General features: G+C 41.4%; 1 protein-coding gene across 1 annotated transcript; it reads right to left on the bottom strand.

Moving 5' to 3' along the window:
* Window positions 1-5,485: 5,485 nt before the first annotated feature.
* Window positions 5,486-45,357, bottom strand: LOC149310802 (3-oxo-5-alpha-steroid 4-dehydrogenase 2-like). Its single transcript, XM_089528388.1, has 5 exons — window positions 45,035-45,357; window positions 13,855-14,018; window positions 9,512-9,613; window positions 7,557-7,707; window positions 5,486-5,995 (listed from the first exon to the last, which is right to left on the bottom strand). Exons 1-5 carry the CDS (start codon window positions 45,346-45,348, stop codon window positions 5,929-5,931), a joined length of 798 nt encoding a protein of 265 aa, XP_089384514.1. The 5' UTR covers window positions 45,349-45,357; the 3' UTR covers window positions 5,486-5,928.
* Window positions 45,358-64,550: the final 19,193 nt, after the last annotated feature.

Here is a 64,550-nt window from a genome sequence, read left to right as displayed (position 1 = left end):
AAATGTATGGAAGATGGACCTATCCATGAATCAGCTAATCAAGCCCCGTCTGAAGAAACTTCCCAAGAAAACCTCATGATGGGTTCGCCTTAGGGTTGCCATAAGTCAGAGCACACAACAACAACAGCAACAACAGTGATGGGCATAAAGTCATTCTCCAGATAGTTCTTCTGTCATACTTTGTGTTCTTGGGTTGAGCACTGTGGGAAACTGAACACTGAACTAGATGGGTCTGTTGCAACAGAAGTCTTCTTAGAGGTTACAGTGATGGAGTAGCATTTGGAAGATATGGGTTCAAATTCTCATTCAGCAATGAAAACTCACTGGACTGCTTTTGGGTAGTCACACTCAGCCTGACCTATCTCACAGGGTTGCTATCAGAACAGGGTACTGAGGGGAAGAGTCATGTACCCTGCCTTGAACGCATGGGAGAAAAGATGGGATATGAATGTAAGTTTAAAAATGTAACTAATAAATATTGATATTTTGTTCCTCTGCTGATGTTGGTTCTGATGTCAACAATAATTTCCCTCTTTTTCTTGTTATGTAGTATTGAAACCTATGTAGTATAATAAATGATGTTTTAGTCTTGGAAAGTGCAAATACAGGAATACAATTTCTGCTTTGTCATAAAAGGGCAGTAAGCAAACTATCCCCCTAAATCTCTTTTAATTAAAAAAAATGCCAAGGGGTACAGCAGTCTTGCAAGGTCTTGTCATGAGGCTCGCTCACTTCCAATAGTTGTCCACCTCGGTACAGAGGTTGAAGGATTTGGGAGATCAGGCTTCCAATGCCCCTCAGCCATGAAGCTAAAGGAAAACCAGCTGGTGGAAGCATGGGATACAAGTGTAAGAAAGTTATATAACAACACACTAGTCAAGAATTTGGGTCAAATCACTGAAATGTTTTTCAGATTATATCTAAGTCTCTCACATTGGTGGAGCACATTGCTGGAGAGGCATTTTGTAACTCTGCAATAAGAGCCAGAATACCTTGGGAATGCTTTGCATCCATAGGACTCCAAGCTGGCAGGGTAATCTGAAATGCTTCTGGTTGTGTTCTGAATTTACAGCTCAGCGGCCCATTGGAATACCAGCACTGTGCAAATGACTCCATACATTTGTGTCTGCACAGAATTACAAGTATGGGCAGGTTGGGGTTTTTTCCCCTGTTGCTTCTGAAGTTTTCAAACTCCCTTCACCTCTTCTCATTCCAGTACCCTTTTGAGCGACATTGACTTAATTATACCTGAGAATTCAGTTAATTTGTTTGTTGAGTGTACATACCTCTCTTGTGAGGTATGCTTTTAGCAGTGTGTAAAGGATTATTGACAGGATAGATGCCTCTCTTATATTCAAAATGTTTTACGCACACACCCAGTAAATTTTTAAAACAAAGTTGAAAACAAGTATATACCCCTATTCAGATGCATGAAACACCTTTATATAGAGTGGTTAAGTTATAACCTAACATCTACCTTGGCCACATCTACAAATTCCAAGAACAGTTGGCCCTCAATGTTAGCAAGGGTTAGTGATCTAAGATCCCTGTGAAAGTAGAAATACCATAAATATTATATGCCCCCCCCCCACACCAAGCATGCATGCTACAGACTCTGCTGCTGCAAAAATCTCCATCTCATTGCCAGGCCACCTGCACCACACCTCTGTCTCCAGTCCCCAAGCATTCCCCCCTCAGCCTCCTAAATGAGAACGCTGCTGCAGAAATTTCCTTCAGTGTCACTTTCCTTTTCTCAAGAAGAAAGATGGCAACACTAAAGGAGTTGCAGCAATGGGCCAGCAACAGTGGTTGCTGCTTCTCCTCCTCCTCCTCTTGTATCTTGCCTCTCTCCCAATATAAGGACTCAATGCACCTAAATTGCAAATCCTACGATTCCATAGAGCCAGCTATAGCAGTAAAAGAGGAATGATAGTGTTATAACAGTGTAGTGTGGTATTGTGTCCTTTCCCACCAACATAGTGCATGCAGTCCACCACTGAGGTGGCATCTGCCCTCTGCTCGCCTGCCTGCTTCCTCACCAATCTGCTCGCTTTGCCTCTTGCAGGCTTGCTTGCTCTGTTTGCCTCCCTCAGCCTGTGCATTGCTTCAGCAGTCCCGCCACCGTCACCCCTGTTGGCTGGGTGCATCTGCTCCCCTGGTGTATCTGCCCTCTAAGGCCCCCACCAAATGATGTTAAGCAGAGGCCAACTAGAGTGAGGGGGTGGAAGTGGGGAGCAGGGAAGAAGGCACAGGGGCGCTAGATGTTGCTACTTCTGCATCATCTACTTCTCCATCCGCACCAGCCCTGGTTCTAGCTGAACTCAGCTTAATATCGTTCTGGAGAGGAGCAAGGATTAAGGCGAAAGGATGCTGGATGTTGCTGTTTCAGCAAATGCCATCTTCCCTGCCACCCTTTACTCTAGCTGCACATCAAGCAGATATCTGAAGCTTCACTTATCACTGCATCCTTATGCCAGGGAAATGCTCCATTGCTGAATATCGGGTTATTGTGCAATTGTTAAATGCACAAGAGCTCTGCCTGAAAGAATGATGACTGTTCTAGTTTCATCAGAGAAATTTATGTTCTCACCAGATTTTACCACTTTGTACTGAGGAGATGTTTAGGAAAGTCCTGTAATTCCATATGTACAGAAAAATAACCCAGTGTGTTGTCCTAATTCTAAACATGCCTTTGTGTCATCATAGAAAGATAATTGTTCATAGATAGTAAAACCAGATAAATGTGTACAACACAGGAAAAAAGCAGGAATTAACAATTTAATAAGCAGTGGCAAAGTAGAGTGTATAGCCTCAATATGGTTAAAGAGTCTTCAGAGTTTGGAAGTAATGGGATGAAAGTAATATAATCACTCATTGCATTTTTGAATGAGGGTCATTACTTTAAACATTTTAATGAAAAAGAGGCAAATATTAGGTTTTTTAAAATACATAATGAGTCACACTTATTTTTTATTGCAGAAACTGTTTCTTTGCAAGATTGGGTAATTTTCCATATGAAAAATTAAACACAGACAGCATCATTTTAATAATGCATTATGTTACATGACAGTCACAAGTAACATGTTGCTTGTAAAAATGACCAACGAGTAATACATTGCTTTTTGAAGTAAGAATTCAAACTCTGGAAATTCAGAAGGACAGAAGCATGTTTCCTTGCAGTAGCAGCTGGTGTCTTCTAGTGGAGCAGTAAATCCATTCCAGGTTTCAATCTGAAGAGCTAACAAAGTGCTCAATCCTGTCCTCAAAATAGGTTCAGGACCTTTAATATCTCAGCTGATGTTTGGACTAAAACCTGGAGTAGATTCACTGCCCAATTTACATGGCTGCCACTAACTGCCATTGCTTCCAACATATATGTGTTTTAGTGTTTTTAGCTGTCTTTAATCAGGTTTTTAATAATACATATTTAATTTTTTAAAATGTTTGGAAATTAATGTTTTAGCTAGACCTTTTAAAAAATATTATAAACTGCCTTGAATCCCATTTTGGGAGAAAGGTGGGCTATAAATGAAATAAATAAATAAAATCCTTAAAGCAGTGATGGGAAACTTTTAGTCCTCCTGTGTTGTTGGACTCCCGTTCCTAAACAGAATGTGCAGATTGGTATTTCTTTCTCAGTTCTATGAACAGGAAGCAACTTATGCAGTGTTATGCTTAGTCAATTCTAATCATGATTAACAGTTTGACATGCTAACTGATTTCCCAAGCCAAGTGAACTTTTCCTTTCTTTATAATGTGTTTTGTTGTATCTTAAAATATATGCCTATAGGGAAGAGCCTGCTTTATTTTATACAATGCCAAGTGATTTGTAGATGCTTTATTATATTTCATTATTATTATGGCTGAGCACATGATATGGTTTGTCTTTCAATATAAACAAAAGCGTATGTTTTTTAAAAAATCCCACAGCATTCAGAAGAGCTAGAGGATATCTTGAACAGATCATGAATAAACAAACCATAAACAAACATACACATCATATAATCTAAGATGCTATTACATTGTTCTGTTAAAACAGACTGCTAAACAAGCCTTTTAGCACAACTGTAGTCTGAGTTTGCAATAAGTTCAATCACTGTTTTGTTATATGAGTTCATAGTCAGTTCATGAACCATGTTTTACAAGGGAATGGCACGTCCAATTTAATTATTTGTGTGCTTTTGGAACACTACACCCATTCTTGATTCTAATTAGTTCCAATAACAACCCAGCTTGTGTGTGTGTGTGTGTGTGTGTATCCCATCATCAAGAGATCTTGGAATCAAACACTACTTTGTGGAATTATCTCTCGGTGTTTATGGGAAAGAACACAGGAGTTTAATAGTAGGGCTACAATTACCCCCACGCTAATTTTTTTCCTTCCTGATAAAAGTTTCTTAACTATAATGGCTCCTGCAGTGGCTGGTACAGACAGACAGTGATAAAAGTACGGTCATTCTTCCAAAGCACACTCCTGACTGGCAATCTCTGCAATGAAGATGGGGGTGGGGGGGGGGGAAATAACATGTTGAAGGGCAGCTGTACTTTATAACTTAAGGGCCAAACTTCATGTTTCCCATGGTTTGCTTTTTCTCCTTTCAGGGTTGTTGTGCTTTCTAATGAAAAGCACCTTTGCAAAAATCATGGGTTGAGCAGACAACTGGAGGTAAGGGGAGGGGTTGGAGAAGCCTCCTTAACTTTTTTTTCCCTATGATCTAGCCACTGAAAGTCCTCCAGTCCCTCGTTGTGATCCTGAGTAGTGGACAGGAGCAGTAACAACGAATGGTTCCAATCTCTGTGCATTCTGAATTTTAGTCCAAAGGAGAGATCCATGGTACTGAACCTATTTTGTGTATAGAATTCAGTACCAAGGAGAGTTCATTTAAAAGACAAGCAAAGCCTGGATTGGATTCAATGCTTGGCCAATATGGGATCAGCCAGCCACCACTTAACAGGTGTCTGACAGAAAGAAGTAGGATTCCTTTAGATTGGGTGAGTTGCCAATTCCTAACACTGCAAGCTGCAGAGATATGGCTGCCAATTCCTAACACTGAATCTTGTCCAGACCACATCAGTCAAAGAACCTCGAATTGTGAATCCCAAAGATGGCTACCTCTGAAGAGCCAGAACTTGGAGAAGGTTTTTTTTTTAATCCCAACACCCAGACAGAAGTGGGATTCTCGGAGCTGAACTCCAAAAATGACCCCCCCCTCCTCACAAGCTCTGTATTGTATCCCTTTACACAAGAGGCCCCCATTCCCCGTGGCTTCCTCAGCAGTACAGACAAGGCACATGATGGGAGATGGCAAATGATAAGTTTCAGGCTCAAAGTCTATTATTTGAAGGTTTCCCATTCTTCAAGAACAGGGTGGAGCCTGAAAGGACAATATAAGGCCTCAAATGACTCTGTTGATGCAAAACATGAATGTGAAACTATACAAGTTCTTGTGATTCCAGCTCAGCCTAAGAAGGCTAGATGCCTTCAGATCTATCCTAGAACACCATGATTTTCTATTTCTGGTCATCACAAGATTGCTTTTTCCATTCAGTAGATAAAAGATGCAGAGATATAATTTCTTTCTCCCATAGTGAGGAAAGCAGTCACCAGGGGAGCAGAAGAATGGTGCAGTGGAAAAGAATTAAGTACCAAACCACACTGTTGATGCTGTAGATTTTTGTTTAAACAGTTGGAAAGAAAGTAACAGAACAGTCTATGGCTTCTAATTTGGCCCTAAGACACTATCCATTTGTGGTAAAGATATAATTATCTATATACAGCAAAAACTCAGAGCACATGGCAATATTACACAATGATAGATTATTTCCCTTTGAAATGTACAATGGCATGTTGCACTAAATAATAATGATAAAAATAAAATTAGATAGTAAATTGACACTAAAAAAACCCAACTTCCAGATAATTGCCTTTCAGAAAATAAAAGGAATCAAGGCTTTTCTTGATCTTGGGTAGCAGGTGAAGGTCCTAACATAGTACCTGGAAGAAATGAGATACAACATAAAAATACAAATAGCCAATATTATATCATACAATAATTTTGTAAAAACTGTTTTAAGAAAGCTGAATTTCAGATTTCTATTATTTTGAAGAATCTGAGAATTTCTCAGATCTCTATTCTTTTCTTTGAAAAGATATCCAAAAATAAGGTATGACAAGAAACCTTCAGTGGGTTTTCATATTGAAGGAACTGAGGGTCAATACTAAGAGAACATCATTTTAGAGATTATACTAAACCACCTGATCATTAGGAGGGAGGAGGGATTTTCAAGAAAAAGTTTGGATGCGAAACCATGAAGCCCTTAGATGGTGAACCTTTTAGAGACCAAGTTCCCAATGGCGTTTCAGCACCGGGTATTACCCAGTGCCAGGGGTGGGACTTCCGGGAGTGGGACAGGATTTTCGGGTGGGGGACTTCTGGGAGCAGGACTTCTCCGGAGACAGTTGAAGGTCTGGAGAGGCAACTGAAGGCTCGGGAGAGCAGGGGGAAGAGGAGGAACAGGCTCATAACATTTCCTGTTATGTTCGGGAAAGCTAAAAACATGCAACTGATAACTACCTGCTATTGACAATACATGCAAAAACATATGTAAATCTGTGCTTTTGCTACAGGGAAATAATGGCTTTAAGGATAGGAGCAGGAGCAATTTCAACAGAGAAAACTGAGTAGAAAGCAAAGGTCAGACCCCCTCTCCACCCTTGCTGTGTTTTCATTCCATATACCTGACTGGAAAATAATTAAAAGATACATATTCTCAACTGCTTCTCCACATATTCCACTTCTGAAACTGTTATTAATTTTAAAAAAATGTAATGAAAATTTAGTCACTTCCATCTCCATGCTGTATATAGCTGGTCCCTATATACAGATACAGGCATACCTTAGTTAACTACGGCTCACTACAGACCATCCTTAAAGGACGGTCTGGTGGTGGTGCCATTTGTGCCGCTGGCAAGCCACAGCAGATATATAAAAGCGGCTTCTTTTTCCGGCGCGCCAGTGACGCCGCAATGTGCCATTGGCACATTCGTGATGTCACCTGGGTGACGTCCGTCACGTCAAAATGGCAGCGCCCATGTGTATAGGGCACCACCATTTTTACGCCCTCGTCATGTGCGAGGGGCGAGGGGCGTTTGAAAGCGCCGCCCCTCGCATGTGACGGGGCGCCTCATAGCGCCCGTTTAATCTGACAAAGAAGTTCCTTTTTACAATGTCTTTTTATGCTCCATCCTCCTTTTCCTCCTTGTCTTCTACCTAGCATTGGCACTGGGATTATGGTGATGGAGAGTGAAGAAAATAGAGGCTTTGTAAATGAAGTATTCCTGTAATTCCCAGGAATGCATCTGCTTTATTAATTTAGGTATACATGTAATGTGAAGCAATGTAAAACTTCTCTCTCTGATTTGTGACAACCAGTTCTCCCATGAACTGTGTATTCATCTCTTGATCAAATAGTGAATGCTGAACCAGTCTTAAGTAATAATTATCTTCCTAGGCAGGAAGTATGAAAATAAGAAAAGACAGAAACCATCTGAATACCTGTGGTGGTGGTAAGCACGTGGCCCAATGCAGCAGAGTGTAAAAAGAGCAAAGGCAAAGGCAGGTAGGGACCAGGTTGCTATAGCATAGCCAAACCATTCTATTATCTCACCAAAGAAATTTGCTCCTGATACATATGCAAAGAGTCCTCCTGCATGAAAGAGAACTTGTATAAGCACATTTAAACAGTAAAAGCTGATTCTCATATCTTTTAACCTTTTAGAAGGTTATCAGTTGGACATGCAAGGACCATAGGCAATCCGTGGCCAGAGAAGGGGGAACATCCTACCCCATCATTTCAGGGTGAAAAACATACCCTGGACAATGAGCTGCCACTGGCTAAGAGACTGATTCAGCTCCTTTGAACACTAAGCCAAATCAGGGCAAAGTGGCTCCATCCTTTGAATTTTAAAAAAACCATGTTATATGAAAAATTGTATACTACTTTTTAACTCTAATTGTTCATTATTGTAAGATCAGATTCACAGACTGATCACATCGACAGAACCAAGATACCAGTTCCTGTCTGTAGTAGATAGCAAACAATGGCATAAAATGGCTTCTTGTTCTGCTCCTCTCCAGGTCTGGAAGCTTTTCAGAAGCATCTGCCTGGCCCCACTTTTACAGCAGATTCTGCTCCAAACAGACCATCTTTTTAGCTATCCAGAATAGAACTGCTGAGGACAATACCTATGGAGAAAGGTGCTGTAAAGTGTTCTTACCCAACCCCTTTTGTTAGGCCAGTGGTAGTAGAGGTCGAAGGGAAGCAATGTTTGGGCTTCAGTACTAGTCAAAAGGACTAATTTGAAGAGTATAACCACCTTGATCAACAGTAGTGGAAAATTAACACAAGAGAGAAGTTTATTATCTGAAAACTGCAGACAGACACAAACCAAGTAGACATGCCAGAGAATAAATTTAGCTTTCTCAAAGAAAGGGAGACTTAGGCTTTGTGTGGTGTTTTTACTTTTTGATTAGAACCCAGAGATCCACCAACTGGCGCTAGATGCAAAATAACAGCTTAGGCAGGCAGACAATCTGGACTGGAAAAACAAGGAAGTAACTGGTTTTGTTGCTGTCCATTCTGATGATGAAGATGATGATTTACCACTTTGAAATCTACATTATGTTTTTGAAGTATCCTAAAGTATTTCAAAGGAAATCACAGCATTTACAAGTACTTCTTTTCCCACTCTCCTAGTCAGTTTAAATTGACTCAACACTTCCTAAAATGAAATGTACCTGTCCATGGCTGGCTGACACTGTTGTCGAAAAACTAGTTAAGGTTACCTGGACAGGAGATTCAACAGAGATAAGAGAGGGAAAGAGGAATACTGACAATCAAAGAGAATGATCCCAATGCTTAACTAGTGCCAAAACACGCTTTGATACCTGAATAATAATTAAAAAGGGCTCAGTTGAAAATTTATAAAATTCAATTTCTGAAAGAATTTCTGAGTCTAGATGTGACCTGTGATCAGTCAGAGCAGAAAGAACTCAAGGAAGGGGGAGGGAAACCCAGGATTATCAAGAACATTTGGATGCAAAACCATGAGTAAACAGGAAAAGTCAAAACAAAAAGAACTGGAAAATCTAAATACTTCCAGAGACTTTTTGCCTTCTGGAAAAGCCCATTAAGAATTAAGATACAGGTCAGAGTTTGGAAAAAATATTTTTGGACTATAATGTCCAGAATCCCCCAACCAGCATGACGTCATGATTAAAGTGGACTTATCCCGGGAAGACTCAAGAATGCTCCAGCAATAAATCATTCACAGGGAAATCCCATGAATGATTTGTTTCTGGAGCATTCTTGGTTCTTCCCAGGATAAGTCCTCTTTAATCGTGATGTGTGGGAAAATTTTTCCTGCGATTGCACAAATGTCCCAGGAAAGTGCCCTTTAAACGCCTGATTTCCCCCCATGTGATAAAATCCTTGGAAAAGAAGAACATACCTTGTGGAATTTTGTATGTGAACTCTCCAGGTTTTCTTAGTTGGCGTAGAAGGTGATCACTATGGATATTGATTCCTATGCCAAACAGAAACAACAAGAGGCCTAAAGAAAGAAAATGAGGTGTTTATACTTTGGGTGGCCACCTGCTTTAATGTCTATGTTTAAACACTTATTTTTGTTAAGCATAATTAGAACATCCTGGCCACACTCATCCTTCAGGCTATCCTTGGCCTCCCAGGAAGGATATGGGGACACAACAACATGGCACTGTACTTCATCCAGAGAAGGAACAGTAACAGGGTGTTGCTTCACCATTCACTTCTAGGACAAATACATACTAAAACTAGAATTAAATGTAGATTGTTTTAATATGTGTTAATATGTGTATACCTTCATTGCTCTTTTAATTGATGTGTGTTCTAACCAATGTCAATGTGGATTGTTTTAATATGTTTTGATATGTGTACATCTTGCTTGTTCTTTTAATTATGTGTGTTTTAATCAATGTCTTTTTAACCAGATTATCTGTTAATTGTTGTTGTTACCAACTTCGATCCATGGGAAGAGGCAGGTAAGAAATTGTTGTTGTTCTAGCCTGGATCCACCCATTGGTGAAAGAAGTTGCTACTACTTTCTTCATTCCCCCTCCTTTCCTTGTTGCTTTTGTGCTGTGTTGGTTAGATTGGATGCCTAAGCTCAGGAGGTATCTTATTGTTCAATATCTGTCCAGGATCTAGCGGAATTTAGGCACTTTACCACCACTGCCACCTATGAACTGCTTACATTCTAACACTAAAAATAAGAGGAAGCAGCAGCAGCAGCATCACCCTGAAGAGGTATACAATAGACAATGAACACCCATATTGTATAAATACAATAAATAAAATAAAACAATGTAGTGTGTGCCTGATGAACTCCTGCCTGGATTTTCATGCCATTATCAATATGCAATTGACAGAGACATAAGAGAGAGAAGCTTCTCGGTGCTGCTCCCAAGCCTAGAAACTATCTGTCACAAGAGGCCATGGTTTCACTTGCTTCATTTCTCTTGTCCTTCTGTATTTTCATTCAGCCAGCTTTTTGGCACAGAATCATAGATTCATAGAGTTGGATGAGACCATGTACACTGGTGTCTTCCAGAAATGATTTTAACTGTGAAATTCTCCCACTTATTTATTTATCAATATGCAGTTGACATATGTGCATTGTTTTGACTGCATGCATTGTAATTGTACTCAATGAGTTTTAGTATTTTGAGTATAGTTTTTTATCTGTATTTTATTTTTAGCCACCTTAAGTTCAGCTTTCAATGGATAGGTAAGGTATAAATTAAATAAGGAAATAAATATACCTTTTAATAAAAGGTGAATATTGAAAACTTGTGGATGAAAAGGTACTGTGGCATCAAGAGACCAGATCATATCTGGAATGTTTGTATTACAAATCAGAAACACTAAGGAATATAAACAAATGACTGTCTTATCTAGTATTCCACAATCCAAAATACTCTAAAATCCAAAATTGAGATCATGACACCTTTGCTTTCTGATTGTTCAGTGTACTATACAAACCTTATTTCGTGCACAAAATTACTTAAAATATTGTATAAAATTACGTTCAGGCTATATATAAAGTGTATATGAAACGTAAGTGAATTTTGTGTTTAGTCTTGTGCCCCACTTCCAAGGTATCTGATTATGTATATGTGAATGTTCCAAAATCTGAAAAAATCCAACATCCAAACACCTCTGGTCTCAAGCATTTTGGATAAGGGATACTCAACCTGTACATATGCACAGCATATGTAATATATAGGGCTTGAGATACAGTAGGGAGCAAGCAAAGGTGAAAAGTTGTGAGTCACTTTTATATGAACACTATGAAGACTACAACATAAATATGGATAGACTTTGAATATCTAGTTGAGTATTAAAGCATGAATAATAAATATCTATCCACACTAAATAAATAAATAAATGTATGTTTCTGCATGTCTTCAAGTCACCTTTCAATTTATGGGTGGTCTTATGAATTCCACAAGGTTTTCCTAGGCAAGGAATCCTTAGATGTGATTTTGCTAGTTCCTTCCTTGAAATATAGCCTACTCCCATCCAAATACTAACCATGGCTTACTCTGCTTAACTTCCAAGATCAAACAAGATCTGGCACATTTATGGTATTACTCTCCACTAAATATTAATAAAATGTGAGAAATATATCCTCCTTAGCCATAGAAGTGACCTTGGGAATGTCAGACTCAGTTTAAGGCTGTTGCCACACTTAGGAATTAAAGCAGTTTGGCACCTCCCTTTAGGTGTCGTGGTGCCATCCTATGGAATCCTGAGATTTGAAGTTTGTTGTGGTACTAGAGCTCTCTGACAGAAGGCTACATATTTTACAAAACTACAAATCCAAGAATTCCATAACATTGAGCCATGGCAATTAATGCAGTGTCACACGGCATTAATTCTGCAGTGTAGATGTAGCCTAAGAGGAAGGCAGTGTCAATAGTAAACCTCTTCTGAACAGATCTTGCCAAACAAATCCTAGGAGAAGGTTATTCTAAGTCGGAGTCAACTGGAAGGCACATAACAATAGATATATAGTTGTTTTGCTCCTTAATTATAGAACAGCAAGTGTTTTTGGAATGAAAAAGAAGGAAAGAAGAAGGTATTAGGAGTCTTGTGGCACTTGTAAGTCTAACTATTTTAAATTCCATTTCCTCAGTTGTACTTATAGAATACAATATTCAAGCTTCCAGTATAAATGAAAAGTTACAAGGTGTAACTATGGAATGGAGCTTATGGATATAAAAGGAACTGCCTAATTCAGAAAACACCAGGCCTTCATCTGACTTTGAGTTCACTCCTAGAGCATCTTTTGTACTGGAGTAAAAGGGTGAGCGAGGAGAGACATAACATAGAAGAAATCATGAAGCTGCTGCAAGAAGCAAATTCTTAAATAACTGTTTGCTTGAAATGCACAAATAACTCCCTCTAATGGTTGGACTTTTTCAATACAAATGTATATATTTTATTTTAGTATGTTGCAATATAAACAAAAATCTTTGGGTATTATAATAAAATAATAATAATAAATAAAAGTTTTATTTTTATACCGCCCTTCTTGCAATCAGGGCGGTGAACAACATCATTCAAAACACAATACATAATACATACAAGCAATAAACAACAAATTACAGTTAAAATCACAATTAAAAACCGGTTCTGGCCAGCATACTACTGCTGTCAGAGGAGGGGGGGGGGGAAGACTAACTGGAGCCTGTATCTGGGAATGCTAGCTTAAACAAGAAGGTTTTTAATCCCTTCTTGAACTGGGTTAGGGAGGTGGCCGAGCGGAGCTCTCCGGGCAGCGAATTCCAGAGGGTCGGGGCTGAGATGGTAAAGGTCCTCCTAGATGTGGAGGCCAATCTTGCTCCAGGGACCCTCAATAGCTGCTGCCCAGATGTTCTGAGTGTGCGGGGCGGATTGTATGGGGAGAGGCGGTCCTCTAGGTATCCTGGGCCCAAGCCATTTAGGGCTTTATAGGTTATAACCAACACCTTGTATTGCGCCCGGAAGCGAATAGGCAGCCAGTGCAGATCTTTAAGCACTGGTGTTATATGGCTGGCCCTGGATATGCCAGTGACCAGTCTGGCTGCCATATTCTGTACCAGTTGTAGCTTCCGAGTTTGGTACAAGGGTTGCCCCATGTAGAGCGCGTTGCAGAAATCGAATCGAGAGGTTACCAGAGCATGTACTACCGTTTCAAGGTCCCTCTGGCCCAGGTAGGGACGCAGCTGGCGAATCAGCCGAAGCTGATAACAGGTGCTCCTGACTGTCGCATCCACCTGAGATGTAAGGTGGAGCGACGAGTCAAGGAGCACCCCCAGACTGCGTACAGTGTCCTTCACAGGAAGTGTGATCCCGTTCAGGACAGGTGGAACCACCGCCATCCCCGGGCCAGGAGAACCTATCACGAGCACCTCCGTTTTCTCTGGATTCAGACTGAGTCGGTTTTCCCTCATCCAGCCCATTACCGACTCCAGACAGGCCACGAGAGGAGAGACGCCATACTCAGTCACTGCATCAGTTGGAGACATAGAGAAGACTATTTGGGTGTCATCAGCGTACTGATAACCCCGTGCCCCATGTCTCCGGATGATCTATAATGGCTAAAGATTTTGCAAAAATGTTCTTTTTTGTTGTTGTTGTTACTCAAACTCTTGTCTTGACATTTAAACAAATAATGTACTTGCCCCCCTTGTGATTACACACTTAGATGTGACACTTCTGGCAGAGCTCAAAATGTCTAGATGTTTGACATCACACAACTATAATTACCTGAAGTAAATCTTAAGTTGTTGCACCAGTCATCAGGGTATTCAGCACAGTAAATCATGTAGTAACCTTGAAGGAAACCATTATAGGTACAGAACAGCGCACCAAAATACAGCATCTTCAATGGGAAGGGCCTGCCTCTTGTCAGGAATGAATAAATGAATGTCCTGAGATAAAGAAAAATACACATACATGCACACAACATCAGACATCTGGAATACCAATTATTACAGTTATTCTGTAACAAAATTATAGGAATACAACATAATGATAAGAACATTATAACTGTTCTAATTACAGTGGAGGCAATGATCCTGATTGTACTAGCAGGCTGCCAGGAATTCCCATTTTCAGGCAAAACATTATCACTTTGCTATGACTTCATCCACTTCAGCTTCACTTCTGCTAACAGGATAGACAGTGATAGAGTATATGTTTGATGATGTATGCATCTCCAATCAACATTCCTCACCTATCAATGGGGAAACAGCTGATAGCAGTTAGTGGGAACCCACATACACATCTGGACAGATTGCACAGCATGGATGGGCTATGAGCCTCACCCTGAAATGGCAGGGGAAGTGTCCTCTGAACTTGGAACATGATGTTGCACAGATACCTATATTTATTTGCAAAGACCTTCCATGTAACCAGGTTATATAAAGCAGCACTGGAGAGTTTGCATCAGCATCCCTCAACCTGACACCATTTAGAGCATCTGGATTACAACTTTCGTAACCTCTCATCCAGTCCAACACACATGGAGTAGGCCAGGTTGGATTCTGTATATCAAACCATTTGTTAACACTGAGCTCTTAATAACCCCAATGAAATAGTTGTGATCTGTCAGGAGAAAATATTTATATTAATGCAGTCACAGATCTTCAAGGTTTATTTGTCATCATGTCAGGCTTGGCTTAATGACAATCCTATAAATGTGAGATCTCCAAGAGCCCCAGTCATTCACAGTCCTGCTCAAGTTTTCAAACTCAGGACTGTGGCTCTCTTGATTGAATCATTCCATCTGTATTGTGGTATTCCTCTTATCCTACTGCCCTCCATATTCTCTGTGCCACAATCTGTTCCTGGTCTTGGTTTTGCAGAGATAATGCAGCTTCTTCATCTCCTGCTTCCAATTACGCAATCTATCTGATTACTATACTGGCCATCCAGTGACATCCATGTATACATCCATCTGTTTGGTTGTATGAAGAATGTATTTGAATGAGCAAACTGTTGGGCCTATTAAATTTGGTAAGTTGCTCTCCTGCTTCACTTCTTGATCTAAGCCAAATTCTCCAACAATTTTTGCTCTTTTCCTACTTTTGCCTTCCAATCACCAATTTCTTGTTCTGGGGGTGTGATCAATTTCGTCCTGGATGCCAGCTCAGAATCATTCAACTTCTTTCTTTTCTGCCCCTGTAGATGGAACATGAACTTGGATTATTGTTATACTGATATGTTTTCCCTGAAATCATATTGATATTGTATCGTCAAACTTTGCATTATATTCTGAGTGCTTTTGCTACGTCTCACCTCACTATTAATGTCACCCATTCTTAACTAGGTATCTTTGAGGTAACCAATGCAAATTATTGATTTTATTTACAAGCACCTGGGAGAAGGAGCAGCACGAAAAGAAAAAAAATGACAGGTAAGTGAAACAGAAGAGAGCGGGAGAGAAAGTGCACAGTGTTGTGGGTGGAATGTAAGGAAAATGTGTTTCCATTGATTTCGAAACTTAGTACATTCTGCTACTGGTGTAAAACAAGTGAGATAGATGGGTTTTCTGGCATGAACACAATCATAAATAACACTTTGCTTTTAAAGACAGGAAGTCAAAAACAGGCCAGTATCATGCTAAGGCACAGGTAAAGAGATCACTTGAATGTGGCTCCGTTAACTGTTTCAAATGTGTGATCTGACAGAGGGGATGGCACTGTATCAACATCAGTATATTAAACAGCTGTCAAACTAACATTTTATACAGCAGTGAGGGAAAACATCAGATTTAACAAGGCAAACAACTTGGCAGCTTTCAAAAGGAAAATGATCAGTTCCCAGACCAAAAGGAGCAGGGTCTCTGCCAGAACAACAGTGACTAAGTAGGCTGCCAAGAAAAGAACAAATTGGTTTGTAGAATTGTTAGGAAGGATCGAATTAGGGGAATTTTAGTTAGCTCAAATACGAGAGGCGTGTCCTAACAACGCACGCACAGGATCTTGTCCCTTAGTGTATACCAGAGGTTGCCTAGTCCACCCCCAAGAGAAAGAGACTAGAATGCCAATGAGGTGCAATTAAAATATGAACATTTATTAAAGCCACACAACAAAAGGGATCACACACACACACATTCAATGCTATAGCAAGGGAGGGGTGAGTTCGGGAAGTAAAGGAAGGAAGAGAGAGGCACCGTTGGGAATATTTACCTTAGACGTCTTCTCCAAGGAACCGGATGAGATGTAGGATGGATAGTGGATCATGGCCGCGGGAAGGGGAAAGGAAAGAGTGGCCACGGTGGCTTAGGAGCTGGGTTCTGGCGGGCAAAGCTAACTTAGAAGCCCGGTGACAGTGAGCTTGGTTTTGCTCAAGTGATTTCAGCAGAGCAGGATGCTCTAGGAACTCAGGCTCGGAACTGGAAGCTCGACAAGCCCACTGGAAGGCTGGAAACTGGGACCTTATATAGGGCTAAACCTATCCTCAGGCTACGGCTGCCTGTCGGGACAAAGGCGTTGATTGCTTATTTTTGTCTAAGCTGAGCTTTTACACAATGGTTGCACAATGCAAGAGGTCTGCCACTTTTCAAGAGAGCAGATACCTTGATGGCTGAGCTGTTAAGTTAATCACTGGCTCATTAGTGAGGAAGCCATATCTATTGTCTTCCTTGCAGAGGGTCTGCGAATCTGGTTTAGCAACTCACAAAACTTCCTCTTACAGGTTTGAATCAACCTTTTTCTGAGACTTAGCTGGCTACGTGGTCTGCTCACCTTTTGATTAATGGCAGCTTGCTGTGGGGTCAGTCAGGGGTCATGGCTTCAGACCGCATGGCACCCAAAATTTTATATAAATCCATACTTGGTAACAGAATGAAATGCCTGGAAGATTGTCCAAATAGGAATAATCAACTGTCCACCTCCACAGAGCTCCTTGTATATCTCATCAGGGCATTATGCACATCCCAGTTCTTAGGGCACTGAGTAGTTGCAAGAGTCCAGCAATTGTCTTGGCTTGTTTTTCTGTCAAAGGAGGTTATGGGAGGATGGGTTATTGGCATATCACAAAATGTGCTCATTTGCAAATATACAAGCTGAACACAAGTAACAGTACTTCTGAAAACTCCAACAAATAACCAAGGTCTTCTGCTCCCACTTCAAGTCCCTAAGGAGACAGCTGCACTTTAAAATGCTTATAGAGCTCACAATCAACTCTGTGTATCTACCTCTGTTTCTCAAAACCACAGCCTGTTGTTCTTCTCACACATGTTTCACACACACCTGGCCTCCTTAAAATGGGGGGGGGGGGTTGCAAATGAAGATCCAGGAGAGCCATGTTTTGTGAGCATCACCTAACCTTCTTAGCTGCAAGGAAGATTCATTACCAGACTATCCCAAACTAGCCACAGGCCTCTGTGGCAGGTATTGCCTTATTGTAACCCATACCTTACTCAGAGAACCCATTACTAGAAACAGAAGAATTAGCCACACTGGCTGGGAGATTAAAAAGTTCTTGTTCAAAACAGTAACTTTTCCAAACTTGGCCTATTACATTATAACCAGGTTTTGTTTTGTTTTTTGTTTTGTTTTTGGTTAAAATAATGTGCTGTTTCATCACATCACTACTATTAAAAAAAAACAAAACAGCTTTTCTAGTGAAAGACAGTAAATGAACAAATTGATAAAGACCTTGAAAACACCAATGATGGAAACCACATGGGGAAAGAAAAAGAAATCTCCCTGAACCAAATTTTTACTGACTCAGAAAGATTCCCACTCAGACTCAATTTGCAATAAAAGAAGGCAAGGTTGATACACATCAAAATCCCTCCAATTCCTCCTCCTCCTCCTCCTCCTCCTCCTCTTCTTCTTCTTCTTCTTCTGTACTTACAGACAACAGTTGGAATTCTCAATCTAGATACTTTCCCCAGTCCTGATACTTTGTAAAACCTTAAAGGTTTTGCTTGTCATTAACATGGTAAAGCAAATAGGTCTGAATTCTACTGAGTGTCATTGTTACAGTAAGATACATTTCTTTGTTCCCTTTAAAAGAAAACAGTCACCAGGCCAACAAACACTTTCTCTTGCTAACCCTGAAACGCTTACCCAGAAAACATCAGCAGTTAAAATCCTTTGTAAAGTTACATTTCTAGTGAACTTTAAAAGCTTATACTTCCTTTTGAGATATAGCTTGAAGCAAAAACTCTAAGTTTGCCGCCTCTGCTATTAGCAGCAAATATCAGAACAATTTGCAATTAAAAGTCTGTGAGAACAGATGATTTAAAAAGAAAAACAGACCCTTAAATGCAGCCACAGATGGAACCAGCCTTGTCTCTCTTGGGAGCAAATTCTACAAGCAGGGGTCAACACAGAGAAGGCCCCATGTCTACAGATGACCAGTCATATTGATAAATGTAGCAGGCTTGTGATGCAAGGCTTCTGAAGATTATCTTCAAACAATTTCCCTAATAATTGCTGCTTTTCTGGCAGCTTTTTCTACAACTTTCCCTTCCAGCTTTTAATACAGCCTCTTTTCTACCATGGGTGTTCACAAGGTGAAGAAATTTATCAAGATCTCCAAAAAATGAAGCGAGCTGCGCAATGGCTAGAGTGCAACTGGCAGAGACATCACAGCTTATCTGACAAGACACGCTATAAGACTCTCATTCTTATGGAGTGGCAATCAATGCAGCAAAGAATTCGTTTATGCTGCTCGTATTGTGTCAGCAGAGTCTCGTCTAGCAGAGCTGTTCAGGATGGTTAAAGAGTTAATCCAACAACCTCCCACCCTGAACCCACTTTTAGAACCAACTAAAGCCTCCTGTGACTTATTCAACGACTTTTTTGCAGACAAAATCTCTCAGATAAGGGCTGATCTCGATGCCGGTACTATAACAGAAACTATGAGAGAGGCGTCCAGCGACTCCATGGACTGTGTTAGTCTGGATCATTTTGAGCTTGTGAATACTGATGAAATGGACAAGCTTCTTGGAAGTGTAAGGAAAAAGAATTGCCCTCTAGATCCCTGTCCATCTTGGCTGACCGCCCAGGAAGGGGATGCAGTATTAACCTTACTTCAACTCATTATCAATGCATCCCTCAGGGAGGGGATATTTCATCTAAACTTGAACAAGCAGTGGTTAAACCACTCTTGAAAAAAACCTTCCCTTGATCCCCTGATTAGAAACAACTATAGACTGGTCTCCCTGTTACCATTCTTGGGCAAGGTGATCGAGAGGGCAGTTGCCTTCCAACTCCAGGCTGTCTTGGATGAAGCCAATTATCTAGACCCATTTCAAACTGGCTTCAGGCCAGGTGACGGAGTTGGAGACTGCCATGGTCGCCTTGGTTGACGATCTCCGTCTGGGTATCGACAGGGGAAGTGTGACCCTGTTGGTGCTCTTGGACATCTCAGTGGCTTTCGATACCATTAACCATGGTATCTTTCTGGAACGCCTGAGAGAATTAGGTGTTGGGGGCACTGCACTCCAGTGGCTCCGGTCCTACCTCTCGGGCAGGTTCCAGATGGTGATGCTGGGGGACAGCTGCTCTCGTAAGAGAGAGCTGACATCTGGTGTCCCTCAAGGCACCATTCTGTCACCCATGCTTTACAACATTTACATGAAGCCACTGGGAGAGATCATCTGGAAACACAGGACGCGGTGCTATCAGTTTGCTGATGACACCCAAATCTATCTCTCCGTGTCTCCAACTGCTGCAGTGACCAAAGATGGCATCTCTCCTCTAAATGCCTGTCTTGAGTCAGTAATGGGCTGGATGAGGGAAAACAAGCTCAAGCTGAATCCAGAGAAAACGGAGGTACCAGGGATAGGAATCCCTGGCCCGGGTGGGGAGTTTTGTCAACCAGTCCTGGATGGGGTCACACTTCCCCTAAAGGACAAGGTTCGCAGTTTGGGAGTGCTCCTGGACTTGTCTCTACAGTTGACATCCCATATGGAGGCGGTGGCCAGGAGTGCCTGGTATCAACTTCGCTTGATATGCCAGCTGTGCCCCTACCTGGCTCAGGGGGACCTCAAAGCAGTGGTACATACACTGGTAACCTCTCGTTTAGATTTCTTTAGTGCGCTCTACATGGGGCTACCTTTGTACCAAGTTCAGAAGCTTCAATTGATCCAAAATGCTGCAACCAGATTGGTCATGGGAACATCAAGATTGGACTATATTACACCAATATTAAAATCTTTACACTGGCTGCCAATTAGCTTCCGGGTGCAATACAAAGTGCTGGTCATTACCTTTAAAGCCCTACATGGCTTGGGCCCAAGTTACTTAAGGGGAACGCCTCTCCCTACATAATCCGCCCCGCACTCTTAGAAACTGAGGGAAGAAATTGCTGGAATACACAAAAACCAGACTGGTCACTACTTCCCACAAAGCATTTACAGCCGCGGCCCCTAAATTATGGAATAACTTACCGGAAGACATCCGTCTTATTACCACACTAGAAGCTTTTAAGAAGGCATTAAAGATGGATCTCTTCCAGCGGGCATACCCACCCGACCTGTTATAGTTAAATATTCCCACTCCGATTTGATAATGTGGAAACAGACAACGATTTGGATGTTTTAATTCACCTACAGCAACACTGCTGGCTGATTAGTATTGTATGTATTGTTAAATAATATTGTTTTTATTCTATTGTGTGTTTTGTATTGTTGATACTGTTGTGATCCCGCCTCGATCTGCAGGGAGAGGAGGGAAATAGAAATAAATTATTATTATATTATTATATCCATGCTATAGCTTGTTTTCTCTTTGCTGCATTTCATTTGCACTCTCGTGCTCTAGTCTAGTTCCTGCACAATGTTTTCCCATACCTAGGTCTTCTGCTTCTGTCAGACTTCTAGACAGTCAAAGCTTCCTAGTTCTCTGCCACTCACTGTATATTTCCATAGCTCAAGCCTATCATCTGGTCATCTACTAGTCTACAGTCACCCTTACCTGGGTACTCTACAGTTACAATTTTATATCATTACCCATTAGGGATGTCAGATCTCAGAGGCTAGGCCCGAGTCTCCACCTTACATGGGTCATCTCCATATGGGAGATGAGGGTGCAAATTCTCCAGTTTGGTGGGCTCAGATTTGGGCAACAGGAAATATCCAGCCCAGATTGTAGAGCAGGGGCTTGCTAGAATTTGCACAGGTTGATTTGTTACTAGAACTTGCAAAGATTCTCCAAAACTAACAAAATGAATTTCAAAAGGGAGAAATATAAGTTACTACACTTAGGCAGAAAAAAAATGAAATGCACAGATATAGGGTGGGTGACACTGGACTTGACAACAGTACACGTGAAAGGGATTGGGAAATCTTAGTAGATCATAATAAGCTGAACATGAGTCAATACTGTGATGCATCAACTAAGAAAAAAACATTGTGATTCTAGGCTGCATCCACTGGAATACAGTGTGTAGACTTAGGGAAGTAATAGTACCACTCTATTCTGCCTTGGAATAATGTATGGGCACCACAATTTAGAAAGGATATTGATAAACTGGAGTGTATCTAGAGGAGGGCAAACAAAATGGTGAAGAGTCTGGAAGCCATGCCCCATGAGAAGCAGCTTAGGGAGCTCGGTATGTTTAACATGGGGAGGAGAAGGCTAACGTGATAGACACGTTTAAATATTTGAAAGGATGTCATATGGAAGAAGGAGCCAGATTGTTTTTTGCTCCTCTAAAGACTAGGCTACAGAGCAGTAGATTCAAACTACAGCTGGCACTCTGTTTTTGCCTCACGGCATCATAACCGCGCCGCAGGAAGAAGCTCCATTATACGATATTTTAAATAATTTTGTGCATGAAACAAAGTTTCTGTAGTACACTGAACAATCAGAAAGCAAAGGTTCACTATCTCAGCCATCCCATGAAAAAAGCTTTAGTTTTTGGTGTATTTTGGAATTCTGGATAAGGGAAACTCAACCTGTACTGAAATTTAATTTGCTGGAATAGTTAGTCACTTTCTTCTTCCTCATAAATCTATGCAGATATCTGGTTTAATAATGAACTCAATGAAAGAATTCCCCATCTGCCTACATTGACTTACAAGCCAATTTCTTTCTTTCAGTTAGTCTCAAAGGTGCTACAAGATCTCTCAATGAATAGAAAGGTTAAGATTTATTTTTTTTTACAGATTTCACATATCATATGCAACAGATAATATTTTGGGCAAAATGCCATTTTATTTTTGATCCCTGACAGTTAATTGTATGCCAGAGAATAATCATTCACATCCAGTTTCTCTTCCTAGAGTTATAATAGCAGCAGATCACACCAGGCTATCTAGAATGTTAATAAAATCTCTGTTTCAGCCTATCCAGCCAGTTTATCCAGATACACCCACCTCTGTCTAGTAAACCAAGTGCATCAAATTTTGATTGTTAATGACTTCACTGTTGTTGTTAGCTGCCTTCAAGTTGACTTTGATTCATGGCAACCCTGTAAATGAGACATTTCCAAGCCCTGCTGTCTTCCACGGCTCTGCTTAGGTCCTGCAGATCTTGCAGGCTAGGATTGTGGCCTCCCAAATTGAATCTATCCATCTAGTATGCAGTCTTCCTCTTTTCCTACTGTATTCTAGTATTGTTGTCTCTTTGTAGTGAGATATGCCTTCTCATGATGTGGCTGAAGTACAACAACCTCCATTTACTCATCATGGTTTCCAGGGAAAGGTGAGGTTTGATCTGTTCTAGGAACCATTTGTTTGTCTTTTTGGCAATATCCTCAGCACTCTTCTTCAGTACCGCATGTCAAATGCCTTGCTTTTCTTTATATCAGCTTTCTTCACTGTTCAGCTCTCTCATCCACACATGGTGATGGGAAATACTATGGCTTGGACAATTCTGACTTTAGTGTTCAGTTCTAATATATCTTTGCACTTAAGGATCTTGTCTAGTTCTTTCATAGCTGCCCTTCCCAGGCCTAGTCTTCTTCTGATTTCTTGACTGCAGTCTCCATTCTGATCAGTGACTGATGCATGGTATGAGAAGTCTTTAACTATTTGCTCATCATGTAGATTGATAGTCTTCATAATAATTGCTTTATTTACCACCACCACCACCCAAAAAATCCCAGACATACAAGGGAATGAGCACTATACAGCAGGTAGCATATCTACAAATCCTAAATCAAATTCCCAGATAAGGCCTTTGTAGTCCAAAATGCTTCTTCAGTGAACTACAACTCTCTTTTTCTGATCTTCCAATTACAGCTGCAGATAATATCCAAAATATTTCTCTGCCTTCTACAAACTGTCTCTGAGTGGCATCATATTTTGAAGGCTAGGGCCATAAGGGTTATTTTGTCAAAACTCTGACTAACATCAGGTAACATTTCACGCAAAAATATAGTAATGGGTTCATTAATCATAATTGGCATTTTGAGCTCATAGTACCAGTATGTCCTGGAAAAAAACTAACTAGAAAATGTAATAAAAATGTTGCAGAAGGTTCATGTTGTAAATCTGAAAATGTAGATTTTATCTCCCTGTCCATATTAAGCAATAAATCAAGCAAGTACATGATGTTTTCATCCATTTACAAACTGGTGTTTAGAAGCCAAGTTTCAGGCAATTATGAGGGAACTTGAGGGAAAGAGGAAGCACCAAATGCTTCCAAAGAGCACATAAAAACCACCAAAGTACTGTTTTTCTCCCTCAAAGTATACTCAGGAGGGAATAGACATAATATGAAATGTTACTGCCAATTCCATCCTGTAGTATAGACAGAACATTTATGAGATGACAGCTATAAACATATCACTTTTGCTAGCTAATTAAACAAACTTGGAGAATTATAATTAGGTTGTTTTTTTAGCATACACACTTTGAGAATTAGGGTTTGTGTGTGTTTACAAAGTAAATTAGCATTAGAAAGTTAAATGGTGCTGGTCATATGTCTATAGACTAAAGATATTTTATCTATGAATCTTGGATGATGCCAGTACAGAAAAGTAGAAATGAACTGTAAGTTTTTCACATAAGAATTCTTAAGCTTAAATTAAGATGGGTGAATTTTGGCCCCCTGAAACTGGGAATAATTTCAGTAAAATGTTTAGGGGGGGCTGGCCATTAGCTTTGTGTGTGTTGTCCTATTCCCTCTGTTCAACTGAATGTTAACTTCTCTGCTGACAGAGAGGTGGTGATGCTTATCTTAGCAGCCCCCTTGCAAACGCTTCAGAATATACCAGACGTGGAAGCCATTTCCCTTCAGAATGTAAGCCAATTGCTTTCCTCTAACAGGAAAGTCACTGTTTTGCTGATCTGCTTCTTTGCTGAAGAGTAGGGAATTTTACAAAGTATATGCTGTTTTTATGTGCTGACAAGATGACATGGATCCAAGATAGTCCAGACGGATAGAACAGAGGAAGTGAATAATGAGGTATCTTAGAAAAGCACAAGCGATAACCACGCTCAGGGTGGGGGTTTTTTTTTTCTTTCCTCTTAATTATTTATTTTTTTCTTTACTAAACTAAGCGTATATAGCAAATGTGTCCCAGTCTAGTTATTGTAATCCTTGCAAAAATAAGTTACAGAGGATGTATCCATTCTAGAACAAGTGGTCATATCTAGTTTTAAGAATAATAATAAAAATTTAACATTATTTATATATCAGCATTTATGCAATTGAGGGACTTGAAGGGAAAAATTAGTTTCTCTTTTAAATGACTGGGATGGTTAAGCTTTACTACTGTTTTATTACTCTAACTGAAGCAGTGTCTCTATTGTGGATGTAACTTCTTCTGTATATTACTTATCTTTTTCAAAAATCTTGAATTTGCACTCTTAATAAATACCTTAAGTTGGACTGAATCTGCCTTGTAGGTTATTGGCTCCTTAGTCAGTACTCTGGCAGATTAATAATCACTCCTTAGCAGTCACTGGTTAAAAATCCAACAAGACTAGCAGTGTCCCCAAAGCAAACACCCTTATCATGGAAGATGACACTGGTGCCTGGATGCAATTTACCTTAAGCATCCTTGTGACAACATTTTCTAAATCTGTGGCATAACTTTTACAAAATTGTACAAGTCAAATCGATATGAAAGGTCTTAAAACTGCATGCTACTGGAAGCACAGATAAAGGTAAAACTACTATTATGTAATACTGTACTACACTGCATATCAACAGGCAGTCCTAGATTCAAGTAACTGATCAGTTTTAAACTTGGAAAAATATGGAATGGTAGCTACTATTTGCTTCTTTTTGCCTCAGAATCTTAGGTGTAAATTGAAATTTGTGCATTAAGTAGAGTGCAGTCTAATGATGTCTAGTTCATTCTGCAATCTTCTAATATTTTCAGTTAAAAACTGATTAAATGCTACAGTTCCCTGCTTCCATCCCATTTTATTCAACAAGCAGCCTGAAGAGGTTTAGAGAACTCAAAAGCTTGCACACTACTTTGTGACATCTATGTTGATCCTAGTTTAGGTATGGCTATGGAATCCAACTTTAAAGGAAGACAACCAGGTTCTAAAGTTTTCATCTGTGAGGATTAAATCAGATTGTAATTAAAATCCATTAGAATCTATATTTGATTTCTAAACATCTCCTTTCTATTTTTGACCAACATTATTAACGTTCACACATGGCATATAAAATGCAAGCAAGGCTCAAAGAAGTTTTTTAGTGTCGAGTGTGAAAGCTGCCTTTTGGAATGTAATATTTACATCTCCTGCATGCATGGGAAGGGTAAAACTGAAGGGAACAGAAGGATATCTGGTGCCACCTAGTGTTTCTTACTCCTTTTAATTTTTCTTTCTGTAGCCAACAGGCAAATTGAAGGCACACAGAAGAACAAAACAAATGACTCCATTTGTGTCTCAGATGTACCAAAGTGTTGTTAACATTGAATTCTAAAATAAGACTGACGGTTTCCTTTTGCAACTACATATAGTAAAAAACTATTCATTAAAGCAAATATTTTAGTCAATTGAGGTACAGGGTGTCATAATGTTTTAGAAATTTGCAAATCATTTCTTACCATATAAAAAACAATAATCTCTGTTCAGCATCCAGTAGAATGAACACTTCTACAACTTGACAACCTTGAGTGTGTTGGACTATAGCTCCCATCTTCCCTAAAATCAATTCTAATCCATTCCATGAGACTGGGGAAAGATATACCCTAACCCTTAAAAACAGAAAAATAACCTGAGGTCCAAATATTACCTCTCCATCAATGTCCTGGAGGAACACTGAGAAAGGGATTCAGAGGGTGCTGTTGTCCTCCTGTCCTGTTGTTTGTCTACATGAAGGGGGGGGGGGACCCAAACCCTGCCAAAATCTGTGCCAATCAGGACACATGACACATGACATTTTCTCTGAATCTAAAACAATCAGGATGCAGGGCCCAATCAGCAGCAAATTCAAGAGCAAAAATGCCTTAATGCAGATTTGAAAAATTCAGTTTGCTGTGGAGTTTACAGGAAACTCTGGTGTTTCCTCCATATGTCCAAACTGATTTGTGCCAGATAGAGGGGGACAGGACAGTTTGCCTGGCATGTGCTGCCATTTTCAGTCAGCTCTCATTGCCGTTGTTAGTTTCCACAGCCAGGACATATTGCTTCCTAGTAAGGGCATTTACCTTCCCCACCCGGAATGACATTAAAATTAAGGTTTTTTCCCCCCCTGCTTCTGAGGCACCCGGCATCTCAATGTGACCTCAAAACTCACTGCCAGGATTGGTGCTGAGGAGTAAAAAACCCAGTTGCTCACCTAGAACAACAGTGTTCCCTTCTTGCTGCTGTTCCTGGCAGTGTGCTCAGAGGTTACAACAAGGCATCGTGCACCTCACAAGCAGAAAAAATCTTTATTTTTATGTTGTTCGGTGGAGGGAAGGTAAATGGCAGCCCTTGCCCAGCAGTGAATTGTCCTGGCTCTGGGACCTGTGGGAAAACAGTGGTAGCAGGAGCTGATGGTGAACCAAAGCAACAGCAGTGTAGACAACTGCTGCGGATAAAATTAGTGTAGCACAGTTCTGGGATGGATGCAGGGCAGAACAGATGAGGAGTCCATTTGGACTTTTCCTCCAAGTATAGACAGGCCTCCGTTTACACACTTGCCATAGGCAACTAACTTTATTCTCTTACTTTTGCTTAAATTGTTTTATAATTCTTTTAGCTTTTTAATTGTTAGCACCCTCACACTGACCCATCTAGTTATACTGTTGTTTTGTGCCTTCAAATCTTTTCCAACTTAGGGCAACCATAAGGTGACCCTATAACAGGGTTTTCTTAGCAGGATTTATTCAGACAATGTTTTCCACTGCCTTCCTCTTTGTCTGGGAGAGTGTGGGTTGCCCAAGATCATCCAGTGGGCTTCCACAGCTGAGTGGGGATTTGAACTCTAGTCTCCCACAGTCCTAGTTCAACAAACAAACAACTATACCATATTGGCTCTCCTCTCTAGTTATGGGGTGGCATATACATATTTTGATTAATAGATGAAATGAACCAGGCTGACCCTATCTGAAAAGAGAGCTGGACTAGATAGGCCTTTGGTATGATCCGGCATGACTGTTCTTATGTTCTCAACCACAGTTTTCAGAGTTCCCTAGGAAGAGAAGATAGAATGGTTGTTAAGCCCTTACAGGTCTACAGCAGGGTATATAGTTAGCTATTTCAAAAGCCTTACAGAAATCTGGTACTGCCTAAGGCATGTATCCAGAGCTGGATTAACATGCACACAGGAGGGGATTCCTGCATAAGATGAAAACGGGGCGTTATTTTACACACAAACACATTGCAGTCATAGAGATTCTACAAAACTAGTTCTGGAGAGCTAGAAAGCCCCAAGAAGGAGGTTTCCATTAGTGCTGGACAGCTGGTGGGGAAAGGCCCCCAAATCCTAATGCTACTGTGATTGTCATGCTGGATTTTAAGTGTTTCTGTCATGTACACCTCTCTTTCACTATCAGTGACCAATATTATTAGCATATGGTATAACAGTGCTTGCCATGTGTGGTAGATACTAAATGCAGTGCAGGCATATTTCAGCTAAATAACCCTTGCTATCCTTCCTGAAAATTGCCATTTAATATTTTGTGAAGACAGACCAGTTTGTTCCTATTGCTATTATGTGTGCCATATATCTGCCAAAATAAGGAAAGATGTGCCAAAATGACTTAGCAAGACTACAAACTTCAAAAAGTTAGTTGTTTTTATGAACTACAAAATCCCAAGATTTATTATGAGGTCTAAATTGTGGAGGGAACAAAAAAGACTGTTTTGCATGTTAAAAATGGAATATAAATGTTACAGCTACATACAAATCAAGTTTTAATTCCCCATGTAATAGAAAGTATCACTACAGAATAACACATAAAATAACAAGAAGAAAGCAAGAACTTTGGTGAATCTCTACTGCTTCCACCGCAACTTGATAATAAAAGGAATAGGAAACACAAGCTGTAATAAAAAACAAAAACAAAACCCAAACTGATTTGTCAAGAATGATGTTTTCGTCATAATGGTCTTAGTTTCTGCTTTCAGTTTAACACTGTAGTCACACTTCCATGTTCTCTATTACAAACAGGAATTGGGATGGCTGTGAGAAATTATTGATTTCATTTTGTGTCTTTGAAAAAAACCCTGCAAGTGTGAAATAAAACTTTGGATGCCTCACTTTAAGAAGGATATTGACAAGATGGAATATGTTCAAAAGACAGTGCAGAAGATGATAAAGGGTCTGGAAACCATGCCCCAGGAGGGATATTTTAGGGATTTTGGTACGCTTAGCCTGAAGAAGAGAAAGCCAAGTAGTGATACAAAAGCCATCTTTAAATATCTGAATGAATCTCAAACGGAAGATGAAGCAAGCTTTTTTACCGCTATTCTAGAAAAATAGGACCCAAGCCAATGGATCCAAATTACAGGAAAGGAGATTTCAATTATAACTTTATGAAAAATCTCCCAGCAGTCGGGGAGACAGGTGTCGTATAAATGAAATAAATAAACGAATAGCGTCTCTTGCTGAAATCCTGATGATAGGCCATTTTAAAGACATATAGTCTAAGCAATGTATTTTTGCTTCTTGCTTTTTTTTCATTTTTCTTTGCTTCTTACAGGCATTCAATTAGCCAGCAGATATTTGCTGAGCTGTAATAGGCTTTAAATTATAGTTCAAACCAGGACACTGCTGGAGACTTTGTAGTCCGTGCAAACATGAAGTACACACCCAGGAAGGGCAAGTGAGTTCAATCATAATTCTCATTTCCAAATTAAGGACAGTGCTGTCATTTTAAAAAAATAATCCTCATGCACTAGAATGGGACATAGAATGTTAGTCCTATGAAGTTGCACTTTCTGGGAAAATCCATATAGAATCAACAATGTAAACATTCCACAATATAGTTACCTGCACATTTGTAAACAACTTGTAAAAATTTCAGCTTGACATTTATGGGGTGTTTTTTGTTGTTGTTTTTTGCCCACAAACAAAACAAAATGGCTGAAACAAAAACATCGTCCCATTAAAATCTACTAATTTTTCCTATTGGGCATTTTTTTTGTCTCAAAAAAACATAGGTAAAGGTAAAGGTAGTCCCTTGAAACGAATGTATATTCCTAATCAACTGTAAGGGGCGGTGCTCATCTCCATTTCTAAGCGGAAAAGCCACTGTTGCCCAAAGACTGCTCTGGTGGTCATAAGACCAGCACGACTATACCGGATGCTATTACCTTCCCACTGAGAAGTGGTACTTCTCTGTCTATTTGCATTTGCATGCTTTTGAACTGCTAGGCTGGCAGAAGCTGGGACTAGTGACGGGAGCTCACCCTATCATGCCGTACTCAGACCTCGAACTGCCAACCTTCCAATCTTCTGATCATAACTGGCATCATAACCACTAAGCCACCGCATCCCTTCCATAAAACAAATTGGGTCAGAAAATGTAATTTTTGAAAAATGAACTATATTATGACAAAATAGAAATGTCATGCTCTGGTTGTCAACCAGTTGGCCAAATCAAAATTTCTACTATGAGGGAGCATTTAATTTAATTGGGTCAGGAAATGCCCCAGGATAAAAATAATGTATGTTTTACTTCATTTTGACTGATTTCCTCTTATTTTTTCCCCACGTTTTTTCTGGCAGTTGCACTTTTGGAGGCTTGTACAAACACAGCAGAGGCGCCAAATTGGGAGTGTAATGAGCTCCCATGTGCAGCATGTCTGATGCCACAGGATGTAGACCGATCATAGCAGGGCAGGACTCAAGTAAGGAAGCAGCCAGGTATCAATTTGCCAGTCTTCTAATTTACCACGTACTTGACTCAGCAAGCTTCTGAGTAACATAGTAGTTTATGGGATTCCATGGTTGTAGCTATTGAACCATTCCATCTTACATCTTTCCAGGCAAGTGCAGCAAAGTTTTGTTCATATACTTCCATTTACTTTGATTCAAGCTAACACACTTCTTTGTGGGACTGTGAGAAAACAAGGACTATTGGATACCAGGCTTGTCTCTCCTTCAGTGGTGGCTCCCATGTCAGTGAGAGAGCAAATCCACTCCAGATTTGAGTCCAAACTTTAAAGGAGCTATCCAAAGTGCTGAACCTTATCACCAAAACAGGTTGAGCACATCACAAACCATCAAGACTTTCAGTACATCTTTTTGTACTTGAATATTCATGGTTTTGCATCCAGTGTTTTTCTTGAAATTTTGTGGGTTTTTCCTCCTCCTTCCATCTCTCCCCTCCCTCCCCTTCCCCCTCCCATTGATCACGTGTTGCATACAGTCAAGTTGGGAGAAAAGCAGGATATAAGAAAATAATAATAATAATAATAATAATAATAATAGTTTCAGAAACTGATTTTCACCCATTTCCACTGGGCCTTTTTTAAAAAAATAATTATCCAGGCATTATAGTCAAAATGCTAAAGTATTTTAGCAATATCATACTAATTAAGCATCAGGATTGTTTTGTTTTAATGATAACTTTCCTTTTCTCCTTCCTTGATCTGTGTTGAATCTATGTCCTGGATATAATAGTTGTGTTTAGTTAGCAGTAGCTGATAATTTCTAGGAGCTCACACCAAAATATTTGGGAATGAGAAAAATGTTGTATCAGTTTGTCCAGGAACAAACTTGTTGCTTCCAGAGACTTCTGAAGATGCTCATTATTAAAACTTTTTTGCATTGGCCTGGAAAGGCAGAGGATAGGGTAAATCAGCAGTTGCAAGAGTGAAATCCAATACAATATGGCACCATATGCTGTCACTTACCAAGAAAATGATTATGCAGATGTCTATTGAGGAGTTCAAGATGTTCACGTCTATGAGGGTCTGTGTATCCACAATATGATTGCTTTTTAAAATCCTGATAGCATTTCCAGAAGCACTTTTTAGAAATGGATGAGAAAGGCGATGAAACTAATTGCAGCCAGTCTTTACAGTGTTTATAGCTTTATAAACAGCAGTTAAATACAGTACTTGCCATACAGCTTAGCAATAACTCATGGCTGACATGTTAATGTAGCTGGAGAGAGTTCTGATTAAAAAAATATTTGAGAAAGGATACATACACCACACAGCCCACCAGACAAACATTTTGGTATCTAAGGGAACACATGCTAATAAGAAACCCCACACGAGAAGTCCTGTCCACCCGAAATTATCTTCCCTCATTTTGGACTTATTTCTTGGGTGGTGGAAAGTCAAAAGTATTTCTGGACAATTAAGACTACAGCTTTGCTCTTTCTTCTCTGGCTGGGTACCTGGGCAGGCATGCCGCCATCCATTGTAGATGTGGTCCCTGAGATTAACCCTTGCTTCAGACTATTCTAATAGCAAATACATTTCTATTGAGACAGGCTTGCCCAATCATCTGGAGGAACCATATTATTTATTCAAACAGATGTAAAAACTCTCTCCAGGTAGTTTAAACAAAAATGAGAAACTAGTGAGACACACCATATAAAATAACACTTGCAACAGCTAGAATGCCAGCTTACATTTAACAAAATAAGTGCAAACACAAATTTTTCTAGGCCTTTGAAGTGTTTGGGGAATGCACACTATGAGTTATGCCTCCCAACTGTAGAGAGCACCCTAAAAATGGGAACAAAACTCTTAAGATACCATATCCTACACTGTGCCAAAGTCATTTCCAGCCCTGATTACAATGCAGTGGAAGATTGTTGGCAACTTTGTAGCAGAATTCAGATCTTACATTAGACTGATGCACATGGCAAATATTCAAAATGATATGGACCTCTGACAAATTCCATAATACAGACAGTGGTTAAATGCCTGTACTGCAGCCATTTACTCAAAGCCACAAGGTTGCGAGTTCAAGACCAGCTTGACTCAGGCTTGCATCCTTCCGAGGTTGCTGAAATGAGTACCCAGACTGTTGGGGGCAAATTAGCTTACTTGCTAATTGGCTTACTTGCTGTTCACCGCTATGATCTTTGGAATAGCGGTATATAAATAAAACAAATTATTATTATTATTAATTAAATACTGCGGTACACAAGTGTGACTACTAAACAATCCATGTTCATAAGAATATCCTTCTCCTATTGAGTACAAGACCAATAAGAGTTGCTAGTTCATTTGTTTCTAGACTACAGAAAAGAAAACTCAGCAGTCATCTGTGCTCATATAAACTCCTGTTCAACCCCTTGGTCACTGAGCTTGTAGTGTGCCACAGGGTCTTATCTTGTCTCCCGTGATGTTCAACATCTGTATGAACCTGCTAAGTGAAGTCATTAACATTTGGGAGCCATGCTGACCACACTTGGCTCTCTACCTTTTCTGGTTCTCATGGTTAGCTGAGGCTATGTAAGTGCTGGACTAGTGCCTGGATGCTGCAATGAGAGGGATGAGGGCCAGGAAGCTGAAACTGAATCCTGCTATGATCAAGGCATTGTTGCTTGTTGGTTCTCAGATCTGGGAAATGGGTAAGTGACCTGACCTGGATGGGGCTTCACTCCTAGGAGGAAGTAATTGTGCAGCATAGCAGCACTCCTAAAAACCAACTCTGCCACTGGAGGTCCAGTTACCTGGGAAAGCTGGGAAAGTCCACCAGTTAATGGTCTTTGCTTGATAGGAATAACTTAGCCACAGCATGCAAAGGGGTCTTTTAGCATCTTTGAGACTAACTGAGCAAAAGAAATTGTAGCATAAGCTTTCATAGACTTGGTCGACTTCCTCAGATGCATGGAATAAAAAGGTGCCCATCAAGAACCTTATAACCAGACTGTATGAACAGTCAAAGAAATGCATAACTTGGGGGTACAGCAATAAGGTGACAAATTCAGTACTGCATCTGAGGGAGCCAGCCAATTCTACAAATGGTCATGCTACAACTTCTTTCACTCAGTTCATTTCAAAGGTGCTACAAGATATCTTTTGCATACTGATATTACAGACTAATGTGGCTATGTCTCTGAATTTTAGCCACAGCAGTCCAAGTAGACTACTGATATGCATTCTGCCTTGGGCTGTCCTTCAAGACACCTTGGAAAATACACTTGTGCAAAATGCAGCAGCTAGGCTGCTAACCATGTAACAACAGTTTGAAAGGAAATGCACTGGCTGTCAATATGTTTCCAGTGTAAATTCAATGTGCTAGTGATAATACTTATGGTAAGCACCTAAGAGCTTTGGGACCCTGATACTGAGGAAATGTGCCTTGCCTTTAACACGCCTGGCCAAGGCCCAAGGTCTGCTTAAGGACATTCAACTGTAACAGTGTGGGCAATGTGGGAGGATGTGGGAAAGGACATTCTTCCCTGTGTCACTTCCCTGCGACACCTGTGATATCTAATGATTTCATCCAGTTATATGTGCACATGGTTTTAACTGTCTTTTAACTTAATTTCCGAGATAGTTCAATATGTTTCACATTGTACAGTCGCCCTCTGTTTTCACAGGGGATCTGTTCCAGACCCACCCACTCTGCAAAAATAGCAACTTGCCAATATTCAAACCCCATAGGCTTGAATGGGGCATGTGCCTGCAAGTGTGTGCAGAGCGCACCCCGTTGAAAATAACAGAGGCTGCCCCTCCATAAATATTCAAGACTGCAGACCTCAAATCTGCAAGAAAGAAGAGACGACTGTAAATTCACATTTCAAAATGTTTTTATCCTCAGATATAGGGCAGGATATAAATATTTCCAAAACTATATCTAAGATATGCTGCCTCTACTTGCGTTCAAATTGTTTCTAAAAACTCACAACTGTAAACCCATTTACAAGATTCCTATAGTGTATGGTGAGGGATCACCAGAGCCATGTCTTTCTTTCCTTCCATATATATACCCCTTTTGATATGTTCACTTAACAAAAAACATATTAAATGGACTATAAATTATTCCTTCCCTCCAGAATCCCAGTGGATTTTTGGGTGGAAGCATTTTGAACTCCATTCAGTTTGGTACACAAAACAAACTTCCAGGCTCATAATTTTTAAATATAAGTATATGGGTGCATTTGCATGTCACCATACAACATGGTTTGCGTCTACCATAATTTGTTGCTTAAGCCATGGAACTGCACAGCTGGCAACCAAACTATCATTGTCTTCCAGTTTCTCATGTGTGTCTCTCCTGCCCTGTCTGTCAGCTTCTGTTTCAAGGTTCACAGCTGGGGACAAAAATGAGCCACAGCTTCAGATCTGGATGCCATCACAATCTATGGTTTACACAAGCAAGTCCTCATAACATAGCAACAAACCACTGGTTTGAATTGTGGTGGCAAACAATGTACATCACAATATCAGACTTCAAGAAATCATATCATGGTTTGTTGTGACATATACAGTCAAAAATGTGTGCCTATTTTCAGAGGGTGGTTTTTTTTGTTTGCCTAAAAATTGTAGTTTTCGACCTTTGGTATTCCAGATACTTTACACTTCATTTCCCAGAATCCTTGGCAATTGGCCATGCTGGTTGGGACTTCTGGGGGTTGAAGTCCAAAACATCTGAAGGACCAAACATTGAGAACCAATGCCAAAGGATAACAGTTTTACATTATGATATAAGCTTTTAGACCACAGTCCACTTCATTAGATGCATGAAGTAATATTCCCAGTATCTGTGAAGATAAAGAACATCTAAAAAAATGATGAGGAGGGTGGATAATACACTTCACTAACTGAATGATGAAGAGCATTTTTCTAATGAAAATATCCAGAATCTAATTTTTACAGTGGGATCTTGTAGAACCTTTAAGACTAACTAAAGAAAGAAGTTGGCAGCATGAGCTTTCTTACAAAGTCTACTTCCTCAGATGTATTTGGACAAATAATGCATCTCAGGAAGTAGACTTTCTATGAAAGCTCATGTTGACAACGTCTTTCTTTAGTTAGTCTCAAAGGTGCTACAAGATCTCTCTACAGACTATTCTACGGACTAACATTTTACACAACAGAAGCACTACAATATATGTTAAGCTTTTTCAGTTATTTAAAAGCAACTGTTTTATTCAGAAATATGCATCAATTCAAACGTATGCATCATTTTTATTAATGCCTTGAAAGAAAGCTTACTAGATATAGAACAAAGTGAAATATTAGATTGGCTTTAAAAAGGATGACGGAGAAGATATAGCATCCACCAAGGAAAAAGCATACATACCACCAGATCTGATAGTTGATAGACCTTTTGTCTTACACATGTATGTTGTACTTGTTATTCACTCTGTTGGCTTTCACTTTAATACACTATTCTGGGCACTCTCTGGTAGGCAAGAGTTTTAAACATTCAACCTCTTATATGCACACATACATAGAACATAGTTTGGAAGTACATCAAAATACACCATTAACAATGCTTTCTGCAACCAGCCCTATGAATTCTGGCTGGAAAGTCATAATCTAGTACTTCTGGACAGCACCAAGTTGGGAAGGATGATAAAAACATACTGTATTTTGTAGAAGCCCTGGTGGCGCTGTGGTTAAATGCCTGTACTGCAGCCACTCACCCAAAAGCATAAGGTTGTGAGTTCAATAGCAGTGAAAGGGCTCAAGCTTGACTCAGGCTTGCATCCTTCTGAGGAGGTCGCTAAAATGAGTACCCAGATTGTTGGGGGCAATTAGGTTACAGTTGTAAACCACTTAGACACTGTTCGTTCAGTATGAAGTGGTATATTAATGAAGCTGTTTGTTTGTTTGTTTGCAGCTGTTCTAACATTGCTGTTAAACTCGGGCTGTAATCCTGAAATCACCTGGTACAATGAATAAGGGTAAAATCTGACGTGCAGATGTGATGGCTTTGAAGATCAAGTGGTTGAGTATTGTAGGATTTGGCAGCCATAGCACTGTCATGAAAAATATTCTGGTGGAACATTGTGTTAACAAGGCTGTTCTGCTGGCAAAGGTAGCCTGATGAACTGAACAGGGCAGAGCAATGGACAGCACACAGGAGAAGTGCTCTTATGGCAGCTCCCACATCGTTTCCCTCCACAGCCAAGTCCACATTCACATCTCCTTCCATCCCACCCTATGGTTTACACTGTGAGCCACATTTGACCAACCCCTTTCTTATGGCCCCAGGTCTCCCAGGACTCCCCAGGATCCTTTAAAAGTCCACCAAGTCCAGGGTAACCAGATATCATAACTGCAGAGGAGGACAAGGCGCTGCAAAATGTAGAACATTCCAAAATAAAAGCTAAAAACTCTAATATAAATGTAAATTCATTTTTCTTTATTATGTTCAAAATGGAGGACATTTTGATATTCCTCCTGGACAGAAGGTTGAAATATAGGGAATGTCCTGGAAAAGGTATCCAGGAGTGGCATATTACTTAATTTCTCCCCCACCCACCAACCACTCCCAAGCACCAGAAACAGAAACTAATTGCTAGCCTCTGGGCATGCTGGCTGGGGGATTCTGGGAAATATAGCTCCAAAATGGAAGTGTCCCAGCTCTGCTAACTCCCCACCTTACTGCATCTTCTCCTATCTCCCTAGTAGGCAGTAGCTGGGAACGTCATTCTTTTCCCTCCCACACGACACCCCTCAGATTAGGTTCACTAGAGCCCCCAAGGCAACATCTGCAGCTGATCTCCCCAAACAATGATGTGCTGGACCAGGCAGTAGTTCTATAACCACAATGATACTTTAGTAGTAATTGGTTTTAACTTTCTATCCCTTCCCACACTGAGCCAATTTTAATGAATGTGTTTTTGGCAGAACTTTACTCATTTCACTCAGCTTGAAGAGTCTTCCAATCCCACATTTGGTTTTAATCTTAAGAAACCAAACAGAAATGTCACATCTTTATACAGCAAAATGCTATTGGCTGCATCCTCCAAAAGCCAATAAAAAATAATAATCATTAGGACTAATCATCATATTCTTGTCAACAATGAAGTACTGATAATAAGATTAAAACCCATCATTACCTCTTTTTTAATGAAATCATACTGTGTGACATTTACAGAGAGCTATTAACATGTTAGAAGAATTTACCTTTTATCGGCTCTTTCAAAGTCAGTTTTACTTGATATACTGCTACAAGTATACTTGCACTACACAATTCTACTAGTTTCACACTTATTTAACATAAGGAATCCTGAGGTTAAACTGAGATGCCTGATTATAAATATAAGTTTCTTCTGAAGGGCTCTACTCCAGCTGTTCTCATCCAGATCAACACAAGTAATAGTGCCACTCTATTCTGCTTTGGTCATGCCTCACCTAGAATACTGTGTCCAGTTCTGGGCATCACAATTCAAAAAAGATGTTGAGAAGCTGGAGCGTATCCAGAGGAGGGCCACCAAAACAGTGCCATGCCTTATTAGGAGAGTCTTAGGGAGCTGGATATGTTTATCCTGGAGAAGAGATGGTTAAGAGGCGATATGAGAGCCCTGTTTAAGCATTTGAAGGGGTGTCATATTGAGAAGGGAACAAGCTTGTTTTCTGCTGCTCCAGAGAATAGGACATGGAACAATGGATGCAAACTAGAGGAATAGAGATTCCAGCTCAACATTAGGAAGAATGCCGTGACAGTAAGAGCTGTTTGACAGTGGAGGACACTCCCTCAGAGTGTGGTGGAATCTCCTTCTTTGGAGGTTTTTAGATTTAATAATATTTATGTATTTATATCCCGCCTCTCCCTGTATTTTTAGACAGAGGCTGGATGGCCATCTGTCAAGGGTGCTTTAATTCAGTGTTCTTGCATGGCAGGGAGTTGGACTGGAAGGCCCTTGAGGTTTCTTCCAACTCTATAATTCTATGATTTGGTCTCCCAGATGGTTTGGACTTCAGCACCCAGAAGCTTCTTCCTGCACATGGACAATTGTCAAGGATTCTAGGAGATGAAGTCCCAAACGTCTAGTGGGCTAAAGGCTGAGAAGAACCACTGCTCTAATCTACTCCGAAGAATTACATTCCCCAAGATAACCTAGGTACTTGTCTACAGTACAGAATTAAACTGATGAAATCATTTCAGCCAGAATGGTCATAGGGATTTAAGTGTTGGACTAGGATTCTGGGAGACCAGGGGTTGAACCCCCACCCAGCCATGGAAACCCACTGGATGACCTTGGGTAATTCACTCACTCTCTATGTCTCTGCCTTAGAGGAAGGCAATGGAAAACCTCCTTTGAACAAATCATCTCAGGAAAATCCAATAATAGGTTTATCGCCATTAAGTCAGAGTCAACTTAAAGGCACATAACAACCACCACCACCCTCTCTTCTCAGGTAATGTTGGTGTCTACTAAGAATCTCTCCAAACTACAAGTCCCAGGAATTGTAGGATGAAGAAATGACAATTAAAGTAGTATGAAACAGATACACATAGTTGTGCAGATATACCTGACTACAGTTGGCCCTCCACATTTATGGCTTTGATTATTTGCAATTTTGATTAACATGTTCTCTTTAGGAATCTCTATGTCTTCCAGTGCAACTTTGCCAGAAGTTGACTATTGAGTTGTGCTGGAGAACCTGGAGGTTCCTAGAGAAAACACTTCTCTAGGCATTTGTAGGTCTTCCAGCATGATTCTGTGATCAACGTCTAGCAAATGTTGATCATAAAGTTGCACTGGAGGACTTGTGGAATTCCTAGAGAGGCAATCTCTCAGATAAAAATAATAGTTTATTTGCAGTTATCTGCAACTTTCCCACATTCACAGGGGTCTTTCACCCCTTAACTCATTGAAAGTGGAGGGGCCACTGTATATGTATGCCTGAATAATCCATTTAAACATAGTACTACTGAATTCAGTGAATTCCTGTTGGAAGATTTTTGCATTCTCTTTCCCCCTCTTTAGATAGACAGGGATTTCCTGCACGCAACCTCCCCTCCCTCTCTCTCATTCAAACTAACCATGTGATTTAGATCACTTTCCCTTTGGGGCTGAGGCATTCTCTCTAAAGATTTTCAACTGCTGATATTTTTCCATCTTCCTCCTCTCTCAACTTTCTTTGAGAGATGGTGAGATAAATATTAGTTTTGTACCTCCACTATTCACTAGCTAGATTAGGATTTAGCTTCTATGTAAATATAGATTAAAGCCATTAGTAAACTTTTGCTTTAACTTCAAGCTACTTGTGTTGTTTTTTAGACAGTCTCAGTTCTTGGGGAAGTATAGTTGGACAAGGACATATTTCTTCTACTCTGCTGATTTAAAGATAGACCCTAACAGGTCTGGCATTGACATTTTTGATATTTCAATATTTTTGTTTCCTTACCAAAGGCTAAAGCCTTAGGAAACTTAAATTGCCCCACAGTTCCCCCATCTCTCTCTCTCAAACACACACAGACATGCAAAGGTACATGTGCCTTCATTGGACTAAAGAGACTTTGGGCGAAATATTAGATCTGGAAAATATCTCAGAAGAATCCTTTTCTGCCAATAAAGCTGCACTGAGGACATCTACAGTCCATTGTGATTATTTTAAATGAAAGAGAAACATGCTGGGAGGAATCCTTTGTGCATGTAATGTGTAATTTGGCCCCAAGATTATAAAACTACAGACTATGAGAAAACTGTCTAGGAAATCTGCTACAATTCATGAAGAAATCTGACAGCATTCATATATTTTTTACTTATTTATGTTTATACTCCATCATATATTGTAATTTTTTGGTGAAACAGAATAAGAGATTAGTAAACAAGGCATCTTGAAGCTGGAAAGGAAAAAATATGGAAAGAAAATGATATTTATAATCATGGCAATTATCAAACCGAGCTCTTCCCGAGGTTTTAAAATCCACTCCATCTGTGCAGGGTGATCAGATGTCATAACCACATAATAGGACAAGGCACCGTAAAATGTAGGACATTCAATAAAATTGTAAGACATGACAAAATAAAACCTAAAAGCACTCATATAAATGCAAATTCATGCTTCTTGTAATGCTAAAAAAGGAGGACATTTTGAGATTCCCCCTGGACAGTAGCTGAAATGGAGGATGTGTCCTGGAAAAGGAGGATATCTGGTTGGCCTGCATCTGTGTAAAAAACGGGGGTTATATACAGACTGATAAGCAATTAGGGGTTGGAAATCCCAAACATTTCACTCTTGCCTCCATCCAGTAAAAGTTGCAGGCAGGTCCCAAGCATGTTTCCTTAGAAGGCAGCCTAACAGGGTCAGTAAGCAGGGCTAATCTTGTAGCACCTTTGAGACTAACTGTGCAAAAGAAGTTGTAGCATCAGCTTTTGTAGACTTGGGTCCAAAACACACTGTGGAAATAATCCAGTTTGAGACCGCTTTAACTGCCCTGGCTCAGTGCTAGGGAATCCTGGAAATTGTAGTTTATTGTGGCACCACCTGACCTCTCTGACTGGGAAGGCTAAATGTCTCACAAAACTATAGTTCCCAGAATTCCCTAGCATTGAGCCAGGGCAGTTAAAGCAGTCTCAAACTGAATTGAGTATTTCTGCAGTGTGTTGTCTACTTACTCAGATGCTCCAAGATCCCTTTGCATTCTGTTATTCCAGATTAACAGGGCTCTGTTTCTGAGGTCAGTTCAGGTGCAACCCAATGCATTCATTTCTACATGAGAATAAGTCCCACTGAACTCAATTGTCTTACTTCAGAGGAGTTATCTGATAGGCTCCAGGAACACAATAGTTTGTCTCTTTTGAAAGTAGCATAGAGTGTGATGTTGGCTGCTTCTTGGTATCTTACTTGACCAGTCATGCACTTCCATGGAGATTGCTTGATTTCAGTGGGACAAGACTGTGACTGCATCCACACTGCAGAAATAAACCAGTTTGATACCACTTTAATTGCCATGGCTCGATGCCATGCAATTCTGGGAACTGTAGTGTGTTGTGGCATTCTGCAGTGCAAATGCCAACCATGTAAGCATATTTATAGCTACAATCCTAGCCAGCTTAAGTCCCAAAGAACTCAGTATCAATTTACTTTGGAGGAGCTATGCATCAGATGTTATCGGAGAACACCAGCTTGAGACTAAAACCCACAGATTTCAAGTACTGTAATCAAAATCTGGTCCGACACACACTGCAGATATAATTCAGTTTGAGACTGCTTTAACTGCCCTGGCTAAATGCTAGGAAATCCTGGGAACTGTAGTTTTGTGAGACATTTAGCCTTCTGTCAGATAGCTGTTTTGCCTTAATAAACTACAGTTCCCAGGATTTCCTAGCACTAAGCCAGGGCAGTTAAAGTGGTCTCAAACTGGATTATTTCTGCAGTGCATTTTGGACCATCTGGCTGCGCAGTGCTACCTCACCTAATCTCCCAATAGATCCAAGCCTAAACCTCCTGGGGAGCCTTGGGCAAGTCACACTCTCTCAGCCTCAGAATAAGGCAAGGGCAAACCTCCTCTGAACAAACCTTGCCAAGAAAACCCCATGACAAGATCGCCAAGAGTCAAGAACGACTTGACCAACCCCTTTCTTATGGCCCCAAGCACACAACACACACATAACGGTAGAGGCATTCAGCACTACCACTGGGCTATTTAACCAGCCAGCGTGGTGTAGCAGTTTGTTGGGACTCTGGAGAGCAGGGTTCGAATCCCCACTCAGCCACTGAATCCCACTAGGTGACCTTGTGCAAGTCACACTCTCTAAGCCTCAGAGGAAGGAAGGCAAAGGCAAGCCCCCCTGAATAAAATTGCCAAGAAAAACCCATGATAGGATTGCTGTCAGTCGGAAACAACCTGAAGGCACACAAAAAAGCAGAAGCATTCACCACCTTCACAGACTATTAAATCAACCAGAGTGCTGTAGTGGTTTTAAGTATTAGACTAGGACTCTGGAGAATAGGGTTCAAATCCTGGCTTGGCCATGAAAACCCCACTTGGTGACCTTGGGCAAGTCACACACTCTCAGCCTCAGAAGAAGGAAGGCAAGGGCAAACTCCCTTTGAAGAAACTTGCCAAGAATATCCCACCATGATAGGTTTGCTTTAAGTCAGAAATGACTTGGAGGCACACAACACACACACACAAAGGTAGATGCATTCACAGTCATCACCACCTTCTTGGATTAAACAGCCAGCAGCCAGTGTGGCTTTGTGGTTTGAGCGTTAGACTAGGACTCTGGAGAGCAGAGTTCAAATCTTCGTCAAGGAAATCCACTGAGTAACCTTGGGCAAGTCACGCTTTCTCAGCCTCAGAGAAAGCAAGGCAAAGGCAACTCCCCCCTCTTAACAAACCTTGCCAAAAAAACACCACAAGAGGGTCCCCATAAGTCGGAAACACAACACATACACACACAACACACCTGAGGAAGTAGACTTAAGCCTAGGAAAGCTCACACAGCCAACTTCTTTCTTTCAGTCAGGTCATATCCCACTGCAGAACATAAAGCTATTTGACACCACTTTGACTGCCATGACTGTATCCTCCAGAATCCTGGGATTTGTAGTTTGGTGAGGCACCAGACTAGGCCTCTCTGACAGACCAGGCTGAATACTTCACCAAACTACAAATCCTAGGATTCCACAGGATGGTGATGGAGCCATGAAAAAAATACCTGGTACCAAAAGAAAGAAAGAAAACTAGCATCAAAAGGAAAAAAACCTGATATCAAAAGCATCTGAAGAAGGAGCTTTTGTGTAGACTCAAGTCTGCTTCCTCAATTTCATTTGGAAGTAGACTTGAGTCTAGGAAAGTTCATGCCACCAACTTCTTTCTTTCAGTGAGTCTCAAAGATGCTACAAGACTTCTCTACAAACTGATTCTACAGACTAACAGCTATGTCTTTGAATGGTATCAAAAGTGGTACCCTAAAGGTGGTATCAAGATGCTTTACTTCCACAGAGTGGAAGAGCTGTAGGTCTTAAAGGTGCTAAAAGACCTCTCTCTACAGACTGAGGAGTTTGTCACACGGGAGAAATTTCTCTTAATTTTGAATGAAAAGGAAGTGGGGCCAGAACGCATTCACGTGAATTCGCTAGTTCAGCAAATTTATGTCAATTCGAATTGCATTTGAACTGACTTCCCATTGCCCCAAAATAGTTTGCCATTGCCCAAAATTCCATGTGATCACCTCTCACGCAATAATGTGAAACCCCATGATTGCGTTCGGACTGACTTCCCATTGCCCGAAATTGTGTGTGGTATTCTATCACGCAATAAGGTTAAACCCCATGATTGCATGCGGATTGCCATTGGATTATACTTCCTATTTCCCTTGTCTGATAACATCCTGAGTCTACAGACTAACAGGGCTATATCTTTTGATTTCTACACGCACACAAGCATCTGAAGAAGTGGACTGGAGTCTAGGAAAGCTCCTGCTGCCAACTTCTTCCTTTCAGTGAGTCTCAAAGATGTCACAAGATCATGACGTAAACAAGTTCAAAGATACAGCTGTGTTAGTCTGCAGAATCGGCTTGTAGAGAAATCTTGTAGCACCTTTGAGGCTCACTGAAAGAAAGGTCTTGGCAGCAGGAGCTTTCCTAGACTTCAGTCTACTTAGTTTTTCTACCAAATGCACCTGAGGAAGGAGACTGAAGTCTAGGAAAGCTCTGCTGCCAAGACCTTTCTTTCAGTGAGCCTCAAAGGTGCTACAAGATTTCTCTCCACAGACTGATTCCACAGACTAACATGGCTATATATCTTTGAACTCATAGACATAGTGATCTTGTAACACCTTTGAGAAAGAAGCTGTCAGCAGGAGCGTTCGGTTAGAGACAAGTCTGCTTTCTCAGATGCATTTGGAAGTAGACTTGAATCTAGAAAAGCTCCTGCTGCCAACTTCTTTCATTCAGTGAGTCTCAAAGGTGCCACAAGATCTCTCTACAGACTGATTCCACAGACTAACACGGCTATGTCTTTCAGTGGCATCACAAGTGATATCCTAAAAGTGGTATCAGGATGATTTATTTCCACAGTGTGGAAGAGCTTTAGGTCTTAAAGGTGCTACAAGATCTCTCTCTATGAACTGTATCTACACACAAACGGCTATACCTTTGGATTTCTAAACACACAGAGAGGGACACACAAAAACACCTGAGGAAGAAGACAGTGCCCCCATACAGACTGCCAGAATGAAGCTGCTTTGGGTCACTTTGGGAGGTATGCTGCTTAAATGATGCATGTGTCTTAAGAGTCTGGAAGCTGCGCCAAAGCCATACTCCAGTCCTTAGGGCTGTCTGTATGGGCCCTGAAGTCTAGGAAAATTCATGCTGCCAACTTCTTTCTTTCAGTCCATCTCAAAGGTGCTACAAGACCTCTTTACATACTGCTTCTACAAACTAACACAGCTATATCTTTAAATTCTAGCAAAAACCGGGTTGTAACAGTATAGTGTCAGTATGTGGAGAGATCTTGCAGCACTTGTGAGACTCCCTGAAAGGAAGAAGTTGGTAGCAGGAGCTTTCCGAGACTCAAGTCTACTTTAAGTCGTTTTAGGAAATGCAGCTGAGGAAGGAGCTCAGGCTGCCAACTTCTTCCTCCCAGGGAGCCTCAAAGGTGCTGCAAGAGAGGCAAAGCCAGGGCTGTGGGGAGGCTGGAGGCTGCAGCCCCTTCCCCTGAGGAGGATGATGGTGATGATGATGATAGCTTACCTGTAGAAGTAGTGGGTGCAGAACATGCCGGCCAGCATCCTGCATCCGAGGGGCGCCAGGCGCGGGGGGCTGCGGGCGGCCAGGAGCAGCGCCGGCACCAGGAAGGCGGGCAGCTCCTGCAGGAACCAGGCGCGGCGGGCGGACAGGTGCTGCTCCGGGGGCTGGGGCTCCGGGGACTGGGGCTCCTGGCCGTGCTTGCCGTAAGGGATGGGGCGGCGGCTGCTCCAGCGGAGGTGCAGCAGCCCCAGGGCCACCAGCACCGAGCTCAGGGCGGCCACTAGGCTGGGCCAGCAGCAGCCCCAGCAGCAGGGCATGCTCCCAGACCTCCCTCTCCCTCTCCCTCTGAGCAGCAGGAGCAGGAGAAGGAGAGGAAGAAGGGCGCCCAAAAGCCTCCCTCCCCTGGACTAGGCGCCTCCCTTGAACCCACCTCCCTCCCTCCCTCCCCCTCCCTCCCTCAGGGCCAGGGAGACTAGGCTGGCCATTGGGGGGACCCTTTCACAAAGGCAAACCAGAAGATCCACCCAGCGGTTGACTGGCCAACAGAAAGGCACCATTAGACGGCTGCAAGCTTCCGGAGCTCCACTGGCTTCTTCTTCTTCTTCTTCATCATCCCCAGGCAAGAATGTGTCCCAGAGCAAACAGGAGGAAAGCGCCCTCGGAGAGGATGGCCAGGTGCCTGCCTTTTGGTGTTTCTGGCCTCAGTTAAGATGGTTGGTAGACTGGGGAGGGTCTCTTTTGCGCAGCCAGCTTCCCCCCCCCCCTCCTCCTCCTCCATGCGTCTTGTAGGGAGTTTTTCAAAGTCGAGGGAATGTAAAAGTCTATTTGCATCTCAACAGAGATCCCTCTTTGGCAATCCATGTATGTCTCCTTGGACTGCAGAAGAGGGAGATATATTGGGTTGCAAAACTAGAGACATATTGGATTGCAAAATTGGAGACGGAAGGCGTTGCAAAAGTTGCATCTCTTGAGATGCAAATAGACTTTAAATTTCCTAGACTCTGAAAATCTCCCTGTTGCCACTTGGCCAGAAGGAGGAGGAAGAGCTGCCTGCAAAAGATCTCCTCCCCATCAGAAGACCATCTTCACTAAGGACTGAAACAACATGCAGGCTGGACTTGCATCTTCACTTGTGAAGTCGAAGGCTTTCATGGCCAGCATCCACAGTTTTTTGTGTTTTAGGGGGGCTATGTGGCCATGTTCTAGAAGAGTTATTCCTGACGTTTCGCTGGCATCTTCAGAGTAAGGCTGGCATGGAAGAGATGCCAGCCACAGATGCTGGCGAAAGGTCAGGAATAAACCCTTCTAGAACATGGCCACATAGCCCCCCCCAAAACACACAAAACTATCTTCAGCTGTCATTTTCCCCCACCTCCTGTTTGGTTTGTAACAGCTTGTCTGATGAAGAAGCCTGTGGAGCTTCGAAAGCTTGTAACATGTATCTTGTGCGTTTCAGTTGGCCAAGAATGGTGTCACTGATGGATTTTTGTTTGGATTTGGTAAACATGCAGGGAGAGCTCTCTTGGCCATTTAGCAAATGCAAGCAACATTCTACCAAACAGGGAGGCCTCTTATTAGCCAGCCGAAAATGCACCATATCCTTGTGGCAAGCTTTCAGAGCTCCACGGCTCCTCCTCCTCCTCCTCCTCCTCCTTCTTCTTCAGGCAAAAATGTTACAAACCAAACAGGAAAAAAGCATTTCCACACACAAAGGATTTGTAATTTGAATTGACATCCTCCACATACCAAGGGCATATATATATATATATATACACACACACACACACACACACACACGTCCCTCCACATTTGCGGCTTTATGACTCATGCGGCTTTGATTATTCACGAATTTTATTAATATGTTCTCTCTAGGAATATCTAGATCCTCCAGCACAACTCTGTGGTCAATTTTAACCATACGTGGCACTGGAGGACCTTTAGAAATTCCTAGAGAGAACACTCCTCTAGGCATTTGTAGCTCCTCCAGCACAATTCTATGGTCAATGTCTAGCAGAAGTTGATCACAAAGTTGCACTGGAGGACAAGTGAATCTCAAAGGTGCTACACAATCTCTCGGCCAGTCCTCCTTTCCCTGGACCTGTCCTCCTTTTCAGCCTTCCTGTCTGGGAGGGATTCCAAAAAACCTTCCCTTTGGAGCAGGCCTTAAGAAGCATTCCTTGTTGTGTGGCTTCCAGTCCTTTCCAAAATACAGGTACATACATCTTCAGGGAAGTGAAGCACTATAAAAAGTCATCTTTGGATAGATAAAATTAATTCTTTTTAGGTTCTTTATCCATGAGGAAAATACATAAAATATATACGGGTAAGAAAGGGAGGGGAAATCAGATGAAGGACTGGTCCAGCTGCTTGGTTCAATTCCAAGTTGTGTTGTTGTCGCTGTGTGCCTTCTTCAAGTTCTTTCTGACTTATGGCCACCCTAAGGCTTTTCTTGGCAAGATTTGTTCAGAGGAGGTTTGCCATTGCCTTCCCCTGAGGAGGCTGAGAGAGTGTGACTTGCCTGTCCTCTTCCTCCCTCAGGCACCCGGGATAGACAACCCTCTCCCGCCATCTCAGGGTGACCAGACTGGGTCCTCCTTTTCCTGGGCATGATGTCCTACATTTCAGCCTTCCTGCCCAGGAGGATGTCCAAAACGCCTTTCCTTTTGAGCATGGCTAAGAAGCATGGAGTTCCATTTCTAAGAGTATTTTTAGCTTTACATTTGATCACTTTTTCTTAATTTTTCTTAATTTCCTTAATTTTTCTTAATGTCCTCCATTTGGCCGTGCCAGGTCCTCCTTTGCAGTTAGAGGACATCTGGTCACCCTGCCTCTTGCCAGTCACCTCCCTTGAACCCCCTTCATCCTCTCCTCCTCTTCCTCCCTCAGGGACCCAGGAATGGGTGACCAGACATGGTCCTCCTTTTCCCGGACGCATACTACATTTCAGCCTTTCTGTCCAGAAGGAGGACTAAGAAGCAGGAATTGACATTTCGAGGAGTGTGTGTTTTGAGCTGTATATTTGGTCACATGCTCCTTTTTTTCTTGAATGTCCTCCATTTTGATGGTGCTTTGTCCTCCTTTGCGGTTAAAGGACATTTGTTCACTCTGCCTCTTTCCAGTCACTTACCTTGAAGCCCCCTTCATCCTCCTCTTCCTCCCTCAGGGAACCAGGAATAGCCAACCTCAGGGTACCAGGTATTCTCACCGCAAAGGAGGACCCGGCACTGCCAAATGGAGGGCATTCAAGAAAAATGGAGGACCTGAGCAAATAGAAACTAAAAGCACTGATATAATTGTACATTCATGCTTCTTGGTCCTGCCCAAAGTGGAGGGCATTTTGGAATTCCTCCTGGACAGAAGGTTGAAATGGAGGGTTTGCCCTGGAAAAGGAGGACATCTGGTCACCCTGCTATAACTATACATTCATTTCATATGATTTATTTACATATGCTCTATTTTAATATGTCTCGTTGTGTGCCTCCAAGTCCTTTCTGACTTATGGTGACCCTAAGACGAACCTATCATGGGGGTTTCTTGGCAAGGTTTGTTCTGAGGAAGTTTGTCATTGCCGTCTCCTGAGGCTGAGAGAGTGTGACTTGCCCAAGCTTACCCAGAGGGTTTCCATGGCTGAGCAGGGAAGTGAACCCTGGTCTCCATAGTCATAATCCAACACTCAAACCACTACACTACACTGACTCGCCATTATTTATTATTTATTAATTGAGTACCCAGTTGTATTTTTCTGATGATTTATCTTCTTTAAAATGCCCTTTTGGCTTGCAATATGCTTACAGACAAATGCTTACAACTGCACTTTACTAGGAATAAACCCTTGACTCAGTCTAATTATTCCTTTCATTTGTCTATTGTGAAATTAAAAGGGAAACTCCTTTCAACACTTGTGTTGCATCCTCAAGCAGCCCACTGCCTAACACCTTTGCTGTGCTTTTTCCCTCTGAGCAGCAAATGCAGCCTGAGCTCTGGGTGTGAGTTCCTTAAGTCCGGGGATAGAGATTTGTCAACCAGTCCTGGACGGGGTCACACTTCCCCTAAAGGATGAAGTTCGCAGTTTGGGAGTACTCCAGGATCTGTCTCTGCAGTTGTCATCTCAAATAGGTGCAACTGCCAGGAGTGCTTGGGATCAGCTTCGGTTGACACACCAACTGCTTCCCTACCTGGACCGAAAGGATCTTGAAGCAGTGGTACTTGCACTGGTAATCTCTCGTTTAGACTTAAGTAATGCGCTCTACTTGGGGCTACCCTTGTACCAAGTTCGGAAGCTTCAATTGGTCCAAAATGTGGCAGCCAGATTGGTCACCGGCACATCTAGGTCTGACCATATAACAGTAATATCGAAATCTCTTCACTGGCAGCCAATTACCTTCTGGGTGCAATACAAAATGTTGGTCATCACCTTTAAAGCCCTACATGGCTCAGGCCTGAGTTACTTGCAGGAACACCTCTCCCTACACAATCCGCCCTGCATTCTCAGAACATCAGGGAAGTACTTATTGGAACATCTAATACTAGGTTAACAACAACTTCCCATAAGGCGTTTACAGCTGCAGTTCCAAAATTATGGAATAGCCTACCGGAAGAGATCCGTCTCATCAATACCTTAGAGGCCTTTAAGGAGGCACTCAAAACGGATCTCTTTCGGCGGGCTTATCCATCAGACTCCATATAAAAGCTTATAATGATGTTCTACCCTCGACTATGATTACTGGCTACTGATGAACTGTTTTTAGAGACTAATAGGAATGTGGTAAATTCAGTATTAGTGTTTTATCAATTGTATCTGTATTATTGTATTGTTTTATTGATGTAACTCCGCCTTGATCCTTGGGAGAGGCGGGAAATATAAATAAATTATTATTATTATTATTATTATTATTATTATTATTATTATTCCCAATGGGCTTCTTAGTCATGCTCAAAATGAAGGACATTTTGGAATTCCTTCCAGACAGAAAGTCGAAATGTAGGGCATGTCTTGGAGAAGGAGGACATCTGGTCAGTCTGGGTGCTGACATGGGAGGGCTCCTCTGATGTGAGCATCCTTGGCAAGAAGGAATAACTTTTTGAATGTTGCTCAAGCAAACAGTAACCCCAGAACTGAGTTTGTGGGAGGGTGGTGAACTTTGGCAGGCAGTGCTTTTTGTTTTGCATACTTGCAAGGACTTTCAAGGTGGAGGGCAAATTACTTTCCCCCATATGTTATCAGTGAAACATCCTTAAATGTGAAGACTCTTACAAGCGCAAAGTCTCCTTTGTGCTCTCCATGTGTCCAGTGTACTGTGTAGCTTACTCCCAAATGCTGGATACTTTGCAGCCAAGCGTTATCATTCCTGGAAGGACTCAACCACAATTGCTGTTTTAGGAGACTCCACAACAGTTCCACAACAATCCATTATCTTTCAATTCCACAATAATCCATTATGTTTCCATTGCCTTCAAATTCCACAACAATCACGCTATTGGAAGATAATGGAAGCATAGCGCTATAGCGATCTATTGTCCTGCAGTCACACAATTGTGCTATAACAATGAAATAAAAATGAAACAAAAATGTAGTCATGTTCCATATACAAAAGCCAGCAAACCATCCAAAAAGAAGGTTTGAGGGCAATACGTTGCATCTCGCCTTGGAGAACAAGATGCGGTACCTTGGGACAGTCAAATTTTTTAGGTAAGAAGGCTGACAAAAAGATCCTGCATAATAAATGTGTAGGGCACTAGGAGAAATAGAATTGGTCCTAGGATTGCAGAAAGCAATGTCCCAGAGTCTCTGTCGATTTTAGTGCCATCTCATGGCCTAAGTTTATAACCAGGGATTCTGAAAGACCAATGGAGGCAGCTTTATGAACAGCGAGTTTAGTTCATCTACTGATCCAACTATCTGAAGCCAGGAGATTAACCAGGCCTGTACCTCACTTAAAGGTAAAACCCCTGAGCCAAAATTTAAATGCAAGTAGCCAAGCCTTAGTTGAAAGAGGACATCCTCCTGTTTCTGGTAAAAGAACTTATGTGGTTCATTCATTAATTGTTGTTGTTCCCTACCTCAATCAGTGGGGAGAGAAGAGTAAGAAATAACAATAACAACAACAATGGCTGCATCGTATGGATTTTTGGAGCCTGTAGTTTGGCGAGACCCTAGATCTCTCCTGGTTGAGAAGTCTAAATACTCCTTCCTAAACTGGAAGTTTTAGGATTCCACAGGATGTTGCCATGGCAGTTAAAGTGGAATGTGGTACTACAATTATGTACTGTGAAAGGCCCAATACTGCATTTTCTCTGAAATTTATTTACTGATATTTGTGTATTGTGCTTTACTTTATACACCTTGTTACACACATAGATACAGAGGCTCATCTCTCTTTATACCCTCTCACCCATTAGGTTTTATATATATACAGAGAGAATCTCATGTTCACTTTTTAGAGTTCCTCAGCAGCTGCTATCAGTTTATGACATGCAAACAACCACATTTTCAGACATTACCCATAGATTCGCCACATGTTTTTGTAAGGCAACAACTTGCTTCCCTCTATTTCAGGTGTTACTGGGCTGCACCCAGTATCATCTAGTGATAAGGGATGCTATGGACTTTGGGTGTAGTAAGGCCTCTGGCTCTCAAGAACACAGCCAGAACAAAAGACTAGTCCACAAATTTCTTAAGTTTTCAAAGATTTTACTGGTTATAAACACAAAAACATGAAACTGACCTCCTTTTTCTCAATAGTCCTTCTTAAATACCTTGCTCTCTCTTCTTGGTGGGTTTTATCTTTCTTCTTCTGTGGACTTTATGTTTTTCTTCTGGGACTTATCTTTCTTCTTCTGTGGACTTATCTTTGTCAAAGGAAAATACTCTCTCCAGGTCTGACTTGGCTGAAATCTTACTACACAACCAGTGTTGCCAAGAAGCCTGCCTTGGAAATTTATGTGTAAGGCCTAAAGACCCTGAAAGTACCAGTTCCTCTCTGCTAAGCAGGGTCAGCTCCAGTTAGTACTTATATGGTAGCCTGCCAACAAATACCAGGTGCTGTAGGCCATGTTTCAGAGGAAGGAACTGTCTAAGCCACCTCTGAGTATTTGCCTAAGAAGGTTACTATATATATTTGACTATAGGTTTACCTCATGTATAAGTCGAGGGTATGTTTTGGGGCCAAAATTATGGATTGGGATATGACCCGTGTATGTCAAGGGTAAAACTTAAGGGCACGTAACAAAAGATCTAAAGGATGAAGCAAAGCAAAACAATGCTAAAGAACTTGTAAAATTCCAGCAGACATAACTGTGTTCACTCTAATGACTGGATGGATGAGAGAACAGAAGAGGGTCAGTGCTTCCAGGACAGAATATGATCTTGCCTTTCACCAGGGGATGGTTCCCTTTTTTTAATAAGCGTTAAAGTACAGGGCTTACCTTGACCTCTGGATAAGTTGATCCAGGTTTTGGGAGTAAATTTTCTGACTAAAATTTCTAGACTTATACATGAGTATATACAATATATGAAATTCCAGGAGTCACCATAAGTCAACAGGTGACTTCAAGGTGCTCACACACATGCACACACACACATTTACTTATGGCCCCAGGACCACACTTCACCCAGCTATGTTTTAGTCCATGAAATGCTTTGTCCTTTTTGAGCTTGTCATCTGATCTGATTAAGACAATAATAGTGCTGCATTTACAGGTTGTATATTTTAGGTCCAAAACACACTGCAGAAACAATCACTTTGAGACCACTTTAACTGCTCTGGCTCAGTGCTAGGGAATCCTGACAGACAAGGTTAAATGTTTCAGAAGACTACAGTTTCCAGTTTAACTGCTAGGGCAGTTAAAGCACTCTCAAACTGGATTATTTTTGCAGTGTGTTTTGAAGCTTAGACACTATTAAGAAATTCTTTAAGTAGTTCACAGACTTCTTTGGGAAGGCCCCTTGGCTCCTCCCTTATTGTTCTTGTTTGGGCAAGCAAATACACTTTTAGTCTCACAAACCTTTGGGAACTGATTGGCCCTAAGAATGGGTCTTTACTGTTTTTTAACAGAAGTTTTTTTTTCCTTATAAATTATAATAGATGTATTACATTGTTTCTAACGTTACGGTTTTTGTTACATTTTAACACTAGCCTTTTGTAGGTTTTTATCTATATTGCATTTGTTTCAGATTTGCAAACTGCTTTGAGATTTTGCCCTAATGAGGAAAGGTGAAATATCAATCAGAGAAATAAATAATCAAATTTAAGCATATGTTTTCCCAGGAAAACATTGAGAAGTCCTGCAGTGAGATGTGCATATGTGTATATATGTGTCTTCAAGTCATCTGCCTACTTCCAGTGCCCCATTAATTTCATAGGGCTTTCGTAGGCAAGGAATACTCAGAGATGGTTTTGCCAGTTCCTTCTTCTTTCATATAGTAATTCAGCAGAAGGCTAGAGAGCATCAGGTGGGCGTGGAAGGAATATTAGCAGCAGGCAGGACCACTGAATACTCACGTCAGGATTGTCTATGCCATCGTATTTCTAATTTATATGTTTGGACAGTGAAGAAAGCTAATAGGAAGAACATTGAACTATGGTGCTGGAAAAGAGTTCTGTGGATACAGAAGAAACAAAAACCCTGGTGTTTTAGTCTCATGCCTAACCTTGTACTTAACTGTAGCATTCAAATACCTATTCTGAAATCAAGACAGGAACAACACATAGAAACAATGGGTGTTCAAGCCTTCCAGAAATTGGAACTTAAAATCTATATACATTTTGGATAATGGTAGGATTGGGTTTATTTCCAACCAGACCAAGAAGAGCCATAGGAAGTGGCATTAACCTTCTGCCAGGGTGATAGTTCTGCCAGGACTTTAAATGCTTTTTTCTGGTGTATTATTTATTGCATATGCAATGCAGTGTGTGAGCTCTGGTGCCATAATAAACTACCATTCCCAGGATTCCTTAGCCTTGAGCCCTGGCAGTTTAAACTTTGGCCCCATTCCCACTGGGCTATAAAGCGAATCAAGAATCGGATTATAGGGACATCATTCCCATTTGAACTCGTGTTCAATCCTTGTTTAAGGAAAATCGTTCCCATTTGAATTTGCATTCGATCCTACTTTGATCAATTTCTCCAGCGAAAACCTGAATCAGTGGTGGATAACCCAGGTTATCCTGACTGCACTTTTCCAGTGGGTTTTTTTTTTTTTTGCAGCTACCGTGTCGGATCCGGGGCAAACTAATGGGAACAACGGGTGTCCAAATCGGTATTTTAAGAGGGGAGAAGCAATGTTCAAGGAGCTGTCCGGGGGTGTCACCAGCTTTGTTCTCTTTCCTGCATTCCCGGCGCCATTTCCCCCCATTCGCGTAGCCTTTCCCTCGGTGGAGCTGGAAGCAGGGCAAGGCAATTGCGTGTATAGACAGTTTTTTTTAAAATTAAGCTTTCGATCGTCTAGGCGCTCTATCAGGTGTCCGATCATAACAAATTGCTCCATTGGCCTCCAAACACGGTAAGTGCATAATGCCACCCCACCCCCACCCCCGCTCCACATAGATCGATGTGTGCGGAGACCCATTGAACACCCTTTTTATAACTATTATTTCTTCTTTTCATTTTTTCTGTTTTTGCTGAGTGCCAAAGCACCTCAGTGCTTCAGCATCTAGTGGCAATCACAATGACGCCTAGCCACCTAAGCGTTCAGACATTTCAGCAATCCATTGACCACAGGAAAAAACCCCAGAAAAACAGGTTTGAAAGATGCAAATGGGAATGGGGAACAAAAATAGCCTGTGTCAAAATGCATTGAAGCAACTGACATCACTGCGACATCTAATTGCCTAAGTGCTTGATTGATAGCTTAAAAATGGAAAATCCAGTTCCAGACAGGCAATGTGAATGGGGAACATAAAAGTTCACGTCAAAATACAACAGAGAAATATGAATGGGAACAAGAACATGGGTCAAGAAAAACCGAGTCCGTTTGCTCCCTTTTGTAATAGGAATAATGGACATGATTCGAATACGACTCAAGAACTCGCTCCGAGTCTGACTCGCAGCAAGATTTGTCGCTTTATCGCCCAGTGGGAATGGGGCCTTTGTGGATTATTTCTGCAGTGTGCATGGAGACAAACAGTCCTGCTCAAGTCTTGAAAACTGACAGCTGTGCTTCCTTAACTGGTTGTTCGTTCCAAAGATGTTAAACATAATCTGGCATAAAAACACCAAAGATATTTTAAATGTAACTGTGACTTTTTAAGTGCTTAGAGGGACTACTCCAAAATGTATGATATTTCACCTTCTTACAACAATAAAGTCTTTCTTTTTTTAAACTCCTCTTTCCATCCTCATTTGTATCTTGCCTGCTCTGTACACTTGTGGGATTTTCCATCTCCCAGGGGAAGGGTTCTAGAAAAAGCCAGGGTTTTATAAGGGAGCAAAACAGACCCTTCAGTGTTATCTAGACCTCTCATCACTGGGGGGGGGGGGGGGGTTGCCCCAAAAGGAGTGGGGCTAATGTTGGTAGTTATTTTGAATTGTTCAAGTGAGGACCCTCTTGTGCCATGAGTGATGGGAGGCAGGAAACAGATGCAGGAAAACATAATTAAGCAATAATCATTAATAGAAGCTTGATCAGATCTTTGTGTTTGGCATGAAGCAAGGGAGCAGAAAGGATACTTCCAGGGATTCTTACAGCTCTACATTTGTTAAATGAAAAGAGTATGTTAAAACCTGACCTGACACAATGCTAATATATCATCCATATTACATAACTGCGTGCAGCACAAGCAATAAATATTCAGGTCTGTTCCATATTATGGATATAATACTGACATTTAAATTTAACAAAGGAAATGTTCAGACAAGCCTCACCGTTTCCTTCAAGGACATTTTAGGTATTGATTGCAGGATTCAAGGGAAGAAAAACGTTGCAAAGTCTGTCTTTCCTCCAGTGTTCCATATTGGAACACGTAGCCAGTTGATACAGTGACACAGGTTCAAATCCTTGCAAAGTCATGTAAATCCACTGGGTGACCTTGGGCAAGTCACATTCTCTCAACCTCAGAGGAAGGCAAAGGTAAACTTCCTCTGAACAAGTGTTGCCAAGAAAACCCTGTGATAAGTTCATTTTAGGATTGCCATTAGTTGGAAACACCTTAAAGGCACACATCAACCACCAACCAAATTCAAAAGACAGAGGAAAAATGAAACAGGAGCAATGGTTCACTTTTTGTTAGTAAGGCTGGGAAATTTCTATCTATCTGCCAGCTACCCAAGCTTTTAAAGCCAACATTGTCCCTCAGATTCTTCTCACAGCACCAGTTTGGTTTCTGCATTTTGAGAGCTCCCACTGGCTGAAGGAATTTATTCTTTTTTCCTAAGGTTAATATTTGATATCATCAGGTGTGTTGCATAATCTGGATGCTAACTTCATTCAGTTGTTCAGCATGTATTGTATGATGAAGGAGAGAAGAGTAAGGTGTACATCATACTTAGGGTTGCCATACCTGAGGACCTCCAAACTGGGACAAATGTAGGACAAGGTTTGAAAATGTAGGACTTAAAAAAAAATTCCTGGCCAGGAAATTTTAAAAAAAGGTTCTACATTTTAAAACCTTGTCCTCCTCCTCCTCCTCCCGGCTTGGGAGGAAGCCTCGGCCTCCTCTCAGGCCAAGAAGGGGCGCGGGGGCCGCTTGGCATCACGGCAATCGCCGCGGTGCCAAGCGGCCTCCTCCTCCTCCCGGCTTGGGAGGAAGCCTAGGCCTGCTCCCAGGCCGGGAAAGGGCGCAGGGGCCGCTTGGCATCGTGGTGATCGCCGCGGTGCCAAACGGCCTCTTCCTCCTCCCCAGCCTCGCAGAGGCCTTGGAGGACCCCGCGATTGCGGAGCCGCCTCCAAGGCCTCGCTGTTGCCTGGGAGGGAGCGTCTCCGCGGCCGGAGCTCTGACCGCGGAGAGCGCTCCCAGGCCTCAGCGAGGCCTTGGAGGACCTCACGGTGGACACGGGGGCGGAGGTGGCCGCGGGTGGTGCCGTCCCAGTCTTGGCGCCAAACCGGAGCGGGACTGGGATGGCACCGCCCAAAGCGGGATTGCCCCGCCTACAGGCGGGATATGGCATCCCTAATCATACTGTACAATGCAAGAAAAAAGGGAAGGGTGTATGCATGTCTGTGGATGTGTTTGAGAGAGGAAGAAGCAGGGTGATCAAATGTCCTAACCGCAAAGGAGGACAAGGCACCACAAAATGTAGAAAAGTCAAGAAAAATGTAGGACATTACAAAATAAAAGCAAAAAACATTATATAAATATAAATTCATGTTTCTCAGTCATGCTCAAAATGGAGGATATTTTGAGATTCCTGTTGGACAGTAGATTGAAATGTAAGATATGTCTTGGAAAAGGTGGACATGTGGTCACCCTGGACAGAACATATGTGTATGTGGACACCCATGTGCATTACAATCTGTCTATCCACTTGTCTCTGGTCCTAAAACCAGGTTAACTTTCCTGATGTGCTGGAAGGCTCATTCAGTGCAGGTAACACACTTTCTGGCCTTAAGCAGAAACAGAATTATATTACATTTCCCCTCACCTCTCAAAATGCTACATTATGCACTCAGTTACATTACAGTAAAGCATTTATATACAACATGCATGCTGATTTGCTCTCAGGGAACTAAAGTGACATACATGTGTTGCTCACAGGGAAAGAGCAGGAGGGGTAAGGGAAAGATAAGTACACAGAGCCTTTCCCTCACTTTGTGCATTCTGCTTAACTTAATGTCAGCAGTCGGAATAATTGGAAATCGCCACCACCACCACCATTGTGTATTAAAGCAGCTAGTTGTTTTCTAAACATAAGGAGGGTGGGAGGAAGGTTGTCAGCTCAGCAGCATCAATTGTAGATCACACAAGGCTGGAAAAGCAGAATTTTAACACAATAAAAGCACAACATCATGTGTGTCCTGCTGTTGTCTTGCATTCCTGTCCTGCTGTTGCCTTGCAAAAAGGCTCACTCCCAGTTGCAGAACACTCTTCACCAAAAAGGCTTCTTTCATACTCCATAGTTCAGCTTACTGACAAGGTGGAGGGTTTAAAGGAACTAACTACCCACCTCTCAATACATGCTGATTACATCCCCACATCTAATGTAATAGCATCTTTCCGTATTACTATAGATTCAACACGATGTTTGTGTCCTAATATTAGCATGGCTACCCCTGAATATTTTTTATTTATGCTGGCCTATGTCTGTCTTTCTTTAGAGTTAGATTAACATTCCTTCAACTGCAAATTAGTGTCTATTGACTCATTCCATTTCTAGAAGTTCCCAGATGCTTTCACTGTTCTCCTTCCAAATTGAAATGTCCACATTGGGTGGGGCATCCATGGAGCCAATATATATCAACCTTCTAGCAGAAATTTGGCAAAAATAATGGGAAAAGATCCAGTCTCTACATTTGGATCTGCTTATACTTGTTTTGTGGCATCCTCATCTTGCATTGCTCACTTGTTCAGATGTCTTTTCTGTTAGGATCCTTTCACACTATGCAATTATATTCTGTTTGAACAGCCACGGCAACATCCTATGGAATCATGGGAGCTGAAGTTTGGGGAGAGGTATTTAGAAATCTCAGCCAGAGAACGCTAGTGCCTCTCTGAACTGCAAAGTCCAGGATTCCATGGGATGTTGCCATGGCAATTAAAGTGGAATTATAGTGCTATAACTATGTATTGCAGAAGGGCCCTCTTTTTTAAAAAAATGTGTGAAAACCTTTAAATAATTACAAGAGGTACTTGTGAGAGCAGCAAAAACCTGGCACATTATAAAAATGGCAACAGATAGAGATGGAACTACAGTATTCAATTGAGTGGCACAAAAAATGTGCCGTGTTAAATGGAAAAGTAAGACAAATAAGCCAATTCACAACTGTAGAAACCATAGACAATCTGTCCAGAAGTCATTATGCAGCCTTGAATTGCTCCTGGGACTTAATTAGGGTTTGAACAAGAAGAAAGATTTCAGCCATGTAAAAGGCAACATAATTTAAACAATGGTCCAGAAAACAAGGGCATTCTCTACTAAGAAAAATGTGTAGAAGCTAATGGCCGTACATCAAAACCATTAACAGAAATAATGTTAGTGTTACAACTCATGCCAGCATTGCACAATCCTTTTTCCTATGAACCAAAAAAAAAGAAAAAAGAAAAAAAAAAAGCTTGGTTTGGGCTATGGTACACACAGGATCTGTTCAATGGACCCATGTAAAATCATGTGGATTTCATACTTCATAGTGTCAAGAAATTAGTCCAAACTGGTTTTTGCTGCATTTTCCCTCACCACATTTGAGTTCTGAGGAATAAACAATAGGCACACACCAGATACTATGTTAGGAAACAGCTATCCATATCTGGATAAGTTTGAAAGTTGTGGTGAATTTGAAAAATGTTATTAATTTTAATCTAATTCCTTACAATCGTAGTGATTTGTTTTGAAGAAGTGAAAGCAAAATGTTCTACTGGCACCCTAAGAAGTATTTACTGCAAAACTAGGATCGGCTGTTATTGAGTGCATAAAATGGTAACTGATTATTTTTCATTTACCAGGATTTACCTCCAAAGACAGGGATGTCCCCCCCCCCCCAAAAAAAAGGTGAATTTTAACCATCCTTCCCTATGAGTATTTGAAATCACAGAGGGAGTTTATACTGATACAGATCTGTTGCACTTTCAGTGGGCTGCACCAAATCAGGAATGACCTGTTAGCTTTCACATTATACAGTTACACCACTTTGAAGCCACTTTAACTGCCGTAGCTGCATCCTATAGAATCTTAGGGCTTGTAGTTCACCAAGGCACTGGAACTCTCTAGCTGAAAATTCAAAGTACCCTTCCGTAAACTGCAAATTCCAGGATTCAATAGGATATTGGCATGGCAGTTAAAGTGGCATCACAGCACTGTAACTGTTATTGTCAGGCTGCATCTGCACTGCAGAATTAACACAGTTTGATGATGCTTTAACTACCAGAGCTCAATGCTATGGAATTCTGGAATCTGTAGTTCTGAAATATTTAGCCCTTTTTGTCAGAGTGCCCTTGTGCCATAACAAACTATAAATCCCATGATTCCATAGGATGGACCCATGACAGTTAAAGTGGTATCAAACTGCCTTAGTTCTGCAGTGTAGCAGCAGCCTTAGTCACTTTCAGGTGGGATTTTTGCTGGTTTGGGATGGGTCTTCCTGGAATCTATTTCCAGCTAAACCAAAGCATTTAGAGCTGATTTTTATCACTGGGGCAGGTTATTAAGATATTTGGAGTAGGGTGCAAATAGCAATATGCACATGGCACCTTACTCATTGTAATCCATTTTTTTTTCAGACAGCAGTGTCTATGCTTATTCAGTTTAACTATGGCCTGGGACAGATGGGCCAAAAGCAGCATGTCGCCGCTGATACTAGGGTTCCAGAGCGCACAACATCCACATGCTCTGGAAACCTAACATGTGATGTCCCATCCATATGGGTGCCGCCATGATGATGTAAGCAACGCACACCATACAGATGTCACTGTGCGTTCCAGTGGCGCACTTGTGACATCCTCACAGTATCAGAAAAAGAACCTGGTTTTTCCGGGTTCTTTCTGGGGCAGAGGGATGCTGCGCAGTTTGGCAGCTGCGGTGTCCCTCTGGGGGGAAACCGGATGCCTCCAGCTCGCCCTGATGGGGAGATATGTACTGGGCCTATGACTATGAAATGAAAAGTAGGTAAGCAAAAGTTAAATAATGATTGTTGTGAGATGACAGAAAGGACAGACATTACAGATGGAGGCTGGGGTAGGGATTCACCTCTCTCTCTCTCTCTCTCTCTCTCTCTCTCTCTCTCATTGTTCACAGACTTTGGCACTCGTTAGATCTACAGTTAGCCCTCCTTATCCATGGATTTTTTATCCACAGATTCAAGCATCCACAAATTGAAAATATTCAAAAAAATTATAAATTCCAAATAGCAAACCTTGATTTTCTATTTTATATAAGAGACACCATTTTGCTATGTCATTATATTTAGTGGGACTTTAGCATCCATGGATTTTTTTTATCCATGGAGGATCCTGGAACCAAACACTAGCGGATAATAGGACCTACAGTATTTCTGCACCTAGAGTTTCAGGAAGCAGGGGCAGTGACAAGCACTTTTCACTGAGCTGTAGATAAACTGAACATATCTTTACTGGGGGAAAGGACAATTATTTGGAAATCAGGAGGGATTATATGCATTTTAACACATGAAGTAGAGAATGCAGAAAGAAAGCCAAAGTGTCAAATCAGAGAATGAAGGATATGCTGCCTTGTGGATGAAGATAAAATGACAAGGGACAAAGACATTTTATTGTCTGAGTGGAAGGACTAGAAGGATACTTGCTTCAAGAATTGCTAAGCTGGGGCTCTCCCAGGCCCTGCAATAACAGGACCAAAACCTGAGAGCTAGGGACAATTCCATGTGATGTCACAGGAGCAACCCCAGTGATATTATTAAACTGGATACATTAAGCATCACCCAGAATTGCAACAAGCATGCCATTCAAATAAAAAACGCCAAGTCAAACAGATGAGAAAAATATAACTGTACACTTTTCAAGGCAGCACTCTCTCATGCTGAGATTTGTCAACCTCACCTGGACTGGAGTGAATTGGAGAAAAGGAGCCAAGACTCAAGACTCAGGCTAAGGCCCTGAGAGGCAAAACCCCTCTGAACAATTCTTGCCAAGAAACTCCCATGGTCTTAGGGTCACCATGTTAGAAATGACTTGAAAATACAACAACAACATCAATTATTTAATTGTAATAACTGTAATTGAACTCCTAGTACAACAAAGCAAATATGATATAATAGGCATCACTGAAACCTGGTGGGATGAGTCTCATGATTGGAATGTGGAAATAGAGGGGTATAACCTTATTAAGAGAAATAGGCCAAACAGGAAAGGAGGAGGAATACACATTTACACCTGTGAAGGAGATCCAGGACATTGATCCTGGAAGCCAGGTGGAGAGCATCTGAATAAAAATTAAAGGGAAGGGAAACAAGGATGTTATTGTGGGAGTCTACTACAGACCTCCGAGTCAGACGGAGGAATTGGATGATGCCTTTCTAGAACAGATGACCACACACTCAGAAAGGAGAGATGTAGTAGTGGTGGGTGACTTCAACTATCCTGATATTTGCTGGAAGTCAAACTCAGCCAAATCCTCAAGGTCTAACAAATTCCTCACTTGCCTGGAAGACAGTTTCATTGTCCAAAAGGTGGAAGAGGCAACAAGGGGGCCAGCTATTTTGGATCTGATCCTAACCAACAGGGATGACATGGTTAATGGGGTGCAAGTGGTGGGATCATTAGGTGGAAGTGACCATGTTCTCCTGGAGTTTGTTATACAATGGAAAGGAGAAGCCAGGCATAGTCAGACACACATTCTAGACTTTAGGAGAGTGGATTTCAGTAAACTTAGAGAAATACTGGGGGAGATCTCATGGTCAGGAATACTAAAAGAAAAGGGAGTTCAAGATGGATGGGACTTTCTCAAAAGGGAGATACTGAAGGCACATTTTCAAACAGTTCCAATGAGGAAGAAAAATGGGAGATGTCTCAAGAAACCAGGATGGATGACTAAGGAACTTTCAACTGAGCTAACTTTTAAACAGAACATGTATAAGAAATGGAAAAACGGGGAAATCACCAAAGAGGAATTCAAACAAATAGCAAGCAGGTGTAGGGGTAAAGTCAGAAAAGCTAAAGTGCAGAATGAATTCAGGCTTGCTAGAGAAGTTAAAAAGAATAAAAAGGGCTTTTTTGGATATGTCCGCAGCAAAAGGAAAAAGAAGGAAATGGTAGGGCCACTGCATGGAGAAGATGGCAAAATGCTAACAGGGGACAAAGAAAAGGCAGAATTACTCAACACCTTCTTTGCCTCAGTCTTCTCAGAAAAGGAAAAGGGTGCTCAACCTGAGGAAAATGGAGCAGAGGACAGAATAGGGGAATTTCAGCACAGAATAAGTAAAGAGATAGTAGAGGAATACCTTGTTCATCTAAATGAATTTAAGTTTCCAGGACCAGATGAACTACATCCAAGGGTATTAAAAGAGCTGGCAAATGTAATATCGGAGCCATTGGCAATAATCTTTGAGAACTCCTGGAGAACAGGAGAGATCCCAGCAGACTGGAGGAGGGCAAATGTTGTCCCCATCTTCAAAAAGGGAAAAAAGAGGATCCCAACAATTATCGTCCAGTTAGTCTGACATCAGTTCTAGGAAAGATTCTGGAGAAGATCATTAAACAGAGAGTCTGTGAACATCTAGAAGGCAATGCCATAATCACAAAAAGTCAACAAGGGTTTGAGAAAGAGGTCATGCCAGACAAACCTGATCTCTTTTTTTGATAAAATTACCAGCTTGGTAGATGAAGGGAATGCTGTGGATATAGTATATCTTGATTTCAGTAAGGCCTTTGACAAAGTTCCGCATGACATTCTTGCAAACAAGCTTGTAAAATGTGGGTTAGACAATGTAACTATTACACAGATTTGTAATTGGTTGACTGGCTGAAGCCAAAAGGTGTTCAACAATGGCTCCTTTTCATCCTGAAGAAAAGTGACCGGGGGGGGGGGGGTCCCCACAGGGCTCTGTTCTGGGCCCAGTTATATTCAACATCTTTATCAATGGCTTGGAGGACATAATTAGGGGCATACTTATCAAATTTGCAGATGACACCAAACTAGGGGGAGTAGCTAATACCCCAGAGGACAGGATCAAAATTCAAGATGACCTGAATAGACTAGAAAGCTAGGCCAAAGCTAACAAAATGAAATTCAACATGGAGAAATATAAGGTACTATACTTAGGGCGGAAAAATGAAATGCACAGATATAGGATGGGGGACACTTGGCTGAATGAAACTACATGTGAAAGGGATCTGGGAGTCCGAGTAGACCATAAGTTGAACATGAGTCAACAGTGTGACGCAGCAGCTAAAAAGGCCAATGCAATTTTAGGCTGCATCAATAAAAGTATAGTGTCTAGATCAAGGGAAGTAATAGTGCCACTCTGTTCTGCTTTGGTCAGGCCCCACCTGGAATATTGTATCCAATTCTGGGCACCACAATTCAAAAAGGACATTGAGAAACTGGAGTGTGTCCAAAGGAGGGCAACTAAAATGGTGAAGGGTCTGGAAGCCATGTCCTATGAGGAACGACTGAGGGAGCTGGGGATGTTTAGCCTGGAGAAGAGAAGGTTAAGAGGTGATATGAGAGCCCTGTTTAAGTATTTGAAGGGATGTCATATTGAGGAGGGAGCAAGCTTGTTTCCTGCTGCACCAGAGAACAGGACCTGGAACAATGGATGCAAGCTACAGGAAAAGAGATTCCACCTCAACATTAGGGCTGTTCAACAGTGGAATAAACTCCCTCGGAGGGTAGTGGAGTCTCCTTCTTTGGAGGTCTTTAAGCAGAGGCTAGATGGCCATCTGTCAGGGATGCTTTG

This window comes from Sceloporus occidentalis, unplaced genomic scaffold, assembly GCF_023333645.1.
Source record: "Sceloporus occidentalis isolate IW3139 unplaced genomic scaffold, rSceOcc1.0.p SCAF_6, whole genome shotgun sequence".
Classification (NCBI taxonomy): domain Eukaryota; kingdom Metazoa; phylum Chordata; class Lepidosauria; order Squamata; family Phrynosomatidae; genus Sceloporus; species Sceloporus occidentalis.
Note: the sequence above shows the minus strand (reverse complement) of the source record. Positions and strands in the feature narration are given on the sequence as shown.

What these genes read in the sequence shown, in the direction of transcription:
- LOC149310802 (XM_089528388.1), bottom strand. Translation starts at nt 45,348, where the DNA reads ATGCCCTGCTGCTGGGGCTGCTGCTGGCCCAGCCTAGTGGCCGCCCTG. An exon ending in CAACTTAAGATTTACTTCAG is followed by an intron (nt 9,614 to 13,854) that starts GTAATTATAGTT and finishes TTCTTTCTTTAG; the next exon opens with GCCTCTTGTTGTTTCTGTTT. An exon ending in CACATACAAAATTCCACAAG is followed by an intron (nt 7,708 to 9,511) that starts GTATGTTCTTCT and finishes TCTTTCATGCAG; the next exon opens with GAGGACTCTTTGCATATGTA.